General features: G+C 42.0%; 1 protein-coding gene across 2 annotated transcripts; it reads right to left on the reverse strand.

Moving 5' to 3' along the window:
* Window positions 1-2,820: 2,820 nt before the first annotated feature.
* ADGRF1 (adhesion G protein-coupled receptor F1) lies at window positions 2,821-45,200 on the reverse strand. 2 transcript variants are annotated; one of them, XM_081140418.1, is made up of 16 exons: window positions 44,833-45,200; window positions 34,791-34,947; window positions 33,443-33,500; window positions 30,375-30,524; window positions 29,546-29,719; window positions 27,477-27,577; window positions 26,352-26,410; window positions 23,015-23,166; window positions 21,736-21,899; window positions 19,693-19,881; window positions 15,864-17,237; window positions 14,195-14,236; window positions 13,130-13,189; window positions 11,010-11,076; window positions 3,925-3,973; window positions 2,821-3,198 (listed from the first exon to the last, which is right to left on the reverse strand). In XM_081140418.1, the coding sequence occupies exons 2-16, from the start codon at window positions 34,857-34,859 to the stop codon at window positions 3,195-3,197; spliced, it is 2,712 nt and encodes a 903-aa protein (XP_080996544.1). In that variant the 5' UTR covers window positions 34,860-34,947; window positions 44,833-45,200; the 3' UTR covers window positions 2,821-3,194. The 2 variants fall into 2 exon arrangements, with proteins under 2 accessions (XP_080996544.1, XP_080996543.1); XM_081140417.1 differs by lacking the exons at window positions 2,821-3,198; window positions 3,925-3,973 and adding an exon at window positions 9,194-9,816.
* Between the last annotated feature and the right edge of the window lie 26,889 nt (window positions 45,201-72,089).

Raw genomic sequence — 72,089 nt, forward strand, 5'->3', positions numbered from 1 at the left:
GATTAGCAATAGGCTTATTGAGCCTAAAAGGCTTTGATTTTCTACAAGATGTACCTTGAGTGGACTCTTTCTGAACAAGGTGGAGATGAAAAGCATAAATATTTAGTCACTGGTGGCACCAGGAAAAGGTACCTGTACTTAAGCCAACGTTCAACCAAGAGCCAGGCCATATCTTAAAGTGATATGTATGGAGGCTAACTCCCAGACTCCTCACTCCCATTCCTCCTCCTGGGAAGGTTTTAAGATAACTGAGCTTGTGTAGGGACCACATGTTACAATGTTCCTCTGTTTAGCACAAAGAGGCATTTGCGAAGGCCAAGCTGGAATTCCACAGTGAAGGCTCACCTCTTGGCAGTAGAAGTTGCTGGTCCCTATCAGATAATGTCGGATCTGAGCAGAGTTGTCTCTTGCCCATATCTGTGTCTACTATGTATTTTTGCACATGAGGCTGGGTTGGTGGGCTGCGGGGAGAATCTCAGAGTTAACACTGAGATTTGAGATATTTCAGCGCTACTGAGCTGGCAGGGAGAGTGCGTGTGCTCAGACTTAACACTCCCCTTCCAGTTACCTTCAGGGCCAGCATCGGAGTCTTCTGAATATTGGCTATGATGACACAATCAGCAGCTTTGAGAGGGTTGTGAATTTTCTGAGAAAATAAAATTCGTCCAGACCCATTTTTGCATGTGTATGTGGACAGGAGTAGCCATGTGGAACAAGGTGGTTTTTATTTCGAAAATTAGGTATAAATGCTCTAAATTTTTGAGATCTCTTCCCTCTGTATTTCATACCTGGTTCAGTTTCAGAGAAAGTTCCCAAATTTCTTTTGTGAATTTTTGAAATAAAAGCAAATATAAGTTTACAAGGGAGAATACATACATGTATAAAGGGGGTCCCATTTATGTGGCAGGATGAAACCTTGAAAGATATATTTCAAATGTTTAATGATGATTATTTGTTGGTGAGGGGAAAGGAATTTTTATTTTCTATCTTATATACCTCTATATCACAAAATAAGAGTGAAAAAGTAATAATAGCTAAGATATATTGAGCACATACTATGTTCTAGGAATTTTGCTCCACGCACTATGTCATTTAATTTTCATAACGACCCCGTGGGCAGGTACTGTCACTGTGTCAATTTTACTGTTGAGGAAACTGGGGCCTTGGCGGGCCTCCATCACTTGCCAGAAGGCATTAGGCTATCGTGCAGTGTGGAGTCCAGATTCTATACTTCTGGCCACCGTACCACACGTCCTCAAATGAATAAAAAACAAAACTTAAAATTCCTTTTCAGGAGACAAAGAGTCAGTCTCACCACCTCCTAGTCACACCTCCTATATATCTTGTGCTTATACCTGGCATGTCAACTTTGGTTCATTTAAACACTCAATCAAATGTATTACTGCACCCACAGCCCCCCCCAGCCCAGCAGCTGCCCGGCCAGGGTGAGACAAGGCCCCCACACGGGTGGCAGGGCTGGGAGGAAGGCAGAGGGCCCTGAAAGGACATCTCTGGCTGGTCGCTGGCCTCCCTTAAAGTAAACGACAGTAGGCAGAGGAAGAGGGGCCAGAACGGGGTTGGAATTAGGAACCTGGGGGTGCTGCGCCTTTGGAAATGTCCTCGTTAGAACTTACGGCAATGCTCTTGGACATACCTTAAAGTTTATTTTGTAAGAAAAAAATAATCAGAAATGTCTTTCGGTTAGTCACTCTTCAGTATCCTTCCTTCTACAAACTTCTTTTGCCTGGGCTAATTTTCTTTCTACTTGTCAGGGGTCATTACATTTTTCTATAGGATAATGAACACTAAAGAGAAGTATGCCGAGGGGTTCCTGCCCCCCCCACATCCCCCTCCAGTCCTTCCTCTCACCTTTTAACAGGTACTTTCTAAGCCATCTGGATAGAAAGCCCCAAGATGTTCTGCTTGATTAAAGCCCTGGCACACTGACCTTCACACTCCTGAACATTCGGGTGTATTTTCCCACTGAAAAAGAGGAAGAGAAAAGTATCGAACGCCTATAGTATTTGGCACTAAACAAGCTTTACTTCTTTTTCCATGGAAGCCTCCCAGTGACCTGCAAGGTGGCTGTCATCTGTCCCATTTTACAAACTGAGGGAGATCAGGCAGCCCATTGTGGTGGTCAGTGGCAGAGCTGAGATTTAAGCCCTTGCCTCTGGTCCCTGAAGATTGGATTTTTCCTCTAAACTCACTGCTTTGAAACAGTAACAATGGCCTATAAATCTCATGCTTCGTTATCAACATTATGAATATTATTATTGGCCACCATCTGTTGGATGGTTACCAAATACCAGGCAGTATGCTAGGAATTTTCGAGCTTTTCTCATCTCCTCCCAACAATGACTTTGCAAGGAGTTATTACCTTTGCTGACAGATCGAGTGACTGAGGTTTGGTAATGTAACCAACTTAATACAGTTAGTGTTAGAGCCAGGCCTCAAACCCTTTCCTTCTTAACAGTTATATTGCATCGCCCTGAATACTACCATCTAGCTCTAAACACTTCTCTGTTCACACCATTACATGGACTTTCTTGATTCCTGAGGCTCACAGAAGTGTTGACAATAGAAAATGAAACTGAATAAGGTCCCCACTCCCACCCCTCTCTATCCTCCTGAGTAAGGGGAGGCTCCTGAGCCTTCCATCTGAATTGCCAGCCCTCCATCTGCAATGTTTCCTTCTGAGTTCTCTAGGTCAGTGTTTCCCAAATTTGAGCAGTGATCGTCAACCATTCTCATCTCAGGGTACATAAACTAATTACTGAAATTCTGCAGCACACCAAAAAATATATTTTTTGCTGATCTGACAAAAAAAATAGGTATCATTTTTATTCATTCACATTGGACGGCTATTGTGTTGGCTGTGGTCATTTTATTTGACAGTCTAAGGGAAAAGAGGTTGGCGCCTCTGACTAGATAGTCAGATATTGCATGTTTTAAAATCTCTTGCAGCTCACCAGTTGCAAATCGCTGCCTTAGAGTCACCTGGGGAGCTTGTTAAGACAGGTGTCCCATGATCTGGCTGGGTGGCTCAGTTGGCTGGAATATCTTCCCGTACACCGAAAGGTTGTGAGTTTGATTCCTGGCCAGGGCACATACCTAGGTTGCGGGTTCCATTCCCAGGAGGGCATATGGGTTTTGTTTCTCTCTCACATCATGTTTTTCTCTGTCTCCCTTCCTCACCTGAGAATTAAAAAACAAAACAACACAACAACAACAAACGGTGTCCCTGGGCCTCACTCCTGTGTTTCTGATTTAGGTCTGGGGTGGGGCCCAAGAATGGGCATTTCTAACAAGTTCCAGGTCACGCTGATGCTGCTGGTTGGGGGGGTGAGGGGTTACACTTAGAGAGTCACTGCTTTAGACTATGAGAAAGCAGGACATGAGCACTTCATGTGGTGCACAGTTTATATGTAAACAATTGTCAACATAAATTCTGGGAGTGATTCCATAAATACAACTTCTTTATTTCTTTTTAAGTTGATGGGAAGGGGAGCTGTATAATATTTTCCACAAACAGGTGAAATAGAGGACAGGTGGGGCTGGCTTCCCCGCCCAGCCAACTTCAGGAAAACAAAATCACATTATCACCAGCGCCAGGCGAAGCTTTCAGGCCACAGAGCGTTGTCCTTGGCAGTGCCCAGCTCGTGTGGTCATGGAATCCACAGCTGCCTGGCCCGTGCCCTGTTGGGGGACATGGCTGAGATCTAAGAGCCAGGAAACCTTATCCGCAACAGCAATGTGTCCCTTGGCAACACATCACACTGGGGCGCTCCTTGGCTCTGGTTTCAAGCATCAGGTCAGAATTCCAAAGGGGTGTTGCCTCCCATCTGGTTGGCATAAATGTAACTGTTGGCAATGCTTTATCTATGATTCCTACCCAGCAAGATAAGGTCTTGCCAAACCTACTTGGGCTGGTACTCTTGGGTGATAAATTTCTCTTCTCCCAGGGTGTTACCTATGAAGAGACACAGAATTGGAGAAAGTCAGGACTGGAAGGGATCTCTGAGCTTATCTAATGAAGGCAGGTCTGTGGTTTTACTGATGGGAAACTGAAAAGCAGAGAAATGACTGAGAAAGGTGGAGGAAGGACCTCCCAAGGACACCACCCTGAGAGAGCCCGCCCCAGGGGCCCCTCAGGAGGCCATTCAGGCCCATTGGGTTAGGAGGAAGCCAGGCGATGCGCAGACCATGAGCCCTGGTCCCTGCTGACCACCCTGGAGGACACACTGTGTCTCCGCTCGGAATGCAGTCGCTGATTTATGTTGGGGTGTTCTGTTTCGTTTACTCCATGCTTAAGACCTTGGGTACAAAACGGAATCTCTAAAGAGATCGGGTAGCTCTGTCATTGAAGTGTGGCTCGTGTCTGACAAAACTGTAAACAATGTGCCAAACTATGTCCTCTCAAAGGAAGAGATAAATAAAAAATAAATAAAATTTTTAAAATCCTAGAAGGCTCCCAACCTATTTTGTACCGTGTACTTGAATTAACTGGTTTCCTAGCAGGTGAAAATTCCACACCAACTACGGCTAATTCCTGCTTTGCTTAGAAACAGCCCTCAGGGCTCACCAGCACCCTTGGGCATAAACCCAGGAAACAGAGGTATTGTTTGCTGTTCCGAAACAAAGCTATTATGCTCTAAACTCCCTAATTTATTTTACTCTACAAAACACAGCAGGAACACTGTAAATTGTTCCTCATTAGAGAAGCTGGATTAAAATGTGTTTCAAACCCTCAAATTCCAGAGTGGATCTCAGGTGTGTTTAGCGACCAACAATTGTTCAGGATTTATTTCTTGGTCCGAGTCCGCCCCCTGAAGTTTGCTAAAGGTAAGTACAGCACAGCCCTGCTGCCTCCTTAACAAAGGCAAATTGTCTTTCCATTTAAGGATCTTTCAGAAGGAAATAGATTTGGGGCTTTTAGTGAAATCTGCATCAGTCTCAAAAACATTCTAGGTGCTACCAAATGGCGATTCTTCAGCCACTTTATTTGTTCTAGAAGCATGAGAAAAACTTGAAAATAATCTTTTTAAAATAGCGAGTTACAGCTCTGGAATAGCTTATCTGATAAAAGGCCATAACTGAGGGTCCATTTTCATTTGTCATCCCCTTGACTATAGCCAGGACCTGTACTTCTAATAATAGAAGATGGCAAAAGTTATGGGATATGACTCCCCTGATCACCTTCTATTATACAAGACTCTATCTTAAAAACGTGCTGGAGTAGGAGACTCTTGCAGGCTTAATGACATAAATGGCCATCATTATGCCATTAATGTGACAGGAAAGTGTAGGTGGCTTTGAGGGTCTCAGGTAGCCTCTAGCAAATAGTCAGCAAAAATCCACGGTTCTCATTCCCATGACTGCAAGGAACTGAATTCTGCCAACATCCTGAATGAGCTGGAATTGGATTCTTCCCCAGTCAAGCTTCCAGATCAAAATGCAACCTGGATAGTATATTAATTATGGTTGTATGAGACCCTGAGCAAAGGACCCAGTTAGCTGTGTCTGTACTTCTGATCCATAAAGACTGGGAGATAATAAATGTATGTTGTTTTAAGTCACTGAGTTTGTGGTAATTTTTAAACACAGTAGAAACTAGTAAATATCTTTATTTTTAATTATTTTTTTGTTTTTTATTAGCACTTTGAGAGAAAACTGGTGAATATGCATGTAATCAGTGGGTTAGAAAACACGGCATATTGTGTGCGGCAAACACACTTTTTTTTTGTCTCTCATCATTCTTATAACATTTATTCAAAGTGAAGAGCCAGATCTAGTCCAGCTATGGGTCCAACTTGCTCAGGTAACAGCAGTATTTTGGTCACTTTAAATACTAACATGCTCTCAGTTTGGTAATTATGATGCCCAGTTTTGAGTAAAAATAAAAACTATAAATGATTCGGCATTAAATTTCTCCTCTCCCCCAAATGAGTCCTGCTTTGGGTTGGCCACTCACAATATCACATCTTCTTTTGCTGTTGACATTTTTTTGTTTAGCTTTCTTCACTCTCCTTCCACTCCATCTCAGGTACTGAGGTTTTTTACCTTTCTTTCCCCAAGGAGGTTTGTCTTATGAGATGTAGTCATCATCTTATGGTGTCAGGACTCTCTCGATAACAAGGGAGGGTGCATCCAAGAACTCCTCAGAAACTCCCATATCCCTGTCCTCTCTCACCTGCAATTCCTTTAGCCCATGTAAATTCACCTGTATTCCACGTGGTCACTTGTGACCTCTCCCGTATCTCCTAATCTCATTTCACCTATAGTTCCTTGCTGCTAAGATCTTTCCATTACTTTGGATGGCCCTATTAAACAGTACCCAAAACAACACCATATTGTCTCTCTCTCTCTTGTTTGTCTCACCATGGTCTATGGGAAACACATACACACGTTTGACCTGACAAACTCTAAGCATGTAGGTAGATCTCAACACAGAGCCCATTCAGGGCTCCACTACCACACCTGTGGCCACAGTTCCAAGCAAAAATCAGACCCAGTCAGCCATATACCCTAACTGCTGTGATTCAATAGAAGGCTGAGACGTCTTCTCTTATTAAGTTTGAGGTCAGGGGACAAGCATCCCTCCTTATCTCACCTTTGGGGTAGATGGAGTGAGGAGGCTCACAGATCAGCTTTCTGCAAGGAAATTCTTTTCAGAATATTCCCTTTTGACTTGTATATCTTTGTGGAGTTTGGAACCAATTGGTCCCTACTCATTTCCTTCGAACATTTCTCTTTGGCACTTCTTGTATGCTGCTTCTTGGTGCCTCATGAACCTTATATTTTCCAATGTTGTTTGCATGTTCATTCAATCCACCATCATTACCTAGAAATTCTCCCTTGCTCTCTTTATTTGCATATTATGAAGGCTGTTAATGTCAGGAGATTATCAGACACTCTTAAGACTCTGTAACAGCTCATTCAGAAATGTGTTTTATGTCCTACTTGAACATGTCTGCTGAATGTCCAATGTTTCCAGGGAATTGAACCTAGGGATACTGCCCTGAGTAGGACATGTTTTGGCTGAAAGTGTAGCTTGATCAGCAAATGGTTGGCACAGATCCACATGCTCCACTCCCTTCCTCTTGTATTGGCACCATGTAAATGCATCTACATCCCTTCTCTCTTGTCAGGAGGAGAATGGTGAAAGCATGTGGAGCAGGGACTGTCCAACCTCCATGGGCTTACTCTTCACTAAGTGCTGGCACTCACGTATGCCTTCTCTAGCCCGACAGACAGAACTGCTGACTGTGGGTTCATCCAGATGAAGAGACGGGAAGGGAGCTGCTCAGAACCACTCTGATGCCACGAGAACTGGAAGCTTTAGCAACATCTGGGATCATAGTTCTTGGCATGGGCATTGGCATTTCCATGCTAGGTAGGCATGGGAGTGAAAATTCACCAAGGTTATTCTGTAAGCAGCAACTGTGGATGTGTGAGAGCCAGAACAAGAGAAGGAGGCTAAGGTGGGTGGGCCCAGTCAAGGTTGCCACAATGACTGTGCAGATTATGGCCTGGACTGGCTTAGGTGGCACCATTTATAGTGCAGTGTAAAAATGGCACCCTCTTGAGTGCACGGCCTGTGTGGCCATATGCAGTACTCTTAGAAAACTGGCCACTGTACCTGTGAAATTGCCCTTCTCCATTCCCTTGGAGACTTCAAGAAATAACTGAGGACATGTTGAAAGACCCTAATTTTAATTAAACAGGCACATATGCATTCTAGCTACTTGTTATGGGCTGAATTATGTCCCTGCAAAATTCCTATGTTGAAGCCCTAACCTCCAATGTGACTGTATTTGGAGATAATGCTATTAGGAAGGCACTTAAGGCTAAATGAAGTCATAAGGGTGAGGCCCTAATCTTATAGAATTGGTGTCCTTATAAAAAGAGGAAGAAACACCAGAAAGCTCTATTTGAATGTGAACAGAGAAAAGAACATAGAGAAAAGGTGGCTGTCTATGAGACTGGGTGAATTGTCTCACAGAAAACTACCCTAACAGCACCTTGATCTTGGCCTTCTAGCCTCCAGAACTGTGGTAAGATAAATTTCTGTTTAAACTGCTCAGTCTGTGGTATTCTGTTATGGCAGTCCAAGATGACTAATGTCCTCCTATTGAGAACCTTTAAAAGTGGACATGACTTCATTTTGTAATCACAGGCTGCTGAGATTTAGGACATCATGATTACATGTAAAAATAGTGACTAGGTGATGCCTGAGATCCCTTACAGACCGGAGAGTCTGGGATTCTAATTACAATTAAATGAACAATGCCATTTCCTTCTAGCCTGACTTATATTACCCTCTTCTTATTGTAACTCCACATCCATAACTATTACCCCAGCACAGCCACTTCCCATCCATCTTGCCCTCCTCACATTATTTAACCTCTCTGAGTTTAGTTCTTCCGCTGTAAAATAACATTACTCACCACACAAGCCTATTGTGAAGATTAAATAAGTTAATATATACAAACCATTTAGAATAGTGCCTAGAACATAGTGAACACTCTATAAATGTTGACTTCTTACCATTTTCATCATCACCACCATCATCATTATCACAAATATTGTTGAGAAAAATCAGCTCTTGCCTTAAAAACCACCAGTGCAAATATTTAGGGAACTCAGGAAATAAGCAAGAATCAAAGGCTTTGGCTGTTCCAGGCACTGTAGTCAGGGCTGAGACTCAGGTAAGGCAGAAGAGATGGAAATATGGAAGCAAAATGTCACTTCACACAGTGCCTATTCGTCTGCTCTCTGTATCTCACCCAAAGTGACACTGGCTATATGTGTAAATGACTCAGAAAGTACCTACAATGCATCATGAAAGAAATCCAGGATGCTTCAGGGGATCTCCCTGGACGCTGACAACCAAGCTCTCCCTCACTTTGCGCTTACATAGCAGCATTCTGGGAGTAATGAAGCATGTGTATAACTTCATAAAGCTTTCTTAGGATCGCAGGTAATTTTCAAAGCTATTATGGGGCTGTAGAAATGGAGTAGGAACCAAAAGTCCTAAAAGTCCCCAATAACATTGTATTGGCTTTCCAGTCTCGGCCAGTCACTTCACCACCCGTCCATGTCCTCACTCTGTGCCAGGCCTGCAGCACACCTCACTTCACTGAACTGGGGACTAGATGAAAGTGCCTTGTACACTGAAAAATACTGCTTTAGATAGGAAATGGAAGTTTTCACTTTATTTCTGATTAACTTTCAAAGTTACATAACTGAGCCTAAAAAGCAAAAATAAGCATAAGATCCAACTGGAAGATTTGGAAGGGAAATGACTTTTCTTAGGAAATTTATACCAGTAACTTTTTGGTAAGTGAACATAATCCATCAATTCACCTAAGGCAATTTCATGAAATTTTCTTACTGCTATTCAGGTTGGAAATGCCATATGAATGATGCTATTTTATGAAAAGAGGACACCATAGCTTATGGCAGAGAGAGGCTAGTACAACTGACATAATTTCCAACACAACCTACTCTTCTACCTTTATGTAACAATTCCTTTGAATCAAACCACATGAAAATCAATCTTTCCATTTCATAGAAGTTAAGAGGACAGTGATGAAGTTGATGAAACCTCCTTCTTTTATCCCCAGACTTTTAAATCAGAAAATTCCATCTAATATTGAGCTAATTTCTTCACTGACATTTAGCTCTAAATGTCAAGTTGTTCCAAAAATTTTTTTTCTTGATTTTATGGTTCCCAGCCTTATTCAGTCGATAAAAACTGAGTTAGCATGATGTCATTTGAGGACTCTCCAGTATGAGAAAACGCATAAGTGCCTAAGAGAGGAAAAAGAGGGTTAGAATTCTGGCTACTAGGCTGGAATCAAGCACAAGACCAAAATGAAAAGAAGCCTGTGCAATTCCTCACAACTCTGGACAGTTTTAGGAACACAGTAGCGAAAAATCTAGAATGTAGCCGGTCAACAGGAACAGCATTTTATTAATGCCACAGAAACTGGCATTTGTCAGACATCTCTCATTTGACAGGAGAAGCATCATGTTTTTCAGATATTTCTGGGAAATGGGATAAAGTAGATTTGAGACCACAGAATGTTATTGCCGGAAGGAGCCTTAGTGATCTCTTAGTGTTTTACATTTTACTGATGAGGGACAAAATTTTAAAAGGTAAAGAGGTTTGTAAAAAGCACTGAGGCTAGTCGGTGGCAGCAATGGGACCCATGGCTTCTGGATGAACACATTAAACATTTGGGAAGGAAAGTGTCTTCTCAAGTTTAGGCTCTTGAACTTCATCTGGAGACCGAATTCAAATAATTTTGATTGGACTCTGAAATGAGTTGCCCATTTCCCTACCTTAGTCAGGTACTAATATAATTTTAACATGAAATGGGACTCTTAAGTATGACTTCAACTGAACTTGGCAATGTCTCCTCCTAGGCCTGGATGCTGCAGGCTCCCTTCTTCTCCAGGGATACTGCAACTATTTGCAGCGCTTAAATATCAGCCTTCTGGGAGCTGAATATCATTGACACTCTCAACAGCCAATATATGAGCATAGGAACAAGACATGTCATAGGCAGAGGGGACAGTGCCCTCTTCCCCATAGCAGATGGTGGCTCCTCCTTTTCCAGGAACCCTATAGGGAGGGGGATATGCCCAACACTAAGGCACAGGCACCTGGCCCATGCCCACTGCTCAGCAGCTGGCACAAAAGGAGTGATCTCTAATAAGGACACGACTGATGTCAGTCTAACCACACTCCTTCACCCCTGGCCTCAATGATCAATGTCACAAATTTATATACTGTCTAATTAAGAAAATGCGATCTCCGCAAGTGTAGAATCCCCAGCATCCCTGAGCACCATTCAGATGAACTCCGGATACACAGCTGGCTGATACTCTCATGCTTCCCACATGAATTTTTTAAAAGTCACTATTGAGTTTACCTTATATGATGTGTTCATAGTCTCTCTTTTCCTACCTTTTATGTCCTTTGCTTTATTGCCACTCACCTCTATGCTGCAGCGGGTTGAAAGACTTGACAAATTGGGGTCTGGGAGATAATTCTGATGAGTTTTGCTGCACAAAAGAAAAATTATTTGGACATTAATAGTGTCCTTTGGCGATGGTATACAGTTCCTGACTCCTTGGTGCTATTCACAATCCTTTATTCCATCTACCTAGTGCATCGGTCTCCTTTCAAGAAGTTAGAGAACTCACTTCTTCATTCTGCTTTCATCAATTTAAAATGCCCAAGAACTTATTTCTAAGTGAGTTTTGTTCCTGTATATGCTTAGGACTTCTAACAATAGACTAAAAAACCATTCTAAAGGAGACGCTGTCCTTTTTCATGCCCATGCTTACATTTCTTGGTTCAAATGTTTGTCACTAGACCCTACGGAGGGGAAAACAAAACTTCTAGTAAAAACGGTCTCCAGTAAAGCTTTGCTTTACTCTCCTTTCACTTAGTATTCAAATGTCTTTGTGAATAATGTTCCGTCACTGGTGCAGAGACTACACAGAATTTTTAAAAATTTTAATTACATTATCACACTGAACTAAAATATTTAAAATAAACAGCATGCACTTACTGGGAAAGGTAAAAGTGTTAAGATACATTATGTTCTTTTCTCACTCATTCATTCATTCATTCATTCATTCATTCATTCATTTAACATCTCATATTGACTGCTCTTGTTTGCCAGACACTATTTGAGATGCCACAAATATAGAAAGGAATAAGCTCCATTTCTTGCTACAGTTCATGTCATAAGGAAGCTAAATCAGGATAGGAGAAATAGGTTCTTTTATGCAGCACACAGCCCAGTGATAGTTTCCTGACTTTCATTGAAATATAAAAGTGATTACCCCACATCAAGCTCTGAAAAAATAATATCATAGACATAGGAATGAGAAGTGTCTGAAAGTTTCAACCCAAAGAACTGATTTTCTAGAATTCAGAGTTCATAAATGTATATTAATATAATGCTAATAAAAAGAAAGAAATACAATAAAGGTCTACCTGCCCATGGGCTAGTGATCCCTATTTTACAGCAGTGTTTTACTATCTGCTATGAAATGCAAACTCAGGGAAAATGTTCATAGGTCATAGGTTAATTTCCTCACTGTTTGTTATTTCAGAAGGTTATGTTGTCCCTTATAAAAATCTCTAAACATCCATGTAAGTTTCCATGCACTTAAGTCAGTAGATTTTTATCAAATGCAGAAATCTCTACTTTGGAAACTTTTCTGAAAGACCCTCAATATTTGGCTGAAAAATGAAAGTCTAAATTAACTTCAAAAATACAAAATATGGCCCTGGCCAGTGTGGCTCAGTTGGTTGAGTGTCGTCCTGTACATAGAGAGGTTGCCAGTTCAATTCCTGGTCTGGGCCCATGCCCGGGTTGTGGGCTCGAACCCCAGTAGGGGGTGTGCAGGAGGCAGCCAATCGATGTTTCTCTCTCTCTCTCCATCTCTCTTTAAAATCAATAAAAACATATTTTTAAAAAAATACAAAATATGGATGCAAGTACTTTTTCTAAGTATGTTCTTCTTATATGAATTTCACTTTTGTGGCAAAGAGTGAAACAGGGATCATCTGTTTCCTTACGAATGTCAGCTTATAGACTTAAAAGCTAAAACTGCATGGGACAAAGTCAGTTATACCAGCCTAAGAGAGAAAATTCGGGACCGCATTTTATATATTAGAAGTTAGTCAAGACGTCACCTTTTAGTTTTCTGGAGAAGGAAAAATAGTCTATAGGAGAGCCAAAAAGTCAGGCAGAGAAAAAGTCCTTACCGACTCTAGCTGCTGGGAGACAAGTCAGACGAAAGCAAATGATATTGTTTAAAGGTATTTGCTCACAATAGCACTCACAGACCTGGATGCCTGAGCGTCCTTGAAGCTGTCCATGCCCATTCATTCATTCATTCATTCATTCATTCATTTCCTTCCTCACTCAGCTCTTTAGTTAGTATGACCATGTGCTGGACACTGTGACAGATAACCAGAATATAATGGTGACAGAAACTCTAGGGTTTTATGCAAAAGTGGTCTTTCTGTGGGGCGGGGGAAAAGAAATGGAAAACTGGAAGTTCGTGCCTTGGATGCACGGCAGTGTGAGATAATTACCTTTGACGGTTGCTTCAAAGAGCTTAAAGGAGACAACTTGTTGAACAGCAGTTGTCGCAGCTGTAAGGGCAACAGAGAAATGCTGAGATGCACATATACAATCACACACAGGCAAATCAAGAACAAAACTGCAGACGGAAACTGTCGTTTAATAGTAGTATTTCCTGGAAGCTAATCAAGCTATAAGCGTGGGCATCTGATGAAAGAATGTATCTTCTTTTACTTCTTTGATTTATTTTCTTCACCTATAAACAAATCTAGAATGAAACAAAGAACAACAGTACCGAAAGCCACGATAATTCAGATTCTAGGCATTAGTGATTGGCAATAATTGCTAAACTGAAGTTTATCTTTGAAGGGAAGTGTCGCCTAACCATGTGACTTGTACAAACGAGAGAATTATTTAGGCCAATCAAGAACTGCAAATTGCTTCTTTGTAATTAGCAGTTTTGCGCATGTGCAACAATCGTGTTAATTATAAAATATTTTTACATTCTTGTTAAAGCAAAGCCGACATCGATTAGCTTATTTAACTCTCTCAATGAAATTGCTTAATGGTTGGGAAAAAAATAATAAAAGGAGTTTATTTACATTTTTTCTATTATCTTTTATTTACATTGGTCATCCTTTTTAGGTTATTTAATTTTAGAAGCTATGTACTATATAAAACTCCAGAAATATAGAAGTAGATATATCTTTCAGTATATTCTAAGTAAATGGATAAATGAAAGGACCAAAAGGGAATTCACCCTTAAGGAAAGTACTTTTGCTCTTTAATTACTGCCAAACTATAATTGAAAGTACAAAAATTAAAAGTAAAAACACTTTTCCTTTTCTTTCTATAATGTCACATTATAGGTTGTGATTAGTTCTATGTAACTTATGATCAGCAGGGAGTATTTAGTTCCTTTGTCTCCTGACTGAGCCTGCCTTTTGTAAAATTACAGAATTCTATTACAAAAGTACCCATAATCTAGGCTTTTCTATATGAATAAGGGCCTCAGACCTGAAGGGGAAGGTTAGATGCCTGGGATAAGAGATAAAGAGAAAAATAAATACACGTACCTTACTATCCAAGAGCATTCCAAAACATAAGATGAAAAAACCCTTAAGAAAAAAAAAAAGAATAAATAACATGTTTTATCTTTCCCAGAAGAGAAACCATTTGCAACACTATGTTCTATTATACATCCAACACTGAAGTTGTCTCCCTGCTGGACTCTGGGCCCCTTGAAGACAAGGACACCATGTGACTGCCACAATGCCTGACGTGGCACAAAGTGCTCAAAATATTTTTTAATCGAATGTATAAATAAATAAATTATTGAGTGAATAACGTTTTAGATGCACGCGGAGCTTCGTTCTCCCCTTTGTGTCATCCTAAACCCAATACAAATACCTTCCATTTGCTTCTCTCGCTTAGCCTTTCCTTAGGACAGGCATTAAGTGAGCATTTGCTAAGCAGCTGTGAGGGCAGAGGCACTGCGGTCCCACCCTAAGGCCACGTGGAGGGAGCTGACCTCTGTGAGCACCCATTCCACCAAGTCCGGCCCTTGGGGAAGCCTTGGCAGAGGCTTTCTTGGACCTTGAAATCCTCCTCTCAGGCAGAGCACCCTCAGACATCACCACGGGCCTGCCCTCAACAGAAGCTCCCTGAACCTGTCGCCATTAAGTGCATGCTGTCCATGGTTGCCATCTGTGTCACCACCTAAAGGTTCCCTGCTGATGTGGGTGAAGAGCCAGGTGCTTTTAGGAGACACCTACTGAGCATTTCCTATGTGCCAGGCCCTGCAGTAAATGCTAAACTATCTTATTTGACCCTTGTATTTACTCTGTGATATAAGTAATAACATTATCCCTGTCTAACAGATGGGAGCACTGAGGGACAGAGAGAATGAATAATTTGCTACAGGCCACACCGTTGATAATGTGACATAGTTGAGCCCAGACCTATTTAACTCCTAAGGTTTACCCACCAGTTCCCTGAGTCACCGTGCAGAGGTGACCCAGCAAACCGTCACTGAACCAGGACGGAAGGCTCTCTTCCAGATTCATCAAAACCTGAGGATTGCTCTGTCCATCTGCTCTCCAAACTCTCCTACTGGGGCATGTAAAACCCATTCTTCGCAGCACAGGTGGGCAAACTTGTGCTCTAAAGAGCCAGATAGTAAATATTTAGGTTTTAAACGTCACGCAGCCTCTGTTAAAACTGCTGAACTCCGCTGGTGTAAGAAAAACAGCCACAGATCGTTTGCAAACACACGGGTGTGGCTCTGTTCCAATAAAACATTTCTTGCAAGAACAGCGCTGGCTGCGGTGTGCCAGCTTCTGCTCTGTCGCACTCTGGGGACTACCTTTGCACCATTCAGAGTCAACAAGGACTCTGGATTTATTCCCCTTTCCCTGTGCGCTCTCACAGAGCTCTGCGCCAGAGGAGAACTGAGTTGGCAGCAAGAGAGATCAACGTTAGCTCTGTGAAGCCGAGCAGAATTCAAACCCTGCGGTGGATTACTGAACAAGTCTAATATTCTGCTTCAATATGACAGCAACTGTGGGAAAAATGGATCTTTTTTTTTTTTTTTTTTCCTATTCACCGTTGCCAGGCAATTTTGGTTGCAGTCCTGCTGGAGGCAGGGAGATAAGATAGCCTCTAGCGTTGTCTTACCAACCTCAGTTCTCTATAATGACCCCAGTCACCTGATGGCATGATAGGTGATTCCTATTGGACTCTTACCTGGAATGCATTGAGCAATGCAAAAATGACATGCCAAGCCAGATTCTGGCTGTCCACCATTACTCCTATGCCAAAGCCCCAGGTGAGGCCCAGCAGAGGGGTCAGAATGAGCAGGCCCTTCCCCATGCGGATGACGGTGACCTTGTTGTCCTGACTCAGTCTCTCTCCAACTGCGGGCCTCCAGAGCTTCGTGAGAACTAAGAGCACCACCACCAAATTCACAGCCACGATAGTCAGTGCGGGAACCGCGAGGGCCAAGAGGGGTTTGCTCCCACCAGACCAGTTGAGCCAGCACACGTCTTTCCTTCTGTAGCTATCGCTAGGTTGTGTGACTGCAATGGTGACGACAGATATAATGAGAGGACACCCATAGCCCAGGCAGAACCCAACAGCCATCATCAAGGGCATGGCCAGGTGATGGAACACGAGGACGACCCGGTAAGCCAGCAGGAGGCCGAGCGTGAGCATCCAAAAGAACAAGGAGAGGTAGAAAAAGTGTGTCAAGAACACCGCAGCTAGGCAGACCCCAGAAGGGCTCGCCGTGGCGTCCACGGTGGCAGCAACAATAAACCACACATCAGCAATCAGGAGGCACAGGGATATGTTGACCATGCAAATATGACGGGTGTGCGAGGTTTGGTTTTTCTTGACCTGCTTCCAAAACAGAGCCTCAATGATCAGGCATAGGGTGAGACTTCCAATGGAGACGCCCAGCCCCACAAAGGTGATCCATTTCACAACCGGAATGATGGCAGGGGGGACAAAGGGTGACATCAGCATGGAGAATGAGGTCAGGTGAGTACACCGGCACATCACTATGTCTGGAGTTTCATTCACTAGGTGGCAGCCCGCATCGTTCCACTGCAAATGACTGAAATCCCAAAACACACAATGAGGCTGGCTCAGGTTTGACTCTATCTTGGAAAAAATCAGGAAAACTTCATTTATGGAATAGTTTTGGATAACTGTGGATATCACGGGCCCGTTGACCTGAGCATTTCCAATTTTGGTCATGGGTAGAATGTTCCCCAACGTCAACGAGGCCATGCTAATGATAGTTTCTGGAAGGGACCCCTGGAATTGGTCCAACCCAATTAACACATCACCTCTGATGGGAACGGAGGTATTTTGGGGGAACATTTCAGTCTGATAGCTGTAACCTGTCTTATGTTGGCTTTCAGACACTGGAGTCCCTTTCCAGTTAATGAATTCCCGAGAAAAATTCAGAGGCAGAGCTGTTGGAGGTACCAGAACGCTGATGTTTTCCAGTGTCTCTAGTAACTGTGAGCCGGCGTGCTTTTCTTCCTGCATTAATACTGTCCAGTTGGTCACTGATGTTGAATTAAGGATGTGGTCAGCTATACTGATGACATCCTGAAATGCAAAGGTGAGAGTCAGTTTGTATTTTGAAGAAACAGGTAAGAGGACTGACAGTGGCTAGTCATTAGTACTAAGTATAGAAAAATTGCCCTGAGAATCGGCTCAGTTGAGGACCACATTAAAACTCAACAGTGAAATTAAGCTCAGTTGCTCTGCACAGTGGAAGCTTTGGGTTAAGAAACTTGGGTCAACGGGATCATGTAAGTTTCAGGGTGATCACCCTGGGGCATTCATGGGCACACAGAGGTTTCAGCATGGATGACAAAGAATCCTGCAGCTGGGCTGCAGTAATGTGCATTTCCTTCTCCAGAAATAGCAAACGTGACCACATTACTCCTCAGCTCAGAGTGTGACATGACTGTTAACTGCTTTCCCATGTTATGCTTGTTCTGCTAACATCAGAAGTTATAAATCCATGTCACGGACATTCAAGTTTTAATTCATGTGTATTTATTATTTTTGTTTAATAGAGGACAGAATGTAAAGTAAAAATCCTTAAAAACTGGAGGCAAACGCAAGGAAGTATTGAATTGTCGGTGTTAAGGGTCAGTCTTAGTTTGAGAGATTTCTTTTCCAAACCAGTGTTTGAAAATGGCCACTTTGTGCCTCCCGATCCTCTGTCTTTCTTGGGGCTCTGGTTCCCAGGTATTCTGCCCCAAGTGTTTGTCACTCTGTACCAGTATTACCCTAACCTAGCCCTCTATGGTTTCCTGCCCAAAATCCCATACCTCACTTCTTCTGCTGTCTCCAGGAACCTCTATCTTCTTTTGGTTTGTGTTTGCCTGCTCTGTTTTGCTCTTTAATTAATATTTAGACTTTTTATGTCATTTTGTCTTAGTTGGTCTCTTGCAAACAACACATGGTCAAACTTTAAAAAAAAATCTGAGCACCTTTTCTTTGATTCGGGAGTTTAACTTATTCATATTTAGTGTCATTTCTGACATAATGGTCACTTTATATAGTTAAGTATAATTGTGTGATTATGTAACATTATACATTATATAATCCAATTCTGCAAAATATTATATACTCTAACAAAATGGATAGATCCAAAATGTTTGGAAGGATATTTACTTAATAACTATTTATTGAGTACCTGCTACATGTTCACTTGTCCTTCTTCCAGGCATTGATGAGATACCTAAAATGTAAGCAGTGTCTATTCTTGGCAGAGCAGATTATTCTTTTCTTTTTGCTTATTTGCATTTCTTTTAGTAATCAAGTCTTATTTCTGTAGTTTTAATTTAATTTTTAAAAATCCCAACCAAAGCATGAATTTCCAGTAAAAAAAAAAAAAAAAAAAGGAAGTTCTTAAAGTATACACAACTAAAGTCAGAGTTTTGGGCCACAGGAAAGAACTGCAGACTGCAAACAGATATTAAAGAGTTGGCACCTGTGTCACACAGTGTCGTCGGCTGCAGAGACTCATCCCTTCCTCTAAGCCAGGTGCTGCCCAGCTGGCCTGCCTACAGGACACTCCCTGTTACTGTGAACTCACACAATTGATCCCTTGAGTTCCTTGTACACGGCAGAGGAAGCAGTAAAAATCACCACAAAGAATATTACATGACTCTTCAATCTTTTTCAACAGTTCCCCTTCAACTCAGTCTTTTGTCATTCCTCCTATGAGGTAGAGCATTAAAGTGGGCCCTTCAAAACCCTTATGCACAGTTGGTGGGATTGCAAATTGGTGCAGCCACTATGGAAAACAGTATGAAGGTTCCTCAAAAAGTTAACAATAGAACTGTCATATGACCCAGAAATCACACTTCTGAGTATATATCTGAAGAAATCCAAAACACTAATTTGAAAGATATATGAATCCCTATGTTCATTGCAACATTATTTACAATAGTGAAGATATGGAAGCAACCTAAGTGTCCATCAAAAGATGGTAGGATAAAGAAGATGTGGTACATATATAAAATGGAATATTACTTTGGTCATAAAAAAGAATGAAATCTTAACATTTGCAACAACATGGAAGGACCTAGAAAATATTATGCTAAGTGAAATAAGTCAGAGAAATACCATATAATTTCACTTATTTGTGGAATCTAAAAAACAATAAATGAACAAACAAAACAGAAACAAACTCATAGATATAGAGAACAAACTGATGACTGTCAGATGGGAGGGGGTTTAGGAGATTGGGTAAAAAAGGTGAAGGAATTAAGAAGTACAAATTGACAGTTACAAAATAGTCACAGGTATGTAAAGTACACCACAGGGAATATAGTAATAATATTGGAATAACTATGTATGGTGTCAGATGAGCACTAGGCTTATCGGGGAGATCACTTTTTAAATTGTATAAATGTCTAACCACTGTGCTATACACCTGAAACTAATACAATATTGAATATCAACTGAAATTGAATAATTAAAACAATTTTTTAAATAATAATAATAAATAAAGAAGGCCCTTCAAGCACAGGCAAGACCATACCTCCATTGTTGAATTGGAGACCCCGAAATGGCTAGCCAGTGACAGAGATGAGACGCTGCCCAGAATAGACACCACGGAAGCCAGATTCCCAGCTGTGGTTGATGGGTTTTGCTGAATGATGACTGAAAGATTTCGCACCAAGGATGACACGGCTACCTCAGTGGCATTCTTTGCAATCACACTGAAATTCTAGAAATTAAAGGGTTAAGTTCTAAAAAAACATGTGCTTGTTTTTCATCCAATTTAAATCAGAATTCTCGGCTACATCACTAACATGTGTATGGTGCATTATAATGTAGGATGTTATATAACAATGATAACGATGGCTGTGACTCAGTGCTTTCTATATTTCAGAGCTGTTATTCTGGGCTAAATGCTTTACTAGGGATTTATTGATTTAATCCTTACACTACCTTTTGAGGGAGGTATAATTAACGAAATTGAAACTTGAAGAGATTTATTAAAATCATTTTTGTATAAATTATTATCCTAATTATACAGAAACTGATGTTCAGTGAGATTCAGTGACTGTATACACAGTACCCAGCTAGGAAGCGACACTAAATCCTATTATAGTCACTATACTATACTGAGAAATCCTTGTAAGACGGGAAGACAGAGGGACGTACATGGAGATCTGACTATACTTGGTCACTGCATTTGGAATTTTACTTCTTCCTTGAAGCTCCCATCTGTTGCCACCACTCTGGGTTAGTTTGGAAGGCAGCCAAGAAGGGATATTCTTTTTCAGTCAAAACAAAGGAACTCAGATCCTATATGTTTTCCTTTTTGCTCTTCTTGGCGGACAGCGCTGTTCTCTACTCAGGGCACCTGGGATCTGCCTGCCTTCACCCTCACGTCCTCACATAGACATGGTCCATCTCCATGACAGAGGTAAAGAAGGCAAGAGCAAGGATAGAGTACAGGGAATATAGTGCCATCTGGTCCATTCTCCCTCCCCACTTTACAGATGAGGAAACTGGGGTCCCAAGAGGGAGAAGTGAACATTCCGCAGTCCTTTAACAAATACAATTCTGAGGTTCCTACTGCAGTAGCAGAGTCTCTGACAGAAGTTCTGCTCAATATGGAGAACTGTTTGCAGAACAGTGCCTGTGAACCGGTCTTGGAGTCCCTCTTTCCTATGGCTTGTGTTCTAATTCCTCACCATTTGACTCAATCTAGCTGCCTTGTCTTAAGTACTTGAACCTTCCAAAGAGAGCATCGTGTGAAGGTCATAGCCCTGGACTGGGAATCAAAGGGCCATGTTTCTTTTTTCTTTTTTTTAATATATCTTTATTGATCTCAGAGAGAGGAAAGCAGAGGGAGAGAGAGAGACAGAAACATCAATGATGAGAGAGTCATTGATCGAGCTCACAACCCGGGCAAGTGCCCTGACCAGGAATCGAACCCCGATCGCCTGGATCCCAGGTCAATGCTCAACCGCTGACCCACGCCCAGCAGGGCCATAGGGGCCATGTTTCTAGTTCAGCACTATTGCAGAGGGACAAACTGTTAGCCCCTTAGTCTTTCACTTCCTAATCTATAAAAGGAGTTTGATAAACCAGATGACTCTTAAGATCCATTGCAGTTCTATTGTTCTATATGACTCACCTTTGTCTGACCCCAAGCCCTGCCCTGGTTTCTGACGTGTGTACATTTTCGCTTGCACTAAGTCCATAACTTTTGACTCACATCTGCACTTGGATCTTTGATTCTCAGGCTTTCTGAGCTTCTGCGGCCAGCTTAGTTGTTGTCCTACCATCTAGTGCAGACTTATTCAGCATTGATTCACTCAGTTGCAGCACCTCTCTCCACCAAAACCATCAACTCTGACACTTTCTAACCTTCTTAGCTGCCACCTAGATGCTGCTACTCATGCCCACACTCCTTGGGTTTACCAGGGTCTGATGCCACCCTCATGGTCTGTGTATTTACAAATGGGACAATTGGATATGTTTTACCCTCCGCCTAGCCATGCTCAGTGGGAAGTGCCCACTGTGAAACTCAAAACCAGGGCAAGCCTGCAAGGTGGAAATGCTTTACCTTCTTCAGTTCTTCCAGCTGAGAGAGCACACATGTCTCCCTTGTGACTTGCCACCCGGAGGGCTGGCACTTGGCTGTGATGTTCCCGGTATAGCCGCTGCTACAGGGAAGAGTATATTCATCATTCTTAAATCCAAATCCAAAGACAACACTGTTACACTGAACTGGAAGAGAATGGAAACAGAGAGGGGAAAATGTCTCTGAGTGTCCTGGCACTCTCTATAAATCATATAGCTGTGCTTTAGAAATCATATTTCCAGAGACAGTGCTCAGCAAAATTCAGGAGTAGGAGAAGGTTGTCTTTGATGCCCATGTTCATCCCTATCAGCACCCTTCCCTCCTTTCTCATGCCCTACCCTCCCTGAGACTGGCCCTTCTCCCTCCAGGGGTCTGATCTTTGCCAACAATCTTACTTTTAGTGGGTTATCAACTAATATGTATTAGGTGAAAATAAGACATGGTGTGAAATATTTTTACCCTTTAAGGGAGTGCTAGAAAACCAGGAAAGTCTTCAAAACACTATGGAGCAAAGCAATAACAATATGGTTAAAAAGGGGGCAGTTGCCATTTGTGGGTGATATGTTCTACTTTGTACCCAGTTAAAGGCTACTCACATTGTGACCAGACACTAGTTACTCTTGCAGCTGCCTTTTAATAATATAGTCTTCCCATGACTGGGACTCGGAGGAAGGGACATTAAATGAGCTGTGTTTTTTGGTTGGTTTTCCCCATTGCTGTGTCCTAAGTGCCTAGACACTTTAAACACTTAGTAAATATTTGTTGAAAAAGTGTTGTTGAAAGTGACACAGATTTTGAGAGGCGGGGTTTAAGATTGAATGTAAACAAGTAAAATGGGAGAAAAATACCTGAAGAAAAGAAGTAGTGTGTGTGTTTGTGTCTCTGTGTGTTTGTGTGAGTGTGAAAGACCTAAATATACACATTCTTTCCTTGGTTCCTTGAATTATACTCAGGAATATTGTCTGCCCAGAGATATTTCGACATGTATACCAGTAAACTATTGCTGAATCATTCCATCATAGCCTGAGGGAAATCAGTCTTCCACAACATTTACAGTGGAGATCAGATCTCAGATTAGCAAGGAGCTGAACTAGTCGGCTGAGATTGAGCTTCACCATAAACAGTTGCCTGTTTCTGCTGAAAGTCAGTCTTAGAATAATCCTGTATCAGAAACCTCTCCAATATGCCTCCTAAAGGCACAAATGAACGACTAATTAAAGGTCTCCCCTAACCTGAGCAGAGGGTGGGAATTTCGTGTTACCTTTTCCGAACACTCTGAAAGAGTCATCTTCCAGTGGAAACAGCTTCTGAAGGCCTTCCTCAGCCTCCTCGGCCGCCTGTTCAACGGCTGACAGCAGCTCAGATGTGCTGCTGGAGCCAACGACTTCATATCCAGCAACGATGCTTCTGCCTCTTGAATGATTATGTGCAAAGAAAAGTGAGATTCATGTATCCAGTCACTCAGGGCCTACTCTGTGTATACTCAGCGTGGGGTCCACAGGAATAAATCAGACAGATTTGGCCCCTGCTTTCGTGGAGCTTCTATTCTAGACAAGGGGGCAAGATAAATAAGAAACAAGTAGCCTCTCTATACAAGCATTTATATGATCATGTAATATATATTGTTTTTTTGTTAAGTGTTATGGGAGACAGGAGCAGTGATAAGAATAGCTGGGAGATATGGGTCCACTTTAAATAAGACTGGTCAGAAAAGGCTTCTCTGTGCAGAGGGTCTTTGCAGCTGAGGCCTGAATAATGAGAAGGAAAGGCCAGTGATGCAAAGACCATTGGTGTGGCGTGCCAGCACATGCAAAGGGCCTGAGGCAGGAAAATGCCCGCAAGTGTGACAAATTTAAAGACTAGGTGTCAGGTTAAGAATTGGGATTGCTTCTTGATGCCTAAATATTTCAATGTGGATTTTAAGAACCCTGGGTGAGAGTAAATGAAGAGTTGAATAAAATCAATTTAAGTTAGAAGGAAAAATAAAGAAGGGAAAAAAGAAAAGACTAGTGTAACTAATGTTCAATGGGCAAGAGAGAGAGATGGGTAGGAGATGAAGTTGGAGAAGTAGCCAGGAACCAGATCACAGAGGACATCATCAGATTTATTATTTAAATTCATCACTCTGGCTGCTGTATAGAAAATAGATGGAAGGGAGGCAAGCAGGGAAGCAGAAAGGCTAATTAGGAAAGGAGACAATAACAAGAACTTAGGTGCTTTTGGGAGAAGTGGTCAGATTCATCTTGTATTTGAAGACTGAGTCATAGGAATTGCTAATGGAGCATCTTTCAGGCATCGGAGAAAGAAATCAGTCAAGGATGACTGCAAGGAATGGACCAGTTGTAGTATATTCATACAATGGAGTATTACTGGGCAATGAAAAGGAAGGAAGCACTGATACTCGAAAAAACAAGAATGAATCTCAAAGACATTTAAGCTGAGCGAAAGAAGCTAGACACACAAATACTATATACTGGGTGATTCCATTTATGTGCAGTTCTGGAATAAGCAAAAGTAGCTTATGCTGATTGGGATAAGATCAGTGGTTATTTCTGGTAGGGGTAGAGTGGACATGGAGATTGGCTGGAAGGCGGCACAAGGGAACTTTGGAGATGATGAAAATGTTTTGTGTTAATAGGAGGTAACTTGTACAAGCATTTGTCAGAGTTTATTTAATTTCTTTTTTTTTTTTTACTGTAACAAATCATTTTTTTAATTTATTGTTTTCATCACCATTTACCCCCCATAACTTCCCCCACCTGCACCATTTATGAGAGTTTATTAATCTGTATTTTAAAGTTAGAGCATATCACTAAATGTAAATTATACCGCAGTAAAAAGTTAAAGGGTGACTCCAGGGTTTGGGTCTGTCCAACAGAGAAAATGGTATTGCTGTAATCGAGATGGGAGAAGTAGGTTGAAGGTTTTGAGGAGAGTTGGAGGGCCCCCATTTTTGACACATTATGTTTGACACGCCTACTAGAAATTCAAGTGTAGATGGTAATAGGCAAGTGGATTTTTGGGTCTGAAGTTTAGGAAAGAGGCCAAGCTCAAGCAATACACTTAGAAACCATCAGCTTACAGATGGTGTTTGAAGTCATGAAAGCAAATGAGATTACATGTATTAATTAAGCTAATTCTGCAGGAACTTGATGAGGTAAACGCTGTATTATCCCCATTTCATAGATAAGGGAGCTGAGTCCCAAAGAGAAGTTGAGTCAGATAATTTTTAATCACTAATTGGTGAATTAGAATCTCTGACACATCAACGCTCAAATTCTTAATCACTACATTGAATCACCACTCACAGCATATAAATAAATCAAAATACCTTTTTATGTAGTAATGGTCATAGTATCTTTGCGTTGATGTGGCCCTTTTATATTCTTTACAAAGTATTTTCCTGCATTATTTCATTTGAGTTAATGAGGTTAAATCAGATTCCACAAGTGTTAACAGTCTTGTTCAACAAATAAATAAACTGAGGAAGTGAGAATTTCAATCATATAGTAAGAGAAAAACCTGCATAGTTGTATTTTATAGACTTATGCCTATCTTAACTGTGATTTTGTCTACCAATTATTGGAGATAGCTTATAAGATGTATGGAATGGAATATATGTTAAAAATATAATGGAAAACCAGGACCACAGAAAAGGAAAATATGAATATTAAATGTAAAAATTATGATTGAGTTTCAATTTTGTCTATGAATTAAATGACAGAAAGTCAAACAGGGGAATGATTAATTATATAGACCTTGATTTAAGAAAAGAAGTGGTGTTTTTCCTAGCATTGGATTTTAAAGAAAATTACACCAGTGAGCCTTGATTATAAAGACATTATAAAGTCATAATTAACTAAGGGTTAATGTCCAGGGCAATATATTTATAGCAAATGCTGTTGAAAATTCCCTACAGCTGTTGTTCAAGTTAACTGTGTAAAAATCATATAAGAGGTCAAGTTCTCTGACCTCTAAGCCACTTCCTCTACCAAGCAGACTATAAATAGTTGGTAATCAATGCACACATGGCTAACTAACCAAATAACTTTGGAATTAAAGTATAAACAAAAGGACAATTTACTAAATATCTCTTTATTTGCTGTAGACAATGACTACGGGGTTTTGAACTATGGTGTATACAAGATATCTACACAAAAATATACTGTATCACCCAAGGCCTCTCTCCTGGCTCCCAGTGATACATCATACCCTGGTATGGTTATGGAAGAAGAAAATCCATCCCTCTACAACCCTTATCCCACCTCTCACTCCTTCCCACACACGCATACCAGTTATCTCCTGCTTCCTTCCAAATTCTGCCCCACTACCGGGGGTTTCCAATTCTATTCTCTGCTCCATAGGTTTGAGAATGCCATTTAATATTTTAGTTTCTGAGCTCATTTACATGAGAACATAGGCTTTCCTCTTCAGACTTTTAAAACATCATAGATTTTGTCTAGTTTTGGTAAGAATCCTACTCCAAAGACACGGTTTGACCTATTACCTGTCAAAGGCACTTGGCAACAGCAGTAGCATTTTGCAGGACTGATTCGCAAGTCTGGGGATGTCCTTGATTTGGGCATTGTGTTACTTACCGAAATTGAGTGACACGAACTGACTCAAAACCTTGAATTCTTTTGTATGCTTCTTTAAGCTTAGGAAAACAAAAACAAAAACAAAAAAACAAAAGGCAGTAGGTTGACTTTTATCCCCACACAAGAAAAACATAGATGCAGACAATAAATCAACCAACAGAAACACCAAGCAAGGGAAAAAGATACAGCAGGAGGTAGGTGCACATTATAAAAATACAGTTACAGTGACCATTGAGAATGTACACACACACACAATTTATTTTCGAGGTTGCTAGTAAAGAATGAAGAGTCAGCCCTGGCTGGCGTTGCTCAGTGGTTAATGCATCAGCCCACGCACCAAAGGGTCTCTGGTTCAATTCCCGGTCAAGAGCACATGCCTGGGTTGCAGGTCTGGGTGAATGAGGGAGACAACCAATCCATGTGTCCCTCTCACATCTATATTTCTCTCTCTCTCTCTCTTTCCCACTCCCTTCCTTCCCTTCCATTCCCCCTAAAAATCAGTGGAAAAAATATCCTCAGGTGAAGATTAAAAAAATAATAAAAGAATGAAGAATCAACTGCTTAGACTCGAAGATGAGCCAGGGGCCGCATACTATAATAAATTCACCCAAAATGTATTTTACCCTTCCTCAAATAAGCCATGTTTATAGATGCTTGAACTGAACCTATCTGCCAAGGATTCGTGCGTGTCTCCGGTTAGACCCACCCCTGAGCCTCACCCTAGGCGGAGGCACACTGATCTCGTTGGATGTGACTTCATTATAAAGTCCAGAATTTTTGCTCGGTAACTCTCTTTAGCCTCTAACAAGCGAGGCTTCTTCCTGGAACAAATTCTAGATGCTGACGAGCCTAGATCATGCAATAATCAAGAAGCCTTGGCATAATATGACCCAAGTAAACGAACAAAACTGAACACAAAAGAAATGAAAAGGATTTACCTGCTAAACTCTCCTAGAAAGGAAATGTTCAAAGTACGTCAGCTGTGGGCAGAGTGGTTAACTACTATGTAATAACCCGTTGAAAGTGAATAATTAAGAATAGGTATTAGATAAACATGTTGAATTGAAAACATCTGAGCTTATGTTTAGCCAACAACTTCTTATGCCGTAAGTAGAAGGTACTTACTTGAATTTCAATGGCAGTGGTATATTTGGAGTATATGGCAGAAGATGAATTTAAAAGGTCTTTTGTAAATCTTTCTTTAATTTTGAAAGTGCCCCAGACTTCTATGGGAAACAAAAAAAATTTACAGATATAAAAATTACTCGCTTGATTTCATTATAGCATAAAATTACAGAAATACAACTTGGAGCCCATCTAGTCAACATCAGTCTTTCCAGTTATTTTTATAAGGAATGTTCACCTAAAGTAATATAGGAAGCATACAACCAGAATTTTTCATTGTGGATTTGGAACATTTTGGGAAAGTGCTGGTAGTCCAGACAACCTTATAAGCAGGAAAACACGTGGCCACTCATATGTGATTTAAAAAGGCAGTCAGCCGGGCCCGAGTGGCTCAGTTGGTTGAGCGTCAGCCAGTGCACGGAAAGGCTGCCAGTTCAATTCCAGGTCAGGAAGCATATGGAAGGCAACCAACCCATGTTTCTCTCTCACATTGATGTTCCTCTCGTGCTCTATCTATCTATCATCTATCTATCTATCTATCTATCTATCTATCTATCTATCTGTCTGTCTGTCTATCTATCTATCTATCATCATCTATCTATCTTTCTCTCCAGTCCTCTCCAAGCATGTCCTTGGGTGAGGATTTTAAAAAAATAATAATAATAAATTAATTAATTAAAAGGCAGTCACTTCCCACTGAAATATATCCCCATCTAGGCATTGAGCTTAAAAACTGTCCTATTAAAAAATTTTAAAAAGCACAAAACATCACTACTTGCTAACTCCAACATACCCCTTGCTTACCTATCATGGGTGCTTTTCTGCCCCGGGACAGGTTATCTCCCGTCTCCATACGGACATATCTCGTTTATCCTTCATTCATGGCCTAGCCAAAGCACCTCCTAAGGCCTTCCCTGATGCCCAGATTCAAACTTCTCTAAATTCCTGCAGGACTTTATCCATAGCCCCTTACAGCCTCTTGCACCTACACATCTGTTTGTGAGCTTGTCTCATGTATGTGTGTCCCTGCTCTACTTTGGGAAGCTCTTTATGAGAGTGATTCCTGTCTGCTCCATCTGTGTGTCTCTGGAAGATGGGTCAGACATGGACCAACTTTCAAAGGTAGGCTTTCATCAACATTGCTGAAGAAATGACATTGTCTTCTTTCTTGTGTCAACATCCTGGCCTCCCCTTGTAGCCTGCTCATTCATTGAGAGCAAGAGAAACGATTCATTGTGGCCTGCCAGAATTTGCCCCCATTCTGGGTATAAAGATGGTGCTTAATAAATAGACAATGCCTTACCCTGAATTGCTGTGGTCCTGGGAAGGGGAGCCAGGGATATCCAGGAAACTAGGCTATTTCAGGTCCTCCCTCACTCTTTGCTCAGCTCTGCCAAAACCCAGAGCTTCAGGAGACCTGAACTAGTCTTTGGGAAAACTTCTTGAAATCTTTCAAGCCCTGGAGCCCACATCATTTAACTCACCTCATCATTCACTGAACATAAATCTGAGTCAACAGGAGCTCCCTCAGCTTCCACTAGTTTCCAAAACTAGGCTTTTAAATTTTGTCTTGTTTTGGTATTGCACTCAGTACACGTACTTTGCTGGAAATTTTGAGAATTACTTTCAATATAATCACTATGCATTCCTCCTTGCTTTCATAACTCTAGACTTCTCTTTTCTAAAAACTGATGTTGGTGAAATAGGTGAAAAGAAGGTAGGAAGGAAAACTGTATTTACTCAGCTAGTTCCCTGACTTGGCATTTCAGTGAATCTTGCTAAATCTCAAAAGAAGCATAGATTTGCAGAGTTGAGCTGGAGCAAGGTTGAAGGGGTGCCCAAGCATCAACTTGCATTTCTGAATTTTCAGCACTAATGCAGCTCTCCCTCTGTCTAGCCAAGCCTATAGGGGAATGTCACAGTGCCCTTCAATCTCCCTGCAGACACTAGCTCTGCTCAGGGAGACAGAGAAATACATGGTCAAGGAGCTAGAGTTCCCTCTCTGTCACATGCTGGGGTGGGAGAGGCCCTAGCCCAGAGCTCCCCTCCTGATACCCTTATGTGCTTACTTGTTTTCTCACAGAAACTGACACTCTGGGTGAGATTATTGAGATGACAGTCACAAGTCTGGAGTGATCCAGCTGTGTGAAGGTAGCATTTCTGAGGATCGAGGCATGAAGGAGGAAACCAGGTATAGCCATCTTCACAGGCACACCGTAAGAGCCCATTCTGGTTGCCACAGTCTGCACAAAAAACAGAGCTTGTTTTCATGGGGCCTGGTTAATAAATGGGGACTACCACTGAGTTCTGATCCTTGACTCTGACTTAAAGTCTGAACCAACTATTTCTCATCAAAAGCTAAAAGGATGGAGCTCTGGTGCTACGCTGCTGCTGGACTGGACACCACACTTTGAGAACCCTTGCTTTTGACAAATCATTTAACTTCTCTGAGCCCCCCCATTGTGGTCATTAGTGCTGTTTGCCAGGTATCACTTGCTCTCTTCCAGGATTGCGTAACCTCGCCCCTGAGGTTGGGAAGGGCCATGAAACAGTTCTGACCAATAAGTCGTGAGCAGAGTTAGTGTGTGTCATTCCTGAGTTAGAGAATTCAACTGCCAATGTCAAACCCTCCAGTGCTCCATTCCCTATTTTGGGGCTCAGAATGGGTATATTTGAGATACTGTCTGATTCATCAGCCTGGGTCCCCAAGTGGCCACCACAAACTCAGGCCCTCTGCAACCTGCAACGGGCATGTAGCATGAAGAATAAATAAGACACTTATTCTTGTAAGCCACACATGTTGCAGGAATGACTGTGGTCCGTAGCAAACCTAACCCATCCTGACTGGCACGCCCACCTTCACCATTTCCACTCTCAGTCCCCAGGGAGCTGGCTTACATGTGGTCGCCTTCGCTCTGATAATCTTCGTTGGCCCATGGAACCATAATGAAAGAGGCTTCAGAAGCTTCAGAAATCTCCTCAAGTCTCTTTTATCCTTGGCATCTCGATAGGGCACCTGAAGCAGCAGCTCATATTCCTGCACTGGGTCTAAAGAGATGAAGACAGTCAGAAGCTTCCTTTCTGAGGCTGGGGGAGAAGCAGGGCAGAGACGGCAACCATGGGGCAATCATCAGATTCAGGCTGGAGCTCATTTGTGATGCCACACCGCTCATCACTGGCTTCTGCTCATCCAGACATTGACTAAAAATGAGCATCTGGGACAAACACATGCAGACAGCCCCACACGCGCCTGACATGCGTCCGCCCTCTCACTTCTGCCGGGCCAGTGGCCCCTGGCTCCCTGGCCCACCCCTGCATCGCCCTCCTGACCGATGCACTTCCTCGGGAGGCATCAGAGTCAAGCTTCAGGCATCAAGACTGAGGGAGGAGAGGTGAGGAACCCTAGCTACTCTTCCCTTCACCGCCCCCAGCTCTGGGCTCCTTGAAGCAACTTGTACATAAAACCCCCAAGCTCACATTTCCTCTCCAACGAGCATTAATTAGCTGAGCTTGAGTATGAATATCAAATGCAAAAGCAAAACAAAACAAACCTTACTTGAGCCCTTTTATACCCTCATCTGTACCTTACCATCGTTGGGGGTGTTTTTTATCATTTAAAAATTTTTTTCAATTACCATTGACATTTAATATTATATTAGTTTCAGGTGTACAGCACAGTAGTTAGACATTTGTAAACTTACATAATGATAAATCACAATAAGCCTTGCACCCACCTGACACCGCATATTGTTATCACGTTGCTGACTATGTTCCCTAAGCTGCACTTTACATCCCGTGACGATTTTGGAATTGCCCATCTGCACTTCTTAATCCCTTCACATTTTTTCACCCAGCCCTTCCACACCCTCCCATCAGGCCGTTTGTTCTCTGTATCTTTGAGTCTGTTTCTATTTTGTTTGTTTTCTTATTTTGTTCATTAGATTCCACCTATAGGTGAAATCATATGGTATTTCTTTCTCTGTCTGACTTATTTCACTCATCATAATACCCGCTAGGTCCACCTTATCATTTCTGAGCTGCACCTTTATTTCCATAAGGAGAGGCCTTTAAATGTTTTCAACTGGGAGAAGAGTCTTGTGAGTCTTCTCCCACCCAGAGTTCATTTAGGCACATTCACGTGAAATACCATGGGATTTCAAGATCTTCCCGGACTCATCTATGGACCCCAGATTAAGAATGTGAAGGACTGCCCTAGCCAGTTTGGTTCAGTGGTTAGAGTGCTGGCCCACGGACTGAAGGGTCTCTGGTTCAATTCTGGCCAAGGCCATGTACCTCGGTTGCAGGCTCATTCCCTCCTCCCGGATGGGGTGCATGCGGGAGGCAACCAATCAGTGTGACAACCAGTCGATGTTTCTCTCTCACATCAATGTTTCTCTCCCCGCCCCTCCACTCCTTCCACTCTCTGAAAAGCAATGGAAAAAATATCCTCAGGTGAGGATTTAAAAAAAGAAAAAGTAGAATGTGAAGGACCTTAGGGAAAGAGGCAAAAGGTGAACATCCTTTTATTCTGGTCTCATTTTATTGCCATTGGCAATAAAATTTCTTAGAAATCTAATAGATTTCTCAGGACAGCACTGTGCTTTTGTGGGGAGCTTGGCATGGGGAGATTTTATGAGATTGTCCCATTGCTTGGGGGCCCTGTGAGGCTAAGCAGAAAGGAGATTTACAGTGGAGAAAAGCAACTGGCTCAGTCTCTAAGCTTCTCTCTCATAAAGCAATCAAGAGGGTAACAGGAAGCTAGCTGAGGCTAAGGCACGTTCCAGGACATTTACAATAGACCCTTGTCTGCTATAACTCCCACCATCTCACCCCATAGAGTCTCAGCCCCACCGCTTACTTTCCCCATCTCCTTGCAGACTGGAACCTCTGCCCAGGCCTCGGGAGTCACCCCAAGTGGTGGGAGCTAACCGGGGTCCACTCCCACTGCCCAAGCAGGTAAGAAGTGGGGAATGAGGGAAAGGCTGACCTGGGTCACACTGTCAGGGCTAATTGCACTGGTTGTGGAGCCAGATTGACTAACTGGGTCTGAATCATGCCCCCTGCCCTGTAGCTCTACACCTTAATTTCACTATCTGTAAAATAAAGATGACCGTTGTACCTGATGCACAGGGTCAGTATGAGCAGCTAATTCACCTCATGCATTTAAAATATTGCTGTGTACCCAGCCGGGCATGGCTCAGTGATTGAGCATTGACCTAGAATCCAGGAGATCGAGGTTCAATTCCCAGTCAGGGCATGTGCCTGGGTTGTGGGCTCGATCCCCAGTTGGGGGGTGCAGGAGGCAGCCGATCAATGACTCTCTCATCATTGATGTTTCTACTCTCTCCCTCTCCCTTCCTCTCTCTGAAATCTTTAAATAAAGATAAATTTTTAAAAATAATAATAATAAAATAAAATGTTGCTGTGCACATAGTAGCAGGTCAGTAAATACCAGCTGTATTATAACTGTCAGGGAAAATGCATTTATGACATTCCAAGTTAAAGTTTTATTTCATTTTCCTGAAGAATCATAGCCTCACGTGGTAATAAATTCTATGGTACTATTAGCACATCGTTGTTTGGCAAAATCACCACAGAAAGGCTTGTGAACTGACCCAGGAACTTAACAACCATCTGTGTGCATTACTGTTTCCATGAGGAAACACATTCAGTGCTTGAAACATCAGACAGACCCACGAATTAAATTTCAGACCACAGACTGAGGGCTGCACCCGTTGATTACATTGGTGGGATCAAGATAAGGGAGGGAAGGAAAAACGTGGAGCAGCTACTCTCCAGGCATGGTGCAGGGTACTCTGCCTTTATCATATTGTTTAATCCTCGCACATATTTTCCTTGTAGGTATTGCTGTTACTCTCATTTTACAGATTTGGGGTGTTTAATAATGTGCCAGTGAGAAGCACTGCTGGAGTATGACCCCCACTCTCTTGGCACCAGTGTCTCACCTGGATGCTTTTTCTTATCCACAATGAGTTCTCTTTTTGTTTTGAAGCCATCATGTCTCTGTTAAAAAGAAAAAATAATTATGGCAAGGCTTTGTAACGGTGTACTTCATAAGGCCTCGTTGCATTTCCCAGATGAATTGAATTCATGCATCTAACATCCAAACTGGGGGGGGGGGGGTGACAAGAGAAGGTCTCACTAAGGCAAGTCTTTAGCACAAACCTGAAGGAGGTAGCAAAGTGAGGGTCCCTGGAGAAAGAATTTTCCAGGCAGAAGGAACAGCCAAAGCCCTGGGATAAGAGCATGCCCGGCATGTGGAGGTGGAGCGAGGAGGCCAGAGTAGCTAAGTGGAATGGGTGAGGGGAGAGGGCGGAAAGGAAGGTCAGAGAGTCCCCCCAGGGCTGCAGGTTGTGGAGCTCTCTACAGACTAAGGCAAAGGCTGAGCTTTCCCTTCAGTGAGATGGGAAGCCCCCGGAGCATGCTGAACAGAGGAAAGACGGGCTCTGTTTTTTAGAAGGCTCAATCCTGCAGCCGTATTAGGAATAGAAAAGCACAGAAGCAATGGGAGCATTTTAGGAGTTATTACAATAATATCAGTGAGAGGTAATGAAAGTGTGGATCAAGGTAGTAGCCATGGAGGTGCTGAGAAGTGTTTAAATTCTGGATATATTTTAAAGATAAAACCAAACCAAACAAACAAACAAAAAGAGCCAATGGTTTAGATACGAATTATGAAAAAAATCAAGCATAAAAATAAATGTTGTGCCTAAGCAGCTGGAGAGATGGTGATACCGGTTGCTGAGACAGAAAAAGAGAAGTAGGTTTGGTCAGAAAAAAAATGAAGAGTTTAATTTGAGATATATTAAGTGGAGGGGCCCACTGGGCACCCAACTGGGGATACCAAGCAGGTAGTAGGGATATGAGTGTGGCTTTCAAGGGAGACATCTGAGATAGAAATATAAATTTGGGAGCTATCAGTGTATAGAGAACATTAAAACTGTGACCCTAGATAAAAGCATCAGGAAAGAACCTATGGATAGAGATGAGATAATCCAAGAGCTGCTAATGCCAATCTGTATGCGTGTTCTCTGTCAAGGAGGCCATAGGAGGGGATGTGTTGAGCTGGAAGAGATTTCCAAGATGGTTCAGTCCAAGAGCCTTATTTTGCAGTTAGGTCATCTAAGCTCCAGGGCCACCCAGCTAATGCTGCTGACCTTGAGACAAGAACCCAGAACTTCTGATTCCAAGTATATTACGTTATGTAGGTTCGGTTGCCTAGAGTGATGGATTCTAGAAGTGCCAGGAGAAAGGAGGGGTAATAGGGAGGGAAAACATCACCAGCCAACTCACCCCCAGGAAGCCACCACCGCCCTCGGTGACCGTGAAGAAGGCGATGAGCCACAACATCAGGACTCTCATCTTCAGCTGGTCCCTCTCCTTCCCCTGGACTGAGCATGAACAGCTGGGCTCGCAGCCTGCAGCTAGACAGGGGGTGTACCACACGAGGCTGAGGCACAAAAACAAATAATTCGAACTCAAAACTTTTAAACGCACACAATGGTAGCACCTAACTGAGCCAATCGGAAGCCATAAGTATTTAATTATTTCTCCATTTCATGTATCCAGCCTGAGACACGGTGACTCCCGTTGAAAAGTAGTAAATTTGTGTCTTTGCAAACTTCCTAGAACATTCCTCGAGAGCTCTCTTGTAGGTGGTCAAATTTGATTAAACACGGGTTATTTTTTGTTTTTCTGGGTCAACTTTTATTTTTTTCAAAAAAATAATTTTGTTGTTTTTTTGAAAGGTAGTACATACTTACTGTAAAAAAGAAAAATAGAAAATAGGGATAAACCAAAATAAGAATAAAACTCAGTTCATAATTCTAAAACCCATAAAAATTACTATTTATGTGTGTTGCATATTTACAAATCTGAGATTTCTATAAATATTATTTATAATAATTTTTGTTTCATTTTTTGATTACAGTTTTCATTCAACGCTTTTTTGTATTAGCAGATAGACATTCATGTAGGTTACACTATTTTAAAATCATGACTTACTTAACTTTGCAACTAGGAGTAGTTAACATCAGCCTTTTATATTTCACTGAGGTTTCCTTTTCATCTCAGGGGGGGAAAAAAGAGCATTAAAATAACCAAGGACTCTTAGAACCATTGATATAAGGATAGAACCTGAGTGTTTAAGCATAAAAATAATCATGAATGAATCCAGCAAATTCCCTTCTTTATATTAATATGGTAATTTGCAACAAACTGTCCTCTCATGCCCCACCGCCCTGCTTGCCAAGACTCCTCCTGAGTCTATTGCTCTAACTTTCTTTGGGCAGCAACCTGGGCTCCAGACCTCATTCCCCTAGATCTGCGTCCCAAACTCACCTGCTCTGTGTCCTGTTCCCTCTGGCTGTGTGTTCTGCTCTACAAAAGTGGTGCCTATCTGTCTCTAAAACAGCATTTTTCCAAAATATTTGACCAGACCCCATAGAAAGAAATACATATTTACACACACGCACATAATAAACCATGTTTATATATGTATATGCATATATACACATAATAGAATGTATGTGTGTATATACATAAAATAACTGAACAGTTTTCTGATATAGAACTTAAATCTTTCCCTGAGACATGCCCTTGTATATTTTCTATTTGTTTTTATTTTATTTTCTCTCCCTTTTTTTGGGGCGGGGGGGGTCTAAATTGATTTCCCAATACCTTCTTGGAGGGCAGCCACATTGCGAAGGGAGCTGTGCTCTTCCCAGCCTTTTTCCCACATTTCCTCCCCTTCCAGGGAAAATGTTTCATGGGAATTCCTGGGTCCTGCCTGGGCCGTGGTCTTAGCGCCGGAGCTTTCAAAGAGGGTAACGTACGTGTGACCGGTCCCCACTCTGTGCCAGGCTGGCTTCCTAGTGGGAGGCCTGGCCCTCGTATGGCTCTTTCTCTCCATCTCTTGCTCTCTGAAAAATCTTCTTTCTCCCCCTGCGGTCCAGGCCTGAGGCTGCAAGCCCAGCTCTGGAAGGCCTGGTGACTGTCCTGGGCGCGGTGAGGAAACTCTCGTGCTCTGGGCCTTCGTCCCCCTCCCACACTGGAGGCTGTATCCTGGGCTGTCTTCCGACCGGCGAGAAATGGTAAACTTAACCTTGCAATCAGGGTTTCGGACCGGAGACTCCCAGGCTCTGCTCTGTAGGCCTGTCTTGAATAGCTAAACTATTTCATGATATACACATGTTCCACCGTGTGTGTGTGTGTGTGTGTGTGTGTGTGTGTGTGTGACTATACATTTCTTTCTATGGCGCCTGGTAAAAACTATTTTTAAAATACTGCTCTAGAGACAAATATCCATCATTTTTGGAAAACAGAAAGCATAGACTAGGAGGAGGGGGCAGGGGCAGAAAAAGGGGGAGGAGGGAGAGGAGGGGGAGGAAGAGAAGGCATTTAGGAGCTCATTAGGAAATACAGGTGTCCCCATGGCACCCTAAGCCTACTAAACCATAGACAGCCCAGCCTATGCGTCATTAGGTTGCCCAAGAGATGCTGACTTCCAGGTAGCTTTGAGAGTTGGTTCCAGACCACTTCTTAGATAGGAAAAAAAGAGTTCTATATTTAAATTAATCTTGTGATTTGAGTTCTCTTTGGGGGTTTGGGACCCAAGCTTAAACTAATTAAAACTTTTTCTTCACGCCCTTGATGCATACAGCTACCTCTGGGATAGGGTTCGAAGGCTGATTTTCAGATATAGAAAACATAAATTTTTAGTGTTATCCTAGTCATCACCCAGAATTATTTATTGTTTTTCTGAAATTTATATAAAGTACTCAGAACAGCACCTGGCAGGTAGTGAGCCTTAATTATTACCATTATTATTTTTGTTAATCCTCGCTGGAGGATATTTTTTCTGTTGATTCTTAGAGAGAATGGAAGGGAGACAGGGAGGAGAGAGAGGGAAAGAGAGAGAAACATTGATGTGAGGTGACAGAGACACGTAGATCGGCTGCCTCCTGCATATGCCCCGACCAGGGCTGGGATGGAACCTCAACCCAGGTACGTGCCTTTGACCAGTAATTGAATCCGAGACCTTTTGGTGCACAGGCCAATGCTCTAACCACCAAGGAGCACCAGCAAAGACATAATTATTGTTAGCTATTAATAGTAGCATTACTAGTGTTTCAATCTCACCACTAGTTTTTTAAAATATGTTTTTATGGATTTTTTTAGAGAAAGAGGAAGGGAGAGGGAGAGAGAAACATTGACCAGCTGCCTCCTGCGTGCCTCCTACTGGAGATCAAGCCTGAAACCTGGGCATATGCCCGGACTAGGAACCCAATCAGCAACCTCCTGGTGCATGGGATGGATGTTCAACCAACTGAGCCACACCAGCTCGGCTCACCAGTTTTTATAGTTACATGTTGGATTGTATCAGAATTTGGCTTCCGTTCTGAGTCAAATGAACTTATCAAGTAAAAGCTGCTTCTGGGTTGATGCAAACCCTGTGGTATACTCAGTACTTCCCTTTCAAGCTGGAAGGGTCTTAATTATTAAAGCAACTCTCAGAATCCATATGTCCTTGCCACAGGTGAGGAGCTGTTGTCATCAGAGTGAGTGTGTTTACATCACACCTCACCATGAGGCAGACCCCGCCAGTGGTTCCTGATCTATGCGGTGTTGGCGCTGGCTTCCTGGGAAGGCTTGGCCATGGGGGGACCCCACCCCTGGCCCACTTCCTTGAATTCACTGAAGTAAATTCACTCCTGATAATCCCTGTCCTTCAGTTTACAGAGAACAATCATTAGAATTTACTATTAAGCCCCTGGAGACAGCTGACCATTGTCTTCCCATTCTTCCAGTTACATATTTATGGGCTCCAAATATCACTTATTTATGTCAACAGCAGTCTCCTTATCAACAGTTGTGCTTGGTTGGAACTGCTCACACCTACACTTTCCAGAATTTTTAGCAACAATCTAATCTTAGGTACAGTTGAACTCTTGGGTTGCTTTCCTGGCATCAGTATTTATGGGATTATGTTTCTTTCTCTATAAATAGAAGAATTTCCAGTAGAGTTGTCTATCTCCTCTCTGACTTGGACTCACATGTGCACATGTGCCACACACACACACACACACACACACACACACACAGACTAATGGAAAGAGTAGGTCTTCAGTTGGGCTCTGAAAGAGATCATGACTCAAATAGAGTTGACCATTTTCAAGGCAGAGGTCCTGTAAAACCTTGGTTTTATTTTACCTCTTATTTTATGTTTTTATTAACATTTGCATTGGGATCTGTCTTTGCATAGAAATCCTTGGGCCATTTGCCTTTGAGAAGAGTTTCTTTGTGCTTTTTTTAAGTAGGCAGACACAGTAGAGAAGACAGGTGGAAATATAAGTGGGGGACAGAAAAGATAACCAATTTCATATCTGAAAAAATTTTTGGAAGTTTGGTAAATTTTATGAGCTAGACAAACTTCTTATGGAAGGATTATAACTTAAAGTTATTTAAAATTTCAGTGAGTGTCTGTATAAACATTTGTGCACAGTAAAATTTTAAATACATATTTTATGTTTTAGCATGTTTTTACTATGTTTATATAGTATAAACATAGCAGAAAGAGACCAAGATGAATTAAACCCTAACCCTGAATCTGTTCCTTATTTGTTAGAAAACTCACTGGACTCAGTTTCCTCCTCTATAAAATAAGGTGAGCTCACATTCATTCACACTCAGATTCTATTATTATGTGCTCATTTCTCAGTTTCTCTTTATATATTATTTATTTAATTGCTCTTTTTATTAGTGTCTATTAGTCATCAAATCTAAGCCTGGAAAGATTAAAAATTTTACTGGGCTTTGCTCCTGTTTTCTCCTCAAATGGGTAATTACAATTCTTTTATTTTCTGGTGTGCTTTTTAAATTTTTTATTGAATTTATTGGGGTAACATTAGCTAATAAAATTATATAGGTTTCAGGTGTACAGTTCTACAACATATCATCTGTATATCATAGTGTGTGTTCATCACCCCGTCAAGTCTCATCCCATCACCATGTATCCCCCCAGTACCCTCTTCTACTTTCCCCCACACCCCCTCCCCTCTGGTAATCATCACACTCTTGTCTGTGTCTATGAATTGTTTTTTGTTTTTGTTTTTATTTTGCTTAATCCCTTCACCTTTTTCACCCAAGCCCACAACCACCCTCCCCTCTGACAACTGTCAGTTTGTTCTCTGTATCTATGATTCTGTGGTTATTATCATTCTTGAACCTCTTTTGAGATAGGCTGAGAACCTCCTGAAAATTAAGTCCTTGGATTGAGAACAGAGGTATGATTTTTAAGAACTCTAGAATTATAAGGCTGAAAGAGAGCAAAGGAATTACTTAGCTCAGTTGTCCCTTCCCTGGGACACTTTACTAATTTGCTCAACTTTTAGTTGTTCAGCCACTATATAATGAGAGCTTCCAATTTCCCAGGCACTGTGCCAGGCACATAGTCACGCAGGGTGCCTCTTCCTTGTAGCTCCCCCCTTTAAGAGAATCCCCCAAAGCAGTGACCCAGACCCACTTTTGAAAACAAGCACTGGTTGCTGGAATCATTTTGTTCTAGGGCCCCTACTTAAACTATCTGATGTTTCATTGAATGACTCTCCCTCAGAGTCCAGTTTGTGACCCCACCTCCTTGTCTGATCCTTTTTAATCCAAAAATTGAAATACATATTTTAGAAGTCTGTGTGTCTTTGCCACTCATTGGAACTTCAGCTTGAGAGCGTCTCTCCTATTGCTGGCTCGGGCAGCCTGGCACAGCTGTTCCCTCCTGGCAAGGATTTGGGTTCTTTCAAAACTCTTTAGTCTGGGCTTTGTAGCTTAAGAGAGACCCAGGATGATATCTGGTTCTTAGCTCATCGCCTAGCAGGTCTTCTGGTGTCCTAGCAGAGACCATGTCTCACAGACAACAAGTCCAGCTCAATTTGTTTCTAAACAGCCCAACTGCCAGTCTCAAGGGCTGGCTCTTTTCCAACCCCCTGTAACTGAAGGTTTTTCTCCTGTCGCCCACGGGTCAGTAGAGCACAAGTTACTACCAAGCCCTACAGGATAGTTAATGGCTTTCCGGAGAAGGCCCCGAGCTCCTTCTTGCAGCCGAGCCTTCAGCTTAGCGCTGGGGGCCCGGCCTTCCTGGGATTCCCAGGTCAGACTCATTTCTTATCTTCTCCACTCTACCTTTGCTCACTTAGAGGTGAGTAAAGCCCAGAGAATTTGAGCTTCCTTTTGGATTGTTTGCTTGCAAAAGCACCTGACCAGCAACTCAAGGCTGGTGGCAGTTATATAAGAAGAAGAAATAAGACTAATTCTTTCTAATTTATAAAATGCTTTCATCGGCCTTGGTTCTACTATTTGGCAATCTTGTGGATTACGTGGGAATTACTTCCTTTTCACACTTGCAGAAAATGAGAAAGATAAACTTAAATTGTATGTACAGATGAAGAACAAATGTGTTACCGAGGCAAATTCGTTTGGACTCCTCAAGTCTGCCCTCCAATGCTCCTCTGTGCAGCTTCTTCGCCTGCACCCTTAATTCCAGGCAAACTGGGATTTTCCCAGGTTAGAGTGGAAGTGCAGCTTCAAAAGGTTTAGATGTTTTGAGTTTTGATAGATGTGGCCAAACTGCCCTCCTAGTTCGTAACTGTTTACACTCCCTGGTAAGGTGTCGAAATACTGGTTTCATCACCCTGTCCCCAGCATCTTTTTAATATTTGCCAAACTGATAGGTAAATTATTTTCTAATTGTTTTAAATTTTATCTTTGATTATTAGTAAGATTGTTTTTCAGATGTTTATTGGCCATTTGTATTTTTTTAGCTTGGCTATTTAAAGGCATTCTAAGTTTTTCTATTAGAATGTTCTCTTTTTTTCTTAGGAACTGCTTCTTAGGAGCTCTTTATACAGCATGAATATTAGCTCTTTGTCATTTGGGTTATAAATATTTACTCATTATTGGTCTTTGGTTTTTTAAAGTTTTTATGTTTTTTCTGCACAAGAGTTTCAAATATTTGTGAAATCACATCTGTAAATCTTTCTATATTGGTTTAATTTTTTTTCTATAAAAAGATTATAAAAACATTCTATATTTTCTTCTAACATTTCTTTAAGTTTTTAATGCATTTAAGTTTTTAATCCTCCTGGAGTTATTTCAGATTTTGGTATGAGATAAGGCTTTTCTTTCATTTTCCTCCAAATGAATAACCTGTTTTCCCAACTAGGTTTCTGGAATAAATCATTCTTTATCAAGATAATCTTGATAATTTTTATCAATTTTAAAGGCCACTTTGTCATATAATATAATTCTGACTTAAATATATATTTTTAATTCTACTGCTATATGTGCCATTTCTTTTGCTAGTTACTAACTTAATTGGTATCTTAGTCAAAAACATGTCTAAGAGATGTATCATTAAGTTTCTTATAAGAAAGAATTAGGGGCAAAGAGGGGTAAATGGGGAACATCTGTAATACTGTCAACATTAAAAAATAGAAATAAATAAAAATTTAATGTAAAAAAAGGAAGAAAGAATTAGCCTGATTCTCTAAGAGATCAAGCATAGGGAAGTCTTCAAGCAAAATTTGGCTAATGTACAAACGCAGTGTGAAAGGTTTCATGGAAAATATAATCTGCTTAATACAGAGTCTCGTTACCCAAAACTTTGAAGGTGTGAATCTGTCCCATTGTGACAAACTGTCCTAACACCACAAATTTATAGTGAATGCCTACTTATCCTTAAACAATAAAGCAACTTAGATTTTTTAAATTTTATAATAACAAGAAAATTATCTTAAAAATTTCATTTAAAGTCTTTATTTTAATAGGCTTTCTTTAAAATAAAAAACCTAGAGTTTCTAAGGCCATGGGCCTCCAGAGATTAAAAACTGACATGTGCACTGAGGACCCAGAAGCCCAAGAGGACCTAATAACCCTCGTCAGCAAGATTTAACTATATTTTGCACAGGTTGAGGCCTACATACCTCACTGCCACTGTTCACTTCTTTGTATTTTATTTACTCAACTGACTGTGAACAAGGAATTTACTATAATTCTACGTAATGCCAGGCCACTTTCACACATATTAATTCTTACAGATTTTCCTTCTTAGCATGTCAGAGCCCAGCTTTCCATCCGCCACTGAGCAGGAGCCTTTATGAGATTATCCATGGCTTGCTGGGGGTGGGGGTGGGGGTGGGGGTGGGGGTGCTAAGAGGACCCAGGCTCCACACTGGTTTTGTGCACTCCAGCGGGGGAACTCAGCAAGGCTAGGACCAGCAGTGCGTGTGAGAGTATATTTCAGGCCAGGGGACTATGGACCTTTTGCACTGTCCCTCCAGGTTTCTAGGTTATTTTCCCAGCTATTATGACTATGTATCTATCAGTCCAGAGACCTTGACATCCCATGAGCACAATACGTTTGGGAATAGGGTTTCCCCTTCTCTGTAGCTATGAGTATTCCCTGCCAAAGAACTAAAAGAGAACAAGGCAAGATATGTTGAAAGTTGCAAACGCATATGTCTAGACTGGGTGGAACATGGCTTTATAATTAGTGGCGTTAGGCAAAACTGGGAACTCAGTGGCCTTTTCCAGGGGATGCCACTCTTCCACCTTCTGAGTCATCTACCCCTGTGACACGCAGGGCAACCACTGCTAATGCCCTTGGAGACCCAGTACCCTCTCACTTCTTTCCATTTACACTTCCTCACAACTAAAGTGCTAAAATCAGTCACTTAAATACTAGTGTTAATGAATGTGTCCATTTTTTTCTAGAAGGATAGTTGCATTTATTTAATTGTGGAATGAATGACATCAGAGGGTGAATGGGTGCAAAAGTATTGTGCTTCCCTTATACTCATTCAGCATAGCAAGAGATACACCCTGTAATGTGGACCCTGTCCCTGTTTTTTAAAATTTTTTAAGGATTTACCATCTTTTTTTTTTTGTTTTTGTTTTTTTTAATATGTCTTTATTGATTTCAGAGAGAGGAAGGGAGAGGGAGAGAGAGAGAAACATCAATGATTAGAGAGTCGTTGATGGGCTGCTTCTTGCACACCCCCGACTGGGGATCAAGCCCAAAGTCTGTGCACGTGCCCTGTCCAGGAATCAAACCGAGATCTCCTGGATCGTAGGTCAATGCTCAACTGCTGAGCCAAGCCGGATAGGCTATCATCTTTTTAAAAAAACAAGTCATACATACCTATGAGGCATGTCAGCAACAATTCACATCAACTTGGGGTTGTGGGCAAAATAGGAGTGTTTGCAAGTCAAGCTTTCAAGACACAACACGAATACACTCCCATTTTAAATCTTCATGCTTGTTGCAAATTAATTAACTGAAGCAAGAAAAGTGAAATAATTTGCCCAAAGTTATACTACTTGTTAATGGCTGAATAAAGTATTATATGGCCATTATTGTGAAGTTGTTTTTAATTTTGGTTATGGTTATAAATAATTAGTAGTAGTTTTATTATAGAAAAAAGAAAATAACAAAAGGCTTATGTTAAAATTCTGACAAATTATGGAATATATTTTTATCTATTTTTTGTTGTCTTATGCCTGTGATCTCCAGCCTATGTGTGTTGTTATCAAGTTTAGTTTAATAGATATTATTATGGAAAAGCCAAAGTCGTCATTTCTCCATACCTCTCCTTCCCACCTTGACCTTCTTTCTGTACCTCCTTAAGTAAGTCCCCATTATTTAGTCTCTGGCATTAGGTGGATTACATAGAATGCCAGGTTTACATAAAGAGGTTTTTCTTGAAAAAAAGAAAAGAAAAATTATGAATTTTCAAGGCCTATCAGTCAAAAAATATAGCGTGCCACTTCGTATTTATTTGGGGAAGGGGGGAATAGCAGGGGAAGTGGTTATAAATATCTATTTGGGGATTTTTCAGAGTTCAAGGAAGGAGTTAAATTGGGAAACACTTCCCAGATGTATACTGGTTTAGTCAAAGCTTAAATAAATTCATCCTAAAGTGAAAATAAACTTAATTCTCTCAAGCGTATTTTTTTAAGAGATTGCTAAAGCTAATATATTCCTAATTAGTGGGAGCCTTAAGATTAATATTTTTAACAAATATCCTTAATGACGCTTTTTTTATTCCAGTCTATCTGCCTCCCAGCACATCCAAAGAATTTATGTAGTTACCAAGACACTGAACCCCGTTGTCTCCGCTCATTACTCTTTCCACTCTCTGTTTCTTTATCTAACCTTCTTCAGAAAGTGAGATATTGAAATCAGAGTCTTCCCATGGGGAAGAAAAATAATCTCAGATTAACTGGTAGTACCTGCGACGGTAATACACGTTCTAAGGGATCCAGTCACAGCTATTGGGCTTACCTGGCTGGTTCCTCTCTTCACATCACAGCCTGAGGGAGCCCTTCCTCCAGTGCACTTGTGGCTCAATCACTTCTTAAGCTGTTTGGAAAGACAATCTTAATATCTGAACCACAGCAGCTCTCTGGCATGCATACAGGCCCTAGTGCACGGAGTTACCCAGGACACACCCCCTTCAAAAAGGAAGAGAAAAACATTCTTTTCTGCTGACTCTCCCTCCCGCTTTGAGTCAATATGAGCCTGGTAAGAGGGAGCAGCTCAGAGCCCAAGACCTGATAATTCTCCCAGCAGGTATCGAAGGATCCCTGAAACCACAGAAGGAAAGTGCTCTAGGAGCACTTGTGTCCTTGGTCAGTTCTCTACAAAATGCCACTCTGTCGAGCTTTCATGCCCAGCCTCTAGATACGCGGGGTCATACCCCATAAAACAAAAGGAATGTAGCCTTTAATTCACTATTCCAAAGAGGAGAGGTAGGTAATTCCAGTGGGTTGAGGGTAAGGGAAGGTATTATTTTTTTTCTCTTCTGACTGTCTCCCTCAAGGCTCAAGAATCAACTTGCGGACGAAGGAACCTTGAACTTCCTGGTGGGCTAATATGGGAGGGAGGCCGGCCAAGGAGAAGAGCTGAGCACAGGTCTGCCCTGGGGTGAATGTTTTCAGGATGTTCTCTGTCCTTAGAAAACTTCCAGCTAAACCTTATTAACTTCTTTAATAAAGGTTTCTTCCTTTCTAAGGAGTCATCCAATTTGAAAATTAACGCTCCATGTTTGCAAATGACTTGAGGTGACTTACACTTGAAGCTGCTAGAAATTTTACAAGTGACTTGAGGTGGCTTACATGCTAATGCATAAAATAAAATTAGAATAGAAATAAAGGAACACAAACCAAAGTTCTATATAAAATAAATAACATAAATCATAAAGGGAGAAACTATAAAAGTAGAGAGTCAATTAAAAAAAGAATGCAAATAAAAACCTATGAGTTCTCTGTAGTGTTGTATAAGTTTGAAACTTAACTCTAGGGATGGAGCTTTCTAGCAGTCAAAGAAAAGGAAAGCTGATCAGGTACACTGTTCTTACCAGAAAAGACGGAGCTTCCATCTTCTCAGGAAGGAGAAAATGGTCCTTGGAGCACAAAATTCTAATAGAAACACCTTTTTTAGAGTGAATTGCTAATAAGATTGGAGCCCATAATTTCACTTTGAAGACCTTTAGTGCCAAGCAGCCATAATGTGACCCTCTTGTGTCCAACACCAGCTGGGCCACATGGTCTATATCATAAGCCTTCACCATCAGGTCTGGATCTGGTCAAGTGGAAAGTTCTCAAGAGAACAAAGCCCCCTTGACATCCCCTAATTGTTCAAGGGCATCAACCATTGCTCCTTTGTCCATCAACCAGCCTGGTCAGAATAGAGTTGATCTCACAACTTTGTCAAGTGGATTCATTCTCCTCAAGTGTCTTTTCCGCTGGGTTTTGCCAGTTTTCAGGATCCACCAATTGTGAGTAGAGACCAAATTCTCATTCAATATAAAGGGTGAAGGGCTTCTTTTCAGTTCAGTGCTGCCCTTTTTCTATTGCCTCTATTAAAATGCAAGTTCATGTAGGAGCACAGAAGTCATTGACACCTTAGTAGGAATGTGTTTATAAAATATGACTAATGATTTGCTAGTTACTTAGGGAGAGAAGTGGCTGTGGAACTGGATGAGGGCCAGGGGGAGGGGTCAGGAAGTAGTGGGGCCAACGAAATGGCTAATCGGGGTGCAGCTTAAGGTCACAAGGGCTTGAAACTCAGATGGAAGCTCTGTCACTCACCTCCAGCTCATTGTGTTGAGAAGCCCAGCAATGTCCTAGGTACTGGCCCTCAGAACCAAAGGGATCCCTACAGTTTCTTATTAGCCCAAAAACATTTTAGCAGATACTAGAAAATAAGGCCACCGGTAAACATCAATGTTTCCATGCGTACACTGGTTGGAGGTGACACTCTAAATCCAAACAAATGATGCATTTAATAGTTTGTTAATTCCATATTTAATAGAAGGAAGTCAGAGCGTGCCTCATGTTTAGGTTGTTTCATAAATAGGGTGTGCTTTTCAAATACTAGTGACTCACCAATAAGCTGCTTACTCACCCCTTCTGGTTTCCTCCTAATAATCTTTTAATGCATGCAACACTGAATTTCTTAATACTTCCTGGTTAAGTTTTTGGCTCCCCAGGCCCTGCAGAGGGCAGAGAGCAAAGGGAAGAACCATGAGTTTGAGCATCATGGCAACATTGTGACATGTCATTTCAATGAGCCTAAGAAGAGCTAACCTTCTGCAAAGGCAGAGCTGACGACGCATTGGTCCCCCAGTGCAATTGTAAAGCTCCTTCTGCCACAAAATGTCACACACACTAACCTGTGAAGCGGGAGCACGGTGCTCGCCTGAGCACAGGAAGGCAGCCAAATCAATGCGTTTTGGCCCATCTGGTCTACTTCATATCTCTTTCTCTGGTAATCTTGACCACAGAGCTTCCTTGGCAAGGCCAAGCCCAGCACCCAACAGATGCTATAGAAGAGCAAAGAAGAAGACCTGGGGCTGAAGAAGAGCTTCAAATCTTCCAACTTTATCTGTGTGTGTTGGGTTCCCGAATGGTCTGATCATTTGATTTCCCAGCAAAAGAGCAGAGTCACAGGAATAAACAGCAGCAAACCGGAAGCCCAAGAGGAAGGAAAAAGCAACATAAATATGTTATTGGAACTAGTTTTCTGATTCTTCTCATGTCAACCAAGTTTCCCTGAGAGACTACTGGGTTGTGAGGCAATATCTGAATTAAACAGATCAGGACTTGGACTCTGGAGGACATGAACCTACCAAGAGCAGATGGACCCTGGATGACAGTGTCTATCCTCACAAGTGCTGGACATTCTTTGAGCTTTTTCTCAGAGAAGCTCTATTCCAGGGGCAGCAAAAACAAATGACTGCCTTGAGTGACATGGTGATTTGAGGGTGTGAACTGTTTCAGCTGACTTTATTCCATAATTGTGAAATGGTTAAATGCAATAAAAATATTTCAGGTAAAACTGTTAAGAAACCTGAAAGGAGGAGTAAAGAGGGGAAGAGTTGAGTATAAAACATAAATTATAGTGAGAAGGTTTTCCTAAGTAATGTGATAAAACTTAATAAAAATTGATGTAGCCTTTTAACACTCTGAACTAGGACTTTAAAGAGGTGAATGGGGAATTATTAGGCTACTTGAGGGCAAAGTCAATGAAACACAGAAACTTTTTGGGAAGGGGGTGGTGAAGGCATTGTATAATAATTGTATTGCTGTTTAACATTAAAATAAAGGACATCCAAATGTCCTAAACAGAGGGAGAGTTCACAAAACTGTAGGAAATCTTTTCTTATCCATATCAGAGTCAAGGGTAACAGTGTAGAAACATGAGAGCTGGCCTGGACAGCAAATTAGAGAAAGAGATGAACTACCAAGCACTTAGTATCAGCTCACATTTACTGAACACTTACTATGTTCCAAGTACTGTCTGGGCAGTTTCCATGCGTTTTTATACTCTTAGCAACCTGTGAGACAGTTACCACTATCATCCCCACTTTGTAGGTGAGGAAATCAAGGTACAGGGCAGCGAAATAAATGATGGGCCTGGGCACCAACACCACCTGACTTCAGAGTCTGTATTCTTAACTTATACTCTGCTGCTTCTCAAAGACAGATGAGAAATACAAATAGAAATATCCATCCCTTGCAAAACAACCAAAGAAAAGGCAAAACAAGGCCATGTCTCAGGTACTAACGAGACATAGCATTCTTATCATCTGAACCTTTCATAATAATTTGGAGGGCTACCAAAACCCTACAGAATCCGTGTTTTCATTTCATTCAACAAATAAGTTTCAAATGTTCTAAATTCAAGGCCTTGGGTCAATTTAACAGAGCCAGTCAGGATTCTATCCATTGCCTTGAGTCAATTCAGAATGTACAGTATCTAAATGTCAGAGACAATAAGGAGAAGAGAAAGCTACGACTTTAAAAGTAACGAGCTTTTGGGGTTGCTTTTTTTTTTCACTCTGCCTGTCTTTAAAATGAAAATTATACAGCACCAAATAGCCCACCTCTCCAAGCTCAGCAGAGCCTCCTGGGGTGGCACGAAAGTCTCAACCACAGGTGACTGAACGTATCCCCCACGTTAATGTGATGCACTGAGTTCACGTGGGTGAGGGCAGCCTCAGCAGAGAAGTTCAGTCTGATGCACCTCGAAGAATCCTGCTTTTACTGCATAGGGTCTAGCCTATGGGTAGGCGCTAGCCTGCATAGGTTCCCAGCGACATGCATTTCTGCACAGCTGCCTAAAGCTGCAGAGAAAAGGAACACAGTCAGGCTTCTGGAGAACGTTCGTGGGTCTGCTGGATTAAAGGGTAAAATCCAATAGACTAGGGCACTCAGTGCCCCACGCTGCATTCCTGCGGATGAAGAGCTTTCCCGGAACAAACTAAATCTCATTCTGTCCCTGGGCGCTTTTTCTTTGACATTGTGGCTGTACTCAACTTCCCCATGAGGACAAACATCTGAAGAAGATGTGACCTGAGATGAAGACATTCTTCTTCCTTAAGTATTGTTTCTTTTTAGCAAACCGTAAATCAACTCCAGGGGCTTCGGAATGTCCTTTAAGCAAAGGGAGACATCTAGTGGCCAAGATTCACAACATGCAAGAGGTCAACTGTTTACTAAATTGCTGTCGGGTATAATGTTTAGTTGCCATGAGAGTGTACAGCAGGACTTGGCAGGGAGGGGGCATGGTCTAAACCAGGTAACCTCTGAGACCTTGAGCTACATTGACCATACGTTTGGCAGGGATTCAATTTTCAATGGAATTCATTTATTCATTTATTTATTCGTTCAACAAGCATTCACATTAAATGTCTACTAGGTGCAAGATACTGCTAGACCCTGGGGACCTAAAAAAATCTATAAATACTGCCTTCTATGATCTTATAGCTTAATAGAAAGACTAGATCACCAACAATCAGTTAAAATGCATTGTGATAAGAGCTGACCACATGATAGTATAGCAGCCCATAGAAAAGGCACGCCAATGAATCTTTGAGGATGAGAGGAAGAAATGTCTAAACCACAGGTCTCAAACTGGCACCCTGTGCTCCCCATCTGGCACGCAGATGTGTTTTTCTTGGCCCATGCAGTGTTTTTAAAACTCTGATTTAGTTGCTAACATTTAAACATCAGGAGATTTCACATGAAAATCCAGATTTCAGCTCCTTTTGAAAAATGGGACACTCTGACAACACAGTTTCCATATTCTTACCAGGTGATATTTAACTGGAACTGAGTCTTTGAGTAGAGACTGCCTACCTTCTGTTACATTTTTTCATAACAGCCCAAAATGTGTACTTATTTCAATGCATTTGAGGTAGGTTTCACATGAACAGGGTACAAAACTCAAAATTACGAAAGTATATATATTGAAAAATTAGTCTCGTACTACTCTTGTTCCACAGCCAACAAATCATGGTCTACACAGGCCCCCACTGTTACCAGTTAGAAACTGCATAACTACATATCCCTCCCTCACACTGTACATCAACATCATTTCATCTGAATTAAAAAATTTTTAACAAAATATAAAATTATAAAGATACAAGAAAACAAGGGAGTTGTTGCTGTTGTATTCCTTAAATAATTTGTTGATTTAATAACAAAGCCTTTCTAAAGTAAGACCATAACCCAGACATCACAAAAAGAAAAAAAAAATGGTCAAAATTTCAAAAGAAATTTGACTACATAAAAAGTGGAAACAAGCCCTTCACGGTAAAAAGCAAAAAAAAAAACACAAACACCAATGAATGGCATCTAAATATAAATAATTACCTGGAAAAATATTTTCAATTCATATCATTAATGATTCTTTTCTTAAATATGTAATTAGTTCTCATAAATCATTAAGAAAAAGACACAACTGTTGAAATAACTCTCTAGGCTTAGATGGAGCGGCTCTGCCCCAATTGGATGCCATGTCCGCAAAGCAAAACTTCTTAGCTAACTCTTATGTTCCTGCAAATGCCCCCTTGAGCAGAAATGCAGTGTGTGCGGTCAGCCAGCCCCGCAGTCCGCTCTGGCTTGCGCTTCTTCCCCTGTTCCCTCTGGCCCCAAACCGGCTGACTGCCGGCCTGGCCTTATCCGGCAGTGCGCATTATTCCCTCCCTTGTTCTTTATCTTATAAAAGCTTCTTGTCTTCCACCTGGTTTTGCAGTTCTCCGAGTAGAGACCATCTGCATCGTGAAGTGTTAAATAAAGTTCGTCTTCTTGAATCATTTTTTAACACAACCAAAGAGACATATGGACAAAGGGGTACGAATAAACATAAAGGGGTGGGGGAAACGGGGAACGTCTGTAATACTTTCAACAATGAAGATACATTTTTAATTATATATATATGTATATATATATCTTTATTGATTTCAGAGAGAGGAAAGGAGAGGGAGAGAGAGAGAAATATCAATGATGAGAGAGTCACTGATCGGCTGCCTCCTGCACGCTCCCAACTGGGGATCGAGCCCGCAACCTGGGCATGTGCCCTGACTGGGAACCAAATCACAATCTCCTGGATCCCAGGTAGATACTCAACCGCTGAGCCACGCCTAGCTGGGCTAAAGATACATTTTTTTAAAAAAGAAAAAAGGGGATAAAAATTGTTCCAAAAGCTATACAAAACAAGAAAACATCTAGCATAACTTGTAAAATGAAGAATGAAGAATTGAGGAAATATTATTTTTCACCTCTCAGATGGGCAAGAATCAAAGGAGGTGATAATATTGCTACAGGTGGGAGGAAGCAGTCTCATGCATAGCTAGTCAGAAGACTCTATCAAATTTTAAAATGTATCTATCTTTGAGCCAGCAATTCTATTTTCTAGAAATATAACCTACAGATATACTTGTTCAAGTACAAAATGACATCTATACAAATATATCCAATACAGAATTATTTGGAATGTGTGAAGATGGGAGCCCATGTAACAGTCCATCAATAGATGTGGTGAATGTATCTGTTTAAAACCGTGCACTGGTTATATGTGCAAAACATAAACTTTTTTGTTTTAAGCAACTGAAATTCTGAAATTGCTACCACCATGTAACTTAGCTTTAGCTAACTAATGTAGGAATTGATACCAAGAGTGGGGCAAAGCTTCCATAAAAGAAATCTGAAAATAGCTGGCATTTGCTTCTGGCGAGGCCAATAGGCAGCAAGAAGCCTATTCTAGGAGACTAGAATGGAGGCAACCTGTGTAACACAGTGAAACATCTGGGACAACTTGGGTTACAGATAACATGTTGAACAGCTGTAGCTTTAGACAAAAAAGCTAAAATTCATTTTAGTACTAGTGGCTCTCTTGATAGTGCAATTGTCTTAAAAACGGAGTTCGCTTTTTTTTATTTTTTTTATTCCCGTTAACTCTATGGGCTGATAGCTATGTGCCCAATTTTTTCCAGGAAGGTACCCTTGAGTGTATCAGGCTTTGGTGGGAAAGCCACACCTTTGGTCTCTTTTCTCTGAGCAATTTTGTCTAACTTGTCATGAGGCTTAGTTGGAATTGTCCTTAATCACTCAAAGGCCACCTCACTTTTATTTTTTACTAGATATAGACAGGAATTAGTTGTATCTTCCGTCTGGCAGATACTGGAATTTTTATTCCTATTTGTTTCCCTTTTTACTCCTGTCTGAGAACCAATCATCTTTTTCTTGCAATGCAGAGTCTACACTAGCCAACAGCAACGGAAGCATGCTAATAACTGTTGTTTTCCGTTTGCTACCCATTTGTTCCAACACCACTGATTAAATAATGCGTCTTTTCCTCCCTGATTTGAAATGTCATCTTTATTTAATAATAAATTCCCATGTTTCTTTGGGTCTGTTTACAGACTTTGTATTCTTTTCATTTATCTACTCAAGAACCAGTTCAACACTATTTGCTGTAGCTTCATAATACATTTTTATTTCCAATAATAATTCTCCTTTATCATTCTACCTTCTAAGAACTTTTCTTTCTACTCTTCCTGTCTATGCCAGGGCTGTGCATGGTCCACACAGAGCCACAGAGAAGCCCCTGCTGTGCTCAGGATGACCCAGTGGGAGACGCTGCAGCTGCAGTAGCAGAGACCTGCCAACATCAAGCTCTTCGGGACATGGAACACCAATGATGTGCAGATCAGTGACATTTCCCTGAAGGAGAAGAATGCCAAGTACCTGCCCCACAATGCAGGGCACTATGGGGCCAAGCGCTTCCACAAGGCACAGTGCCCCATTGTGGAGGCCTCACCAACTCCACCATGAGGCAGGGCCGCGACAATGGAAAGAAACTCCTGGCGATGCTCACTGTCAAGCATGCCTTCGAGATCACCAGGCCCTGGTGAATGCCATCATCAGCAATGGCCCTGGAGGACTCCACTCGCATTGGGCCAGCTGGGACAGCAAACAGCGGGCTATAGAGGGGTCTCCTCTGTGCTGTGCAAATTAGGCTGCTGTGCACATGTGCTGGTGAGGCTGCCTCCCAGATCATCAAGACCGTCACTGAGGGCCTGGCAGATGAACTCATCAGCATTGCCAAGGGCTCCTCCAGTTCCCATGCTATCAAAAAGAAAGAAGAGCTGGAGCACATGGCTAAGTCCAACCCCAATGGCCCCAATAAACCTGTTTCCCTTTGGGTCAGAACCACCGAAGCAGGAGGAAGGGGGAGGGAGGAGAGGGAGGACTTTTCTTTCTATTGTTGTTTATTAACTTTTTCATATAAACTTTAGTATCAGCTTATCTGGTTCTCCCTCCCACACACACACACACCAAGAGTGCATTGATGATATATTTTTTGAGATTGTGTTAAACGTATAGATAAATTTGGGGATAAAATAAATAAAATATTAAGGAATAATCCTAACAAATATACAAGATCAATATGAAAAGTCTTTCTAAATCTACTAAAGAACACAAAAGAGGACTCCCCAGTTACATACCGAAGCTTGACAGGCATGCTCACATGTATCATTAACATATGAAATAAAACTGGATCTTGTGCTGAGAGATATCTTCACTTAGGTTGATGTTCCCTTGTAAGTTTAACATGAAATTGCAAAGAGGAGCTCCTGGGACAAATGGGCAAAAGCTACCCCTTTAAAGAGGAATAAATTTATTTCATAAAGAAAGGGAGCAGGGAATGGGGAGAGGAAGACAGGGAGACAAGTAAAATTTAACAAATCGTAAATAGAGAAAAGTCATTCAGGTGTTAAGCATTATAAAAAAAAGCCACCAGTGAGTCAAAAGCCTGCCATCCTTTCTCAGTGGTATTGAAATTTTCTAGAACTTCAATTACATCACCTTAGCTACCCTTTATCCTACAGATGACTCCTAGTCCTTGGTAGATGTCAGGTAGTTGGACATACAACACATGAAGAGCCCCATACTAAGTCCAACAGGCCTCAACAATTTCTACTAGCTAAACAATGTCTGGATCCTTCAGACTCACTCAACAAGCATCATTACTGTGTTTACCATGACCCAACATCCCATGAGGTCCCGAGGGCAACATCTACTCAGAGTGAACACTTAGGAATGGGGAATACACTGAGAGTTACCAATGTAAGTTCTTCTAGTCATTAGGGCACTTTAAGATGTTGGCTTTCATACTAGAACAAGAAGTAAAATCCAAAGAAAAGAAAGGAAGATTTTGCTATCGGTAGACTATTTTGGGTAGTCTTTGGGAAAGAGGTGTCATGATTCACAGAACAAGTTTCTATACTAAGAAACAAGGAGAACTGCCCTTCAGAGAAAATGTGAAGATCCACCTTTCCTTGTGGGAAAGGGGCGGGGGGGTCCGGTGAATTTTCTTCAAGCATGACAATACCTATGCAATTCTGCCACTGACTCCTTGAACCTGTTGACACAACTTTTCCATGCCATTGTCCCACAACAAACACACCACAACACTTCCTCCACCCACTCATCCCCTTTGCTACCTACTCCTTCCTAGGAGACACAAATAGCCTTGAATGAAAGTAACTGAAACAGTTCCAATAATGTATTTCATCTCCTGACTATGGAACACATAGTGGTGCCAGGAATTTTGCGTGTATTTTCTCAGTTAAATTTCACAACCACCAACCTATGATGGGCTCTATTTTTTCTTCTATTTTGCAGATGATGAAATCAAGGCTTTGAAAGCTAGGTAGTTCACAGAGGTCACATAATTAGTGGAAAAGCTGACTCTGGAAATCAGGTCTGTTCACCTTGGGTTCCTGAGATTTTCATCATTTATCTTTAAATCATGCCTTGGTGCCTCTCTGTCCACATTTAGAAATCACAAGACCTTAAGTATATGGTTTAAAGGAAATTTACAAGAAGTCTTGGGACTTTTCAAAGGGCAAAGTCCCTCTGCCCCCCACCACCCGCCACCACCACCATATGCCCAGTGTGTAAAAGTTTCTGAACCGGTGGGTTAAAAGAAATGTTACCTCAGGGGTTTTATTTGGAGCTCAGAATATAAATTTAAATTATTGCTTTCCAGTCTTAAAAGGAGTTCAGCCATTTGCGGAGGCAACAGAGGCCTTGAGTCTAGCTTCTTTGTAACTTTATTCAAAATCTTAAGGCTAAAAATAATATTTTTATTTTCTCCAGCTTTATCGAAATATGATTGACATGTAACATTGTGTAAGTTTAAGGTGTACAGTGTGATGATTTGCTATACATATATAGTGAAATGATTACCACAAAATAATTCGATTTAATTAACTGAACTTGAGAGCCGACAGGGAACACTAGGGAATTAGAGAGATTTTCTTCAATTACTGATGGACTTAACTGAACTAAATACCAGCAATTCCCATCCTCAAGGAACACGCATATTAATAGAGAAGATGACAAGCAAATAATAGTGAAACCACCTCAACTAAAATAAGAGGAATTGGGGTCTAAGAGGACTAGTGATAAGCATACTCATCCGGGTCATTCAGCAGCCTTCCAATGACCTGACTCTGCATCATTTGAACCTGAATTTGGGGGATCCCATTTATAGTATTATAGCAAATTTTTCTCTAACATTAATATAATGGCTGTTAGATCAGTAGATACGTAGGGAGTTCTGAGCACCTAACCCATGTCTGACCACAGGAAATGTATATTAATTCACCTACTCTACAATCAAATCCCACTCACCATTTCTTCTTCAGCACCCTTTCGACTCTCCCATCCCACCACTAGAAGCCATATAGTGTAGGGGTTGAGAATAAGGACTGAAGGAACTAGTTGGATTTGAATCCAGTTGCACTTAATCAGCTGATGATACTGAACAAGGTATTTCACCCCTGGAGGCTCAGTCATAAACCTCAATCATTTTTTATTTTTTTTTATTTTATTTTTTTAAATATATCTTTATTGATTTCAGAGAGAGGAAAGGAGCGGGAAAGAGAGAGACAGAAACATCAATGATGAGAGAGTCATTGATCGAGCCCACAATCCGGGCATGTGCCCTGACCGGGAATCGAACCCCTATCTCCTGGATCCTAGGCTGACGCTCAACCGCTGAGCCAAGCCCGGCCGGGCCATAAACCTCAATCAATTCATGCCTCCCTCATAGGTTTGCTGTGAAAATTAAATGGGATACTGTATGTAGAGCTCTTTGCCAATGAATAGCATATATTAAGTGCTTTCCTTTAAAAAAAAAAAAAAAGTAGCTTCCTGGAACATCCATTTTCCTAGTCTCCATCTCATCAAATCCTGGGGAGACTAAAACCTCAATCAAGTTCTCTGTCCCATGGCTACTTTCTCCCTGACTATTTCAGCTCTTACGAGAATGACTTCTAGTAAATAATCAACACCATACACTTAAGTGCTGGATATTAGATTTATTAGACTCTGGCAACTCTTAAAAAGGACGTGGTGGCATGCGGGTGGGTTGAGGTGGGTAAGAGGTAGAAAGCTAAGCACTATTTCCACAGTGCTGTTCATGCTGGTCCAGGCTGGCCAGGCTGCCAGAGTGTCCTAAAAAGGGGGTGAGAGAGGACGAGAGACTGCTTTTCTACCTTACCTTCCTAACCCTCAATCTACTTTCTTGTTGTATTACCTAAGGTAAGGCCAGGCCTTGGTTGCTTTATCTATAAAATAGGCTGGATCCAGTTTTCTCTAGTTGAAGTCACAGAGCTGAACCATATCTTCACGTAAGAACTCTTCCAGCTCCAGCTCTGAGATTCTCCTGGCACACGTGGCCCTGGGAGTGGGAAGGTCCATCACCCTGAGGCCAGGTGACCTGTATATCTGGTCATTCTAGAGGCCTCCATACCCTCTGAGTGAAAGGGACATGTTGTTCTTATTTCCCTCTACTCCCTCCAAAATCTAGAATTTCTCTGCAATCAAGCCATGAGCCAACAGCTACTAGCACCCAGGCTGCCAGCAGGGCAGTGCCCAGGGCTCATTGATGTCAACACTGATGAGGAAGGATTGAAGTTTGGCTCTGCCTGTCCCTTTCTGTGCTATCTTCAGCCAAAGGCCTACAGGCTTTCATCTGCTGAGCTGGGCAGTGTTAAACAACAACAGTATCCTTCCTTCCTCCTGGGACTCCCACCCCTCCCTCTGGCGGCTGTCTCAAAGGAATTAACCAGCAGGGACCGGATAGCCCCTGCCATTTAGACTTCTTGTAAAGGATGAGGGTTTTGGGTGAGACAGCCAGCTTCTCTGCTTCCTTTAATACTGGCCCGGGTGACTAATCTCAAGGAGAAATGAGAAACAGACAGAAGAGGGGACTGCAGACATTTTTTGGCTGGAGACTAGATGGGGATTTTTGATCAAAGAGACCTGACCCAATCTGTAACCAGGCAAGGCCTGTCTCCCCTAGATATTGCAGGGGAAGATTTTTGGCGAGAGAGACCAGAAGCCCAAGGCCAACCCTATCCCTAACACAGTGGGAAGGTAGCTGTCCATGATGGCCATCATCAGGTTGTGCCTTCCCAAGGGCACCTGGCCAGTCAGGGCTGACACCAGGCCAGTCTCCACCTGCCAACCATGTGGCCCATCTGCCCAGAGGCACTTCCTTTTCTGATGCTCACAAAGGCTCCATAAAGGCCAGCGTGGGCCCTGTGTGTGCTCATGTACCAATGCCTCCTGACGGCCATGCTGGGTGGTTTTGCAAATAAAAGATCAGTAGCATCCTTAGAGGCAGCTGCCCTCCCTCACCCTTACCTCCCAGTGCCATGACTTAGCTCCCCTCCTTCCCTTGTTCTTCCTTTCTTGCCCCCTTCCCCGGGCATTATCCAGTCCCCCTCCCCTTTCCCATCCCTTCCTTTTTACCCTCTCCCTTTCCTTTCTTCTTCCATCCCAAACTATAGTCACATGCTGCGTGGCCAGATTGTCCTTAGACCTTCAGAAATACTCTGGAAGGTGGGGGACAAGTAAAAGTGGAGGGAAGCAACAGAGAAAGAAGTCTGTATTCAGAATAGTCTTTTTTTTTTCTTTTTTCTGTTTAACTTGTGGCCTTGGGGTTAATGTCAGGTCATTCTAAGAGATGGAAAAAACATCAGATGGGTGGATTGAAGAAACTTCGAGCAGAAAGAACTTGAAGAAGTGATTTATCCCTGCCCACAGAAGTTAGTAGACACAAATGCTGAGAGCTAGCATACCTGAGCCTTATTTTTCTTTCTAGTTGGCTGCTATAATGGGCAGAATTACATCCCCTCCCACCTGGAGATGTCTGTGCCCTAAGCTCCAGAACCTGTGTGAATATATTGCCTTTTACATGACCAAAGAAACTTTGCAGATGTAATTAGGTTTACGGTCAGCTTTGCAGTTGACCTTAAAATAGGGAGATTACCATGAATTCATGGTAAGGGTCTCAATCTAATCATACAGACCCTTAAAATCAGAGGAAGCAAGAGAGGGACAGCAGAATAGAAAGTGAGAGGGATGTGAAGTGTGAAGGGACGGACACACCAGCCCCCTGCAGATAGACAAGCCCCACAACCACAAGGAATGAATTCTGCCAACAACCTAAATAAGTTTGGAAGTGGATTCTTCCCCAGAGCCTCCATTAAGGACCACAGCTCTGTCAACACTTTAATTTAACCCAACGAGACCCAAATCAGACTTCTAACCTGCAGAACGTTGAGATAAAAAATGGGTGGTATTTCAAGTCACTAGGCTTGTAGTAACTCACTTCAGCAGCAATGAAAAACAACTGCCAGAGACCTCTGAGAAAGTGGAATAATAATAATCTCTCTTATTTCTCTGCCCCTTTAGGCAAACAGTCTACATACGTGGACCTGAGAATGTGTTCCTCACTGCTCCCAATTAGTTGTGTTGCTAGCACACGAAAGTCAAATGCAAATCCATCTGCAAAACTGACGAATTCAAATTGCTAAAGTGTTCTCTAACCAAAACTGTCACTTTATCTTCAAAATATTAAAAAGCATTAAAAGCACTTGGTACAGGATTAAAGAGGAAGTCACAGTCATGAAAAGTGGAGCATGCAGAGCGTGGATTGGAGCAGAGAAGGCAAATATAAAGTCAAATCCTTTAAAGGCAGATCCTTTGACTCAGAGCACAGCCATCCAGGCCAAGACCCCATCCCTGTCCTTCAGTCCACATAAGTCTCCCCAGTACCACTCAGTCACCCAGCAGGGGCTGGGGGCAGAGGTGACCAAGCCGGCATGGCAAAAAAAATAATTAATTAATTAAAGGATCCTTTGAAGGATCTTATCTGGGAAGGGAAGGGAAGCATTGGGGAAGAAGATGGGGAAAGACACGGGTTAAGGGCCGGTGTTCGTACAAGATTAGAGAGACCTGAGGATTTTCGTTGGACTTGGCCATTAAGCCAGTTGATCAAGCAAAGGACAATACGGTACAGAGCAGAAAGAACACGGAACGAGCTCCTGGAGAAGACATGTGGATGAAGAAGACGAAAGGGGGAACCAGCAATCAGCTAGAGAAAGGCTGCTGTTGCCTGGAACTGGAGGCAAAGAGGGAAGTGTGGGGTCGGCGACAGCCTCAAGCTCCTCCGTGGGCAGAGGCCAGAAGGTCTGCGGGCAGAGCGGGGATCGCAGGGTCGAGGCAGGGCTGGGGGGCAGCTGTGGAAGAGGCCGCATGACCGCTGTCATGATGATTGGAATTAAACCCTCTGCATGAGTAAGAAATTCTGTTAGAAATGGAAAAGGAATTTGTTTAGGCTGCAGCCCCTGGAGGTGATTTTCCTCTGAAGAGATAACCAACTTACTTAGAACTCTTTTGCCCTTTATTTTTTCAACTTCTCCGTTCATTTTAATTGCATTGGCCTTTATTCTTGTAAATAATCAAGGAATATTCTGGGATGAAGCATGTCACAGCATGCCAAACAGCTACACTCATTTCTCCCTGCGGACAGAGTTAGCAGCCACCGAGGTCACATCATCACCCTGCCCGTTCTGGTGACACCGCTGTTCTCATGGTGGAGAATCGCAGGGGGTCGGGTGGCAATCACAGAGGCTGTTAAGGATCCCTTTGAAGTGGGACAGGTTTCTGGTGCCGAGGGGACAAGTCTGCCTTATGTAAATGGTATTGTGGCAGAAAAACTCTGACAGAAAGGCACAGCGTCTCCTGCAGAGACCAGCTCATGGGGCTGAGCAAGACGCTCTCTGCACTTGTTAGCCTCAGCAAAAAAGGTGCTCCTGGAACAATTTGGTCAGGAAGACAATTGGATTCTTTATTTTTTGACACAGGAATGAATAAATCCTTATCCCAAATGCAAAGCAGGCATTAAATCCAAGGACAATAAATGGTGAGACCAGCATTCCAGGAACAATCACAGGCTTTCTCTGTGAGCTCTCAGTGAAAACAGTCCCACAGGGCTTCAAAGCGACATGTGGACTTCTCTTTCTCTTCTTAAGTAAACAACATTAAGAAAGAGCAAGCACTCCTACAGCTGTGGATGCCCAGAATGCCTCCTTACCCTGTCCCAACCCTGACCCCCGCCCAAGGTCCCTCATCCTGTCTGGCTTTAAGAGACGTGCACACAGTGACCTTGAGGTTGAACTCGAAGCTATATGGGTGCTCCTTTGAGAGCAAATATTGAAATAGATATTAAAATAGTCTTCAAAGCATAATAAACTTTCCTAAACCCCTTGCACACCACTGCTTTTTCCCAGTACTCTGAAGATAAACATGTATTTCTTTGAACAAGCCCTGATATTGATCATGTATGTTTACAAAATAGATAAACTTGGGGGAGGGGACATCAGTTCACATTGAAAAACTGTGCATTGGGATACTTTGAATTAAAAACTCCTTAATACATTTTAAAAATTAGTTTCTACCCGGCCGGGCGTAGCTCCATGGTTGAGCATCCACCTAGGATCCAGGAGATCACGGTTCAGTTCCCAGTCAGGGCACATGCCCGGGTTATGGGCTCGATCCCCAGTGGGACACGTGCAGGAGGCAGCCCATCAATGACTCTCTCATCATTGATGTTTCTCTCTCTCTCTCTCCCCCTCTCCTTTCCTCTCTCTGAAATCAATAAAGATTCTTTTTTTTTAATAAAATAAAAATTAGTTTTTATTTATAGGAATAAATGAATTGGTTCTTCCAGTACAAAGGGGCATACTAGTTAGTATTCCTTTAGCTCAGCTTTCAACTCCTAAAGGAGAAGCTTTATGCTAAAAACTGGCCTGAAACAAAGTTAGTACTGGTCAGGATGGGACCTGGAGTCAGCTGCCCCTTTGTTTTCCACTTCTTGACAGGCTGGCAGAGTGCCATGCCCATAAAAAGTCTGGTCTTTGTAGGGGCCGGCCAGGCTCTTTGTGGAGTCACCTCTTGCCATTTCCCAGAAATCACTCCTGAGTCAGGGAATTGCAAATAAAGTTAGCTCTGCAACACATGATCCCCTCCTCCCACACACATCCCTCCTTGAATCTCGTGGTTTACGTATTCCCACAAGGTCAAGTCAAGGACATTTGGTAACATGCAGAGTTATGGAAACAGCACATGTGGGACCAACAATGCAACAAACTCCGAGATTAAAAATTCCTCTAATTCCATGTAGGATTTCACATAGGACTGCCCCCCTTTGACAGACAGCTGTTCTTTTCCCACAACAAGACCAATGTGTGACCAATGCTTTAGGGCAGACAATTCCAGTTCAGTTCTATGAATAGTTTTGCCCTGGACCTGCCATTTTCTGAACATGAGGGTCACAAAAGAAATTGAAAACCACATATGGGCCTGAAGGACTTCACAATCCAGACAAAAGACAGAAAATACACACACCCATGAAACAGTTTGCTGATTGATTCATTCAATCACCACTTTTTTAAAAGTATCTACTTTGTGCCAGGTACTATACAAAAGATACTGGAAAAATAACAGATAAATAATGCTTGGACCTGTCCTTAAAAAGCTTTTAGCCTAGCAGATGGAAACAGACTCATCAGTAAACATAAGCTCTAGATAGGAAATATGTCGGGGCCTGTGGTGGCAGGACATTGTTAGGGGCAGAAATAACTTGGACGTCCAATAAAAGCTGTAGGAGTTCATTGAAAGTGCAGCCAAGACCAGGGAAGACTACATAGAGAGATAAGATCTGATGACACTCTTCATCAATGGTTAGGATTTGGATAATTAGAGGACAGGGGTGAAGCCATTCTGGGGAGAGAGACCCATTTAAGACCCATTTAAGCTGGGTACTTCCCAAAACAGGGAAAGATAGTCACAACTAGAGTGGAGCACTATGTATACTTACAGTTCTTTAAAATGCAGCAAAGTCTCCAGCCCCACACCAAAGCAATTGGCCACAAAGAGGTCATCAGTTAAATGACAATTAAAATATAATGCAGATGCATATATAATTCTTCCAGCTCTGTCACTTATTTTCTCTATAGGGAAAAGGGAAAAGATTTCCTTTCCCTCCTCTGGTTCATTTTGGCTGGTTAAATAATCAACTCTACATGAGACAGCTTGAGAAGAGAAAATAAAATTTAATTTCATGCACACAGAAAGCTCACGTACATGGGTGAGCCAGAGATAGAAAGGGAAAATAAAGTTTATCTGACATCCTGAGCTAAGGATGAGGTAAGGCACCCTGAGGCTTCAGAAGGTCATTGCAGGATGTGAGAAGATCAGATATCTAGTAACTACACTCACAGCAGGATGCATACATTGGCTTGGCAAAAAGAATCCGGGCTCTGCCTAAAAAGCCACACCAAACTTAGTAGCTAATTTCAATAACGGCCCTGCTGGGCGTGACTCAGTGGTTGAGCACTGACCTAGGATCCAGGAGATCTTGGTTCGATTCCCGGTCAGGGCACATGCCTGGTTTGTGGACTTGATCCCCAGTTGGGGGTGTGCAGGAGGCCGCCGATCAATGACTCTCATCATTTATGTTTCTCTCTCTCTCTCCATCTCCCTCTCCCTTTCTCTCTCTGAAATCAATAAAGATATATATATAGTTTAAAAAATCAATAAAGATCATTTCTTTTTCTTTGAAATTTACAATTTGAGCAAGGTTTGTCTGGACGGTCTCTCTCTGTGCTACATGGTATGAGTTCTCCCCACCCTCTGCTTTCCCTCTCCCTCTCCCTCCCCCCCACTGCACCCCAAGGTGGGGATACATAAAAAAGGCAGCCATCTGCACCTAGAAAGAGAGTCCTCATCAGAGCCCCATAATACTGGCACCTTAAGTCTTGGACTTCTCAAAAGTGTGAATATAAAGTCTGTTATTTGAATCACCCAGTCTATGGTATTTTGTTATTGCAGCCTGAACTAAAATGGGAAATGTATTAGTTTGGAGGCTGCAAGTCCAAGATCAAGGTGTTGGCAGGTTGCTTTCTCCTGAGACCTCTTGCCTTGATTTTTAGGTGCCCACCTTCCTGTTCTGTCCTCGCTGTGTGGGTGGGCATGTGTCTGATGTTTCTTCCTGTGTCAAAATTTCCTCTTCTTGTAAGGACACCAGTCATTTCGGGTTAGGGCTCATCCTAAAGATTTTATTTTAAATTAATCACCTTTTTAAAGACTGTCTCCAAATAAGGTTACACGCTGAGGAAATGGGTGTTAGGACTTCAACTTATGAATTGGTGGGGGAGGGGGGCACAATTCAATCCGTAACCAGCAGGAGGGATAGAGAAACAGAAACCACCATCAGTAGGCCAAGGAACAATGTCACATCCTAGGAAGGGCAGATGGGATGGGATATATTGTGGGGCCATCTGCTTTAGTACATTATCTACTTCAGTGCCCTACCCTTTCATCTTTAATGAGCATGAATCTTGATTTAAATAAAATATTTTGCAAGTAAAACTTCAACAGGAGTTTCCCTAGTTATGACCTTTCCACTAGTTTGCTGTCCTTAAGCTCTTCCTACACAAAGTTTGGAAGCCACCACTGTCTCTGGGTGATGGAATTAGGGATGCTCTATAATTTTAATAATCATATGAACTCTTACAGATAGATGATGTGTTATGTGGAGTGCACAGATTCAGAAAAAGCATGTTCTAAAATTAATGCACTGATGGAATGATCGAATGTGGCATTGCTAAAGTACTGCAGAAACTCGCAAGCAGAATCTGAATTGTAGCAAATGAAAAGATTGTTCTACCCACTGTGTTTCAGGACTAAAGTTCTCCATGTTGGCAGATAGTTATCTTAAAAACTGTTTTTATTGTTCTTTATCTGATTAGAAATTAATATATGCTATGGCAGTCACTATTGCCAATACAAAACTCTCTATCTTTTTTCCCAAAGATACGTTATCTTTTTTAAAAAGTATTTTAAAATTGGGATTACATTAAAAAATAAAGTATAATAATATATACCCCTGTCATCTCCCCAGTTCCCACCCCTTTTCTTAACATATCTTTCAGAATTTGTTGCATATAAAGCAAATACAAATACAAGTTTTCCTTTTTACCTCCTTTATACAAAAAAAAAAAAAAAAGCCCGCCGGCCGTGGCTCAGTGGTTGAGCATCGACCTAGGATCCAGGCAATCGTGGTTTGATTCCCGGTCAGGGCACATGCCCGGGTTGCGGGCTCAATCCCCAGTTGGGGGCGTGCAGGAGGCAGCAGATCAATGACTCTCTCATCATTGATGTTTCTATCTCTCTCTCCCTCTCCCTTCCTCTCTCTGAAATCAATAAAGTTATATTTAAAAAAAAAAAAAAAAGTAGCTTATATTCCACACTCTTCTATACACCTTGCTTTTATTACTTTATATCTTGGAGCTCTTTCCATATGAGTTCATAGATATGAATATATCTCTGATACATTTAAAGATATTAGGTTGCTCTCCATAGAGCCTTGACAACAGAACATGTTTCAAACTTTTGTATTTTTGCAGATCTTGTTGGTAAAAAGTTGTATCTTTGCATAATTTGAATTTATGCTTATCTTACTAGAATGAGGATGAGCATTATTTTACATGTTTGAGAGTCCTTTGCATTTCCTATTTTCTGAGCCTAGTCTTTTCCTTTACTCATAATTCTATTTGATTGTTGGTCTTTTTATTACTTTCTAGAAGCCCTTTATATGTTAAAGAAATTAGCCCTTTGTTGAAGATATGAGTCCCATTCTGCTTCTAAACCCTAATTTCTGTTCAGATATTAGGCTACTTCAAACACCCTGGTACAGGTTTGCTGTAGGAAACCTAGAAAATAGAAAAAGAAAAAATAATCAGTCTAATCCCTCACAGGAGATCTCAATGTTGATTTAAGCAGAAAACTTTTCTTGACCTATTTCTTTAAGGACATGAGAGTTGCAGGAAAAGTACAGAAGGGAACATGTACTGAGTACCTACTATATGCATTTCATTCACATAACCACATTTATAGTTCTCACAACAGTTCTAGCAGGAAACTTCCATTGTATAGCTAAGAGACTTGAAGCTCAGGCAAGTTTAAAACCGAGACCAAGATCACAGGGCTAGTAGGAGGTAGACTGGGGTTCTTACTTGGATCTGTCAGACCTTGGAGTCCCTTCCCTTTCTATAGCCCCTGTCGCCTCGCTGCCACCCATGTTTCAAGAGTCTGCTGTTACATCCCTGAAGATCCATAACAGCTGAACAATAGCCACCATATTGAGAGGCTAACAACCATGAAAAAGATGACCGAGACCTCGCTGTTGTTTTGAATACCACTAAATTCATTCACTCCCAGTCTCGGAATAGTCACAGGTCTGGAACAGGCACATTCATCAGGAAACAAGGCCCAGCTGGCTGCCCCTGGCTCCTGGCCACGTGTAGACAACCCCTGGTCATTTGTCAGTGGTCCCCAGGGGTGCCTGCTTTGTGTTAAAATCCTGGTGGTGTGCCTCATTCCCCTGTATAATTGCCCTGGTCATAGCAAGGCTGACTAAATCCTCTTGATGCTCCTGCTAATTCCACGGGCCCTGCAGGCTAGAAGGGCCCAGAAACAGAACAGGGCACACCCAAAAGTGCAGTCCAAAGGCTGGAGGCTCCTCCGGGTTTTTGGACATGAGTAAACACTTCATTGTCAAATTGTCAACATGCAAATACAGGCAGGGCTTTCTTCTGGGCTCGAACAGAAAGCCAGCACTAGAATTGACATCAGGGCTTGCCGAATGCAATTTTCAAATTGTGCTCTGAGGAGCCCTGTGACGGTGAAGGAGGCTTCCATAGGGGCACCTGTGGGATGGGGAAAGGTGACCAGGTGAGGGTCTTGCTTTCACACCCCAAGTTCAACCGGATCAGCTGTACTTATATTTATGGCTTCCACATTAGATCTATTGGGAGGAAGGGCTGCCAGCTGAGACAAGTCTGAGAACCATTCATTTTACTGGTGTGGAAACGGAGCCTCAGAAAGGGCTCGATGCAGCTGGAGCACATGGGGAGTGAGTGGCAGGACTCAGACTAGTAGCCGACCCCTCGACCAGAGCTCTTTCCACTCTTTGGGCTCCATCACCACATGCAGTCCTCCTGTTTCCTTTGTTCGAGACACTCACTCTTATATGAAGCTGCAGCCAGCTGTTCCTCAGACCCTAGCTACGAATCAACTCCCCTGAATCCTCAAAAGCCCCTCCGGGGGACAAGCTTTCAGTGCGTGTTCCTGGCTTGTCCCTCTTCAGCCGCATTCACAGAACATCCTACTCAGTGGAGTGCTGGGCCGAGCCTCACCGGAGCCCGATGCAAAGCAGAGATGCATGTCCCTCTGTATGCTTATCCAACACCCTCCTAGAGCCCTGGCTGGTTGCTCAGTGGTTAGAGCCTCGGCCTGAGCACCAAAGGGTCCCAGGTGTGATTCCGGCCGCGGCTGCAGGCTCAATCCCAGGCCCTAGTTGGCACTAGTCCGGGAGGCAGCCAATCCACGGGTCTCTCCTACACCAGTGTTTGTCTCTCTCCCCTACCTCCCTCTCTCTCCTCTTCACTCACTCTCTGAAAAAATCCTCGGGTAAGGATTAAAATACAAAAATAAAAACAAATAAACAAACGTCTTCCTAGATTTTGAACCAAGTGGAAACATTAGTGAAAACTCTACAATTAAATAAAAAACTTATCTATATATAAAGCCCTGTGAAGTCTGATTTGTCTGCTCACCATTGTCGCTCCTCATACACCCACCCAGGGTTACAACAGCCCTGCAGCCCCAACAACCAAGGGCTGATTGGAAAAACAGCCGTCCCTCCGCACAATAACAGGGTCATAAGCCAACAGCAATAGCTTGTTTTTAGTAAAATTTTTATATTTTCTTCATCATATATTTTTACGTAAGTTTTAATTAAGCATTGCATTAAATATTTATTTTTTATTTAAAAAAAATTCTTGGTTACTGAGTTTTTTTGGCACTCCCTTAAACTTTGTGCCTCACTCACCTGACCCTCCTCCCAGTGCCACTGCTCCTTGTAGCCTGACAGCTCCTCCCGCCACAGGGCTTCCCAGACCCCTGTCTAGTCATTTATGGAACTCAAAGATACAATAGCCCATAGGGCCTGCCAGTATTTTACCTCTCGTGTCATCCTTAAAATTCCTGAAGGCCCATATTATTATTTATCTCAGTCCTTTGTCTGCACCCAGCTCCAAATTGGCAGTTCTCCCTCAAATCATAATTCCTCTTGGAAAGTGATGTTCTTACTCCTTCTAGCAGTTTCTCCTCCTGTGGTTGCTGAATCAGAACCTTTACCTTTAAGACTGGGTCAGCCCAGCTGGTGTGGCTCAGCGGTTGAGCATCGACCTAGGATCCAGGAGATCTCAGTTGGATTCCTGGTCAGGCCACATGTCTCGCTTGTGGGCTCGATCCCCAGTCGGGGGCATGTAGGAGGGAACCGATCAATGACTCTCTCCTCATTGATGTTTCTATCTCTCTCTCTCCCTTTCTCTCCCTCTCTCTGAAATCAATAAAGATATATTAAAAAAAAAAAGACTGGGTCAGACATGCAGATTCCAGAAAGCTGCATGAAGACGTTTCCATGATGGGCAGAGATGATCTGCAGTTCCCAATTAAATTTGTATCCCTAAAATGTCCTGAGCCTTTGCGAGTCCTTGCTTAGACAAAAATAACGTGGATTGGGGCTGCCTTAGTATGGACTTCCCAGGTACCTTCATTCCCGCGTGGCTCTTGATTCCGACTTGGTCAACACCAGCTCCCAAGGGAGTGAGTGGTATGTGAACACACTGAGGACTGATGGCAACTAGTTATGCAACTTCCCTGGCTTTGTGACGCACGACACAGGTGCAAAAACACAGGGCTGAGAAGGGACAAGAGTGTTGTTTTGCTCTTTTCCTTCCTCCTGTAATACCTCGGAAGTGCAGTTAGCAACATGCTTAGCCACTTGTTTACCCAAGTTAGTCCACAGTGCTGGATGTGGTGGGTCATGGCTGGCTCTCTCGCCCCTGAGCCCCCCAGCCCCCCTCCGTCCTGGGGCAACCGGCCGCAGGAAGCACGCTCAGCACACGAGCCCCCTGAGCTCCCACTCATGTCCCGGTCCCCCACTGCAGTGACTGCCCTCTTCCATTTACGTGCCCCGTGTCTTGCTCCCATCCCTGAATCGGGGATGTACCTTCTGAAGTCTATTTTTTGGGGGGTTTTTTTGGTGGTTCTCATTAAGGTTAGAGGGGTCAGGTCACTGGGGAGTCCTTTTGGATGCTCGAATCTGGATTGGTTTCCCTTTTGTTCTGTGGTTATAATCTGAGAGTGCTGCGGGCAGGCCTGGAAATCCACAGTGGCATTTACAACAGAAGCAAATGAAGATAATTCGGAATTCTATTTTAATGTATTTATTAACTTGTTAGCCATCCTTACTGTGTTATGTTCTTAGCGTTTGCTCTAGGAATTACAATAGACATTCTTAATACTTCACAGACAATATAAAATATAGACACCCTCATCATTTATGCTATAGTTCTAACATGTATTACTTGTACATACATTATAAAGTCCATATTAATATTAAATTTTTTGCTTTTTCTTATGTATAGACTATGCTTTTTCTGTTTTTTTAAACATCAGTACATTTTGGATTATATCCCAGACATTATGAAAAATACGTTATAGAAACTTTGGATTCTGTTATGTTCCTCTGAAAAGTATTGGTTGGTTGGTTTTTTAACTATTTCTTGTGCGTGCATGATTCGGAAAATCAGTCAGAGATTTAGGTTGAGTTTAGAAAGAATTTAGGGCTTTCCCTCTCTCTTTCCGTTTTAGGATTTTCATTTCAGTTTCCAGCAGTTTGGATTGCCCTGAATTCCGTCATTAGATACTATTTAGATTCTATTTTCCACTGGCTTTATTCACCCCAACAAGCCACAGATTGGGGCCCACCCTTAGGATGAACACTGTAAAAAGGGGGTGGGGGAGAATGGGCCCAGTGCCCATGATCCGTGAAGCAATTCTGTTCCAGTATTCACGAGTTTTCATTCACTCTCTAGTCCCTTCAAGTAATTGGGGTTTTTTTAAATGTTTTGTCCAGAGTTCATAGTTTTTGTATTTACAAGGGTTGGCTCAATAGATGCTATATGAGCAAATTTGAACTCTCTCAACTCTGTTGATTTGATATTTCTTCTAATGTCAAGATGGGTGGGATAGGTGGCGATGGGGGACAATTTAAAGTTTAATTAACAACCTGGTGATATTTTCAGCTTCATAAATATTTCTGGAGTGCCTTCTAAGCTCCAGGCACTGTGACAGTTACTGAGAATGCAAAGATAAATAAAATCCACCAGCCCTGCCTTTGGAACAGTTGACACTTTCATTCCGTTAAGAAAGTGCTTCCTTCTGGCCTGTAAAATGTGACCACTTTCTTGGCATCAGCTGGGAAAAGAAGGGGTTAAATTCCTTACCACATCTGACAGGGATGGGTAAGAAGCAACACAGTTCTCTGCCAGGTATATCCTTGCTTGTGCTATTTCACTTTCCCCCACACCAACCAATACTCTCATCGATCTTCTGTTCCTCACTCTCCCACAGATGAGAAAAATGAGACTCTGAACGGTTCAGTGCAACTTGTCTGAAGCCACATTGCCAGTAAAAGGGAGGAATTGGCTCTAAACTCTGGTTTCTTTTCACTTCCATTAACCAAACTTGGAAATAATCTGGTCTCCACCGCACCCTTCCTATCTGGCTCTGAACACATCAGGAAACTTAAATTTCCTTGTCTGTAAAGATAAGAGCCCAGCCCCACCCTTCCAAGATTGACCAGATCTTTTAAGGACCCTTCAAATGTCAGGTCTAGACTGCAAATACTAAAGATGAATCACCTCTGGGGTCTTTGGTTTTAATTTAGGAATCTCTGAGTTTCGGGCAACTTGCACACATCACCCTGGGTACATTTTTCCCTGAACTCCCCTTGTTCTAACCCTCACTTAGCATGTCTCACTGGTGACCTTCTAGTGTGTGTGTGACTCTTCAGTCTCTCTGCAAGGATTGTAGCACCTTAGATGCAGCAGTGGTGCCTATAATAATAAACATAATAATAATAAAGAAGAACAACAGTGCCTCCATCTAAAGCAGGTCTTTTATTTTCTAAGCTCATTTTTTAGTGATTATTTCATGTGATCTGCACAACACTTTGGAGTCGTCCATTGTTTTCCTTCTTCTCCAAATAAAATACTAATTACATTTTTTAAATGTCTTTTTTTAAACCAGAACATTATTTCTATTTTAGGAATTCAATTTTAATGTGTCAAAGAACATCAGATCCCAGAGAGATTCTCAGTCCCTCAGTGTCAGGGATTGTTTCTTATTTTCCCTGTATCCCAATCATCTAGCCCTTTGTTTATAACCTAATCAGCACTTGACAGAAATAATAGTAATAAACCCACTACTTATTAAGTTTTAATACAATGTCTCATTTTATAAATGGCGTGTAAACAAATATTGAAAAATCCAGGCTCAGATTCCAACCCTGCCACTCACTAGGGTCGTGAGTTTGGCCAAAATGCTCCCCCTCACTGGGGCTCAGTTTCCTCCTATGTAAAGCCTGAGCAACAATCCAGGACTGTGAGAGGTGAGTTACATTTCAAGAAAAACCTAAGACAGTGGTCCTCCCTTATCGCAGTTTCTCTTTCTGCACTTTCAGTTACCTGTGGTCAACCGCAGTCCGAAAATATTAAATGGAAAATTTTAGAGATAAACAATTTATAACTTTTAAATGGCATCGAAGTAATGTGGTGAAAGTTCAAGTTGTCCTGCTCTGTCTTGCACAGGACGTGAATCGTCTCTCTGCCCAGCCTATCTAGAGGGTAGGTATAGTACAATAAGACATTTTGAGAGAGAACAGGAGAGAGAGACCATAACTTGTATTACAATATATTGTTGTAATTGTTTTATTTCATGATTGTTGTTGTTAAATCTCTTACCATGCCTAATTTGTAAATTAAACTGTATCATAGTTCTGTATGTATAGGAAAAAGCATAGTCTATATATAGGGTTCAGTGCTCTTGGTGGTATCAGGCATCCACTGGGGGTCTTGGAACGTATCCTCTGCAGATAAGGGGGGGACTACTCTACAGTGTCTGGTCCAGTGTGCTCTCCAGAATACTAATTCACTGGTTTTTAAGTAAAGAGAATGGCATTTTTGCCTATTTTTTAAGATGTAAAAACAAAGGCCCAGTCAGGTAGTCTTGTCCAAGGAACACAAAAATTGGCAGTGATGAAGATTTCCCCCAGCTTCCTCTCCAGTGCCTTTCAATTAGACTGTGGCTGCCTTAATCCTAAACTACACAGTAGATACTTAACATAATAATATTAATATCCACTGCCATGTATGAGGATCCTGCTATCTGCTGGGTCTGTTAGATAGCTACCAT

This window comes from Miniopterus schreibersii (genome assembly GCF_964146895.1).
Source record: "Miniopterus schreibersii genome assembly, chromosome: 6".
NCBI classification, from domain to species: domain Eukaryota; kingdom Metazoa; phylum Chordata; class Mammalia; order Chiroptera; family Miniopteridae; genus Miniopterus; species Miniopterus schreibersii.

Excerpts from the sequence above, each read along its gene's own strand:
- ADGRF1 (XM_081140417.1), bottom strand. The coding sequence starts at position 34,859 with ATGAGAGTCCTGATGTTGTGGCTCATCGCCTTCTTCACGGTCACCGAG. Across the intron at positions 26,411-27,476 it reads CCACTGCCATTGAAATTCAA|CTTAAAGAAGCATACAAAAG; the intron begins GTAAGTACCTTC and ends TGTTTTCCTAAG. Across the intron at positions 17,238-19,692 it reads TCTCCAATTCAACAATGGAG|GATGTCATCAGTATAGCTGA; the intron begins GTATGGTCTTGC and ends TTTGCATTTCAG.